At 28.4% G+C, this 72,089-nt stretch overlaps 3 protein-coding genes, 1 long non-coding RNA gene, 3 other non-coding genes and 4 pseudogenes across 7 annotated transcripts; 9 read left to right on the top strand and 2 right to left on the bottom strand.

Moving 5' to 3' along the window:
- The first annotated feature begins 6,097 nt into the window (after positions 1 to 6,097).
- LOC114180436 (uncharacterized protein At4g26485 pseudogene) lies at positions 6,098 to 7,008 on the top strand (annotated as a pseudogene).
- A 2,068-nt stretch (positions 7,009 to 9,076) lies between these two features.
- On the bottom strand, positions 9,077 to 10,774 carry LOC114182628 (uncharacterized). Its single transcript, XR_014994516.1, has 2 exons — positions 9,680 to 10,774; positions 9,077 to 9,373 (listed from the first exon to the last, which is right to left on the bottom strand). It is a non-coding gene; the product is annotated as an uncharacterized LOC114182628 (long non-coding RNA).
- A 14,917-nt stretch (positions 10,775 to 25,691) lies between these two features.
- On the top strand, positions 25,692 to 26,380 carry LOC114180435 (uncharacterized protein At4g26485 pseudogene; annotated as a pseudogene).
- A 1,153-nt stretch (positions 26,381 to 27,533) lies between these two features.
- Positions 27,534 to 27,607, top strand: TRNAI-AAU (transfer RNA isoleucine (anticodon AAU)). Its single transcript has one exon. It is a non-coding gene; the product is annotated as a tRNA-Ile (tRNA).
- A 6,510-nt stretch (positions 27,608 to 34,117) lies between these two features.
- On the top strand, positions 34,118 to 36,077 carry LOC114180434 (uncharacterized protein At4g26485-like). The gene is made up of 3 exons (XM_085671840.1): positions 34,118 to 34,259; positions 34,371 to 34,569; positions 35,314 to 36,077. Exons 1-3 carry the CDS (start codon positions 34,118 to 34,120, stop codon positions 35,699 to 35,701), a joined length of 729 nt encoding a protein of 242 aa, XP_085527966.1. The 3' UTR covers positions 35,702 to 36,077.
- A 295-nt stretch (positions 36,078 to 36,372) lies between these two features.
- Positions 36,373 to 37,293, bottom strand: LOC114182440 (chaperone). Its single transcript, XM_028069308.2, has 2 exons — positions 37,150 to 37,293; positions 36,373 to 36,819 (listed from the first exon to the last, which is right to left on the bottom strand). Exons 1-2 carry the CDS (start codon positions 37,260 to 37,262, stop codon positions 36,600 to 36,602), a joined length of 333 nt encoding a protein of 110 aa, XP_027925109.1. The 5' UTR covers positions 37,263 to 37,293; the 3' UTR covers positions 36,373 to 36,599.
- Positions 37,294 to 37,360: 67 nt separating this feature from the next.
- Positions 37,361 to 37,434, top strand: TRNAI-AAU (transfer RNA isoleucine (anticodon AAU)). Its single transcript has one exon. It is a non-coding gene; the product is annotated as a tRNA-Ile (tRNA).
- A 4,649-nt stretch (positions 37,435 to 42,083) lies between these two features.
- Positions 42,084 to 50,190, top strand: LOC114181363 (protein DOWNY MILDEW RESISTANCE 6-like). The gene is made up of 4 exons (XM_028067788.1): positions 42,084 to 42,293; positions 46,563 to 46,813; positions 48,395 to 48,716; positions 49,957 to 50,190. Exons 1-4 carry the CDS (start codon positions 42,084 to 42,086, stop codon positions 50,188 to 50,190), a joined length of 1,017 nt encoding a protein of 338 aa, XP_027923589.1.
- A 3,667-nt stretch (positions 50,191 to 53,857) lies between these two features.
- Positions 53,858 to 57,466, top strand: LOC146886716 (uncharacterized; annotated as a pseudogene).
- Positions 57,467 to 57,677: 211 nt separating this feature from the next.
- On the top strand, positions 57,678 to 59,358 carry LOC146886715 (uncharacterized; annotated as a pseudogene).
- A 10,046-nt stretch (positions 59,359 to 69,404) lies between these two features.
- On the top strand, positions 69,405 to 69,478 carry TRNAI-AAU (transfer RNA isoleucine (anticodon AAU)). Its single transcript has one exon. It is a non-coding gene; the product is annotated as a tRNA-Ile (tRNA).
- The last annotated feature ends 2,611 nt before the right edge of the window (positions 69,479 to 72,089 follow it).

The following is a 72,089-nucleotide window of genomic DNA, read 5'->3' as shown; positions in this document are numbered from 1 at the left end:
GCGTTATTAGCTTCCTAGTTATGGCGGCAGATAGGTGTAGGACGCAAATAATATCGGCCAGACCCACGCAACACCGACACTAATATAAATAATTAATTAGAAAAAAAACTTATCTATTCACACAAAGGAAGAAATTATTAATTAAAGATTTTCGACGGTTTGGCCGATGCAAAAGAACCAAATCGTTGGCGTTGGATGGCCTATGCATAACAAATTAAATTGTTTCCCTTGGCTGGCCCACACAAACACTCCTAAGGTAAAAAAAAAAAAAAAGGGGGGGGGGGGGGGTTAATGTAGATGGGGAAAAATCAGATTTCACTTTTCTCCCTTTTGTTTTCACCCCACCTTCGACTTTTCCCTCGTTCCCTGACGCGCCTTTTACTCCATGAGTGGGCGATGACGAGTTACGACATGATCTTCTTCAATGACAACACCTATTGGGACGATGCAGCTGCGACATGAGAGGATTACTGTGACGAGTGTGGAGACTTGAGCGAGAGAGAACGTGACGACGATGATGAGCTTCTTGTAAGCAACACAAAGTACCAACTCTTTACATGACACCTATGATCAATGCCTTTAGTGGATCAATCCCTCTAAACTCAAGCATTGCATTCAGTTGTATCTCCATTATCATTTAAAAACACTTTCCACTTAGTAAAAAATATCATTTCAAAGAAACAAATAATTAATGTCTATTAACTACTTTAGAATTTATTCATTTATTACTTGCATTTATTGACTAAAGATTCGTATATCATTCATAATTGGTATCGAATTCATCTCACATTAATATCCATCAATTCTTTTACAATTATTTATCTAATAACAAAAGGTTAACATTTTACATTATTTTATTTATAATTTAAATTTATTCAATGAACATTAATTATAATAAAATATTTACAAATCTATCAAAATAATAAAATTTAAATACACAAAATTCTTTATACTTTAATTTATAATAAAATACACTCAATAAATAATCCAATTACTATGATTAACTAAATAAATTAGGCTCCTACCCCCTGCACCCCATCTTTTTCTCTTGCACTTTCTTAACTTTTTAAAATCTCCATTCTATTCTTTTAGTTTATAATGGCAATGGTAATTGTTTTTTTCTCTCTCCTTTGCATGTTCAATGTCAAGTAGTGGAAAATAAATCCGTTTCCGTATGTATTACCTGAACCCGTCCCCGTTTTGACAAAAAATCCCCGCATTGACTGGGTATGAGTATGGGTATGGGAATCCCTGACTTTTTCAATTGGGTATGAGGATGGGTATGTGAATGTACGTATCTCCGCCATAACACCTGTCTCCGTTTAAATTATTAAAATATTCACATTTAATTAAGTAACCATATATATATATATATATATATATATTTATATTTACAATTTTTTATTTCTTCTAATTATTTGGTTTGTCATGAAACTCATTCGAATCTCCATTATATTTTTCATCTTATCATAACCTTTATGTAATTATGTTAAAAAGATGCATGTTAATTAAAATTTTTTTATGTCTCACATTTGAATATTTCTATTATTTTAAATATATTTATTTATTTTATATTTTTCTTTCACATGATAATGTTTAATACTCTCAATTTAAGTATTTAAAGCACAAACCTTTCGTTTACTAGGTAATATAAAAAAATTATTTACTCATTATTATTAGTTTTTGTTTTCTTTGAATAACTTTTTTGTTTCGCTAAAACAATTTGTGTTATTTCTCAACCATTGAGTATATATGTTGATATTTGAAAAGTTTTCTTAGATCTCTAAGGTATTTTTCATCTTATCGTACTCTTAATTATACATTTGTTTTTTCTTTGTGCGATTTCTTTCAATAGTCTTTCAAATTGTTTATAAACATTTGTTAATTTGTTAATATTTTTATTTGTTGTTTATTTTCATTATGTAGAATACTATTTCAATCTATTTTATCTAATTGTTTTTTATTTTTTAACTCATTATCAATCATACTGTAATTTTTTCACTATAATTGTATAAATAACTTTTATTTACTGTAATATAAAAATTTAATTTAATTGTCATGAATTTTTTTTATCACAATTCAACATAATTGAAGTTCAAAAGATACAAGATCCATGTTAAAATTTTATTATTATGATTATTATTTATTCTTTGTATTATTTGATCAAGTGATGTATTATAACTTTTATTAGTGTATAAAAAAGAGATTCATTAAAATCTAAAATATTGAAGTAAACAAATTTAAAATATATTTTAATTTGAATATTTGTTTTCCTTTTATATTTTTTAAAAAATATTTTTAAATTTTATCAACTAGGTTTCATTAATGTTTGTAAATTTAATAAAGGTTTTGGTTCCCATGAAACTTTATTTGGTATTATAATCTAAAATGTAAACAATTATAATTTATTTTAAACTTTTATTATGATTATTATTTGTTCTTTGTATCATTTTAATCAAATGATGTATTATAACTTTTATTAGTGTATAAAAAAGAGATTCATTAGGATGTAAAAGATTGTAGTAAACGAACATTTAAAATATATTTTAATTTGAATATTTGTTTTCCTTTTATATTTTTTAAAAAATATTTTTAAATTTTATCAACTATACTTCATTAATATTTGCAAATTTAATAAATGTTTTGGTTCTCATGAAATTTTAGTTGGTATTATAATCTAAAATGTAAACAATTATAATTTATTTTAAAGTATTTGATATCGAAAAAATAAACAACTATCCTTCTAATGTTGAATATTTGATAATATTATGTTTCCTTTACCATAATTTTTTATTATTTTTATAAAAATTAATTAAAATTAATATTGAAGTAGTAAGAAAGCGGGTATGGGTGTGGGTATAAGATTATACCCGTTACCCGGTGGAAATGGGAATGAGACAAAAATTTGATACCGGTTGGGTTTGGGTATAGAGATGTTGATGAATTGTTTTTACGGAGATGAGTATGGGATAGCGAAACATGTCCCCGCCCCGCCCGTTGCCATCTCTATATGGGGAATCTCTGAATTTTTCAATTGGGTATGAAGATGTACATATCCCCGCCATAATACTTGTCTCCGCCATATCTCCGTTTCCGTTTAAATTATTAAAATATTCACAATTAATTAACTAACCATATATATATATATATATATATATATATATATATATACTTTCTATTTTTTATTTCTTCTAATTATTTTGTTTGTATGAAACTCATTCGTATCCAATATATTTTTCATCTTATCATAAATCTTTATATAATTATGTTAAAATGATATATGTAATTAAAATTTTTTATGTCTCACATTTGAATATTTCTATTATTTTTAATAGTTTTATTTATTGTATATTTTCTTTTCACATGAGAATGTTTAATACTCTCAATTTAAGTGTCTAATAGTATAAACCTTTCATTTACTAGGTAATATAAAAAAAATATTTACTTATTATTAATAATTTTTGTTTTATTTAAACAACTCTTTTGTTTCGCTAAAACAATTTTTGTTATTTCTCGATCATTGAGTATATATGTTGATATTTGAAAAAAAAAAAGATCTCTAAGGTATTTTTCATCTTATCATATCCTTAATTATACATTTATTTTCCTTTGTGCGATTTCATTCAAAAGTCTCTCAAATTGTTTCTAAGACACACATTTATTAATTTTTTAATATTTTTATTTGTTGTTTATTTTCATCATGTAGAATATTATTTTAATATATTTTATCTAATTATTTTTTATTTTCTAACTCATTATCAACCATACTGTAATATTTTCACTATAATTGTATAATTAACTTTTATTTACTACAATATAAAAATTTAATGTAATTGTCATGAATATTTTTTTATCACCATCACACATATATTGGAGTTCAAAAGATCCAAGATCTATGTCAAAATTTTATTATTATGCTTATTATTTGTTCTTTGCATCATTTTGATCAAGTGATGTATTATCACTTTTATTAGTGTATAAAAAATATATTGATTATAATTTAAGAAATTAAAATAAACAAACATTTAAAATATATTTTAATTTGAATATTTGTTTTTGATAATACATATTTCATGAATAATACATATTTTGAGTTTTTGATAAAAAGTCCATGATGGATTGGATTATTCAGTGAACAGTCTGTGATGAACTTGACTATTCAGTAATCTATTGAGAGGTCTTGATCTTTATTGATCATGATATAAAACTGATATCTCATTAATATTTTTTTATGAGATATATTTAGACTAATCTACCAAGACGAGAGCAATATCATTTCCTGAAAAATTGTGATATAAGAAAGAGGAAGAAATGAGATTAATGATATGATCCATGTATGTATACTTAACAAAGATCGAGAAACATAGTAAAATAAATCCAAAACAAGTGATACTTTTTATGTATACAGCACCAATGGCAATTGCGGGCATAACAAAATTAAGCAACTTTTTTCAACTTCATTAAATTTCTATATTTATCTCACTCTTTAGCAAAGAATTATTTTCATGTGGAACACTCTATCTTCATAATTTCTCTAACCGTTTCATCTAAAACAAACAACCTCCATTTAATAATATAAGTTCCTCTCTTTTTTATTTTTATTCTTTTACATTTCAAGTCTCTACTCGTTAGAATATTAGAGAGGAGAAGTATAATTATTATAATTAATATGATATAATACAAATTAAAAGTGGTAAATGTTGAAAAGGATATATAATAACATTAGTAGAACATTATTTTTACAAATATTGCATGATGGACTTTTATAACAAATCTAGAATCATTATGGAACAAATAATTTAATCCTTTACTAGTGATTTTTTTTGACTTTGAGATAGAAGTTCAATAAAGACAAACTAAACATTAAGATCATGAAGTATGGTGGCTATCTCCAAATTTAAAGATCTCACCTTCATGAACATGGCAAATTGAGGGGTTCAAATACAAAATAAGAATACTGAAGGAATAAGAAGAGAATGATAAAATGAAAGAAGTTTCTTTAGAAACTAAAGCAACCAAATTTGAAGAGAGAAAGATTATAACTTCCATTGTGAAAATTTGAATCTTATGGTAATTAAAGTTCTCAAAATTCTTAAAAAATAAGAATAAAGTCTCGACACTAGAAAAAGTAGAACAAGATACCATATCAACATACACAAGTTTTAAAAATTGTAAGACTGATAATAAAATTAATCGTTTTTTATTAATATGAAGCAACAAATTTCAAGAAGCCTATAAAAAAGAAGAAAAAAAGAAGACATGTATGACATAAAAGGACAATATCTTAAGCTTATTGGTAGCACGAGTAATAATGATGTGAAAGTTAACTTGTATTTTCATCGTTAAAAAAAGTTTATAAAAAATAATTAATTTAGTTATCAATATATAAACTAAAAACTAAAAATTATTGACATTTAAAATAATTTTTATTATAAATAAAAGTTGTAATTGATTTATAAATTAGAGTCTAATTAATCTTTATCATTAATTAAAATTTAAACTATCAAAAAATTAATATCTAAATAATCTCTAATTTAAAATTAGTTTAAATTGATCTCTAACCAAATTTCATGGATTGAATACAAATTTATACTTTTTTTGCAACCATCGATATTTTCCAATTAAACCCTCGATTATAATATAACATCCCTCTAATCGTATATTATAAATATAGATATAATTGAAAGACGTTAATTAGATTTTCTTTTGTTTTGAAGTAAAATCAACCCATAAATGAATATAAAACGGTGAGAATAGATGAGATAAAAAGAAGAACAATTAACCCTTGCAATGGCTCTCTTAAAGATTATCTTTGTTCCCCATGTAAAGTTCACTTGCAGTTCCAATTAGTATCTACAACGTTCCAATTCCACTACACTAACTTTATTCTTTCCGAGTAGAAAATGAAGGAGAAGCTTCTCAGTTCCCAAAATAAAAAAAAATAAAACCCTCTGATTGAAAAATGTGTGAATGATTATTAATCTTCCTTCTCCAAAACTCTGGGGAATTTCTCTAGACACCAATGTGAGTATATATATTCACTCTCCTCACTCTCAAGTAAAAGTGTCTACTCATTTGTGTTGTAACGTGGTTTTCAATGGATTATAATTGGTATCATGATATTCTGCTAGTGGGAGAGGGAGATTTTTCATTCTCACTAAGTTTAGCTACGGCATTTGGCACGGCCGAAAACATGGTTGCTACCTCTTTGGATTCCAGAGGTACATTTTTAACCAGATACATTTTTGAAACATTCTTGTATCAAACTCATTCCTTTAAGATTTTGTTAAAAATAATGTCAATTTTTTATGTGAATTAGATTCAGATCTCATTGGTATTAAATTTTTCCGGATGAATTCTTTCTTTGAAAGATTTATCATACATTTTTGTTCACTGATTTATGATGTTTAATTACATGCACAAAATTTTGAAGTGTCTTTGACGATGAAGTATGCAAAGGCAGCACAAAACTTGAATGAACTTGAGAATCTTGGTTGCACCATTGTGAATGAAGTTGATGCACACAAAATGGCCCAACACCCACTTCTGCAATATCGAAAGTTTGATTGCATAATTTATAACTTTCCTCATGCTGGTTTTCATGGTCGTGAAAGTGATGCTTATCAAATCCAGTAAGTTAATTATGCAAAAAATATGCAAACTCTGCAGTTATTTTTTCTTAGCTTTATGTCATTCACACTATGCATATTCCAAAATAAATGCAGGCTTCACAAGAACTTAGTGAGAGGATTTCTGAAAAATGCTAAACTTATGCTCCGTAATGGTGGTGAAATCCATATTACTCACAAGACAAAGCACCCTTACACACTGTGGGATATCAAGTTGTTGGGAAATGAGGAGGGTTTGTTTTGTGTTGAAGAAGTGGATTTTAATCAAGCTCTTTATCCTGGTTACAGTAACAAGAGAGGATCTGGTTCGTCATGTGATCAAAGTTTTATTGTTGGACAATGCAGTACCTTCAAGTTCATCGCTGATTTTTATCTCTAAAAGAAATATTAGTATTATATTGACCAATGTTGGTGTTGGATACTACTCTTCAAGGTAGCTTTTTGGCTTTTTTGGAAGCATGAAAACTTCAACATTGTGCTTCATTTCCAAGTGATATGGATTTTAAGTTATGATATCATAAATTTTGAATCTCCATTTCTTTCTCCTATTGTCTGAACATGACATTATTGTAGTCTGATATAAGGTGAGACTAAGACGTAGGAAAATTGTGAAAAATTAGTCTCAGCTTTTCAACTAATTCTTATACACTAATTGTTACTATTTCTAATAATTTAACTACATTAACAATTTTTCAAACATGTTTTGAATCCCATTTTTAGTTCGTATACGTTATGTGAAACCTTTATGTTTTCATGGGAATAGTTAGGCATGGCTCAAACAATTTATGACAAATAAGGAAAATGGATTTTATAACTTGTTTATACTTATAAAATGGAAAATGCACGTACAAAATATTAAATTCCTGGACCACCATTTATTAATGAAAAAGCTTACATAATTTTCAAAAAGGGAAGATAATGAGTTGCAGATATACAGTACCACCATTTATGAGGATTTATTATATTTAAATTCAAGAACTATAATATTTTGAGATTTTTTTTTAAATCAAATACGATAAGTTTATTTTTTCAACAAAACTTTTATTTTCTCATGTGTATATTGTCCAAAAGTTTGTTAATAAAACTCTATATAAAAAAATAATTTTTCTAAATTGACAACGGTTCATTACAAACTCTATTAAATTGCTATTTTGAATTGAAAAAAAGAAAGTGTTTTGTTTTTATCTCGGATGGAACCTAGATGGTTTCGACAACCGATTCAAATACGTTGATTCACTTTAATTAAAGAAGATCGATGTAATAATTTTATAAGATTATTTTTATATTGATGATAACATTAATTTTATTTTTGTCAATTATTGATAAAATCTAAATTATTTTTCTAAAATTAAGTCAGTTAGCAATTAATCAAATTCCTGTAATTAAATTACTAAATATTCTAATTTAGATCATACTCTATATATACCTATCTTAATAAGACACACGTTAAAATCATCTTTGTCTCTTTCTCTTATCATTATGTTCTTATTTTTACTATTGAAAAGAATAAAATAGGAAATTCCGCTACTATTTATTCTTAAATGATGTTTTAGATAAAAAAAACGTATAAATTAGTCTAATATTGTAAAACTGGTTGTGCTTTAAATATATTTTTCAAATATCTTTGATTAATTCTTTCTTCCTGTTTTATGACTTGAGTTTTTCTTTTATATTTTTTAAAAGTTTAATATGACAATAGCTTCTTCTTTTTTTATCAATACATGTTACTTTACTGTCAACTTTTAATTAATTTATACTTTTTCATGAAGGTGGGAAAAACTAATTTATTGTGGAGTATATTAAAAGATGTTAACTGGAACTTTTATATATGGAGTAAATTTATAATTTAGTCACTATTTTTATTGAGATGGAATAATTTAATGAATTTTACATAAAAATAAAACAGTTAAAAAGTAACAAATAAATAGTAGGTGAATTTATTACATGTGTAGTGAGTGAATTTTGGTAAATACATGCTTATCAAAGGAAGAGAAATTCATATTACTCAAAGGACAGCACATGATTGGTGTTGGTGGGGAAGAGGAATTTCATCTTCTGCTATACCTTGGTTATAGTAATTAGAGAGGAGATGGAGCTAATTGTGATAGAATTTTCTCCATTGGAGAGTGCAGAACATTCATGTTCATGAGTTATTCTTAAAAGTTTTTATAGTATAATCAGAAAATCATGTTATTGATATTCCTTTAACATCACTTTTTGGCATTGCTTGGTATTATGAAAATTGCAGCAACATTAATGTTCTTTTTCATTTCACTATTTTCATTTCTTCTAGCTCTTGACCTCTTGTAAACTTATAATTGTGCCGACAAATTGGAATATGACATGATGTGTGCTCCAACATATTTATCGCTTTTAGTTTCAAGTTTAGGTAATGTCAACTTTTTAATGTTTTCAGAAAAAATGTTTAGTTTGGCCAGACAACAACATCAATAAAAACGTAAAAGTTTCTTTTGTATTACTTGTTCAAAGTTTTGTATAGCCTAATTGATTGTATGTACAGAATTGGATTATATGCCAAAATTAGTTAATGTTATAACTTAGAGATCTACTCTACTTTTTGAATGAAACCTGTCTGTAATCTGTCACTGTTACCAATTGTTTCAAGCAAATCCTCAACAGGCTTAATTTCAAGAATTTCCCCTTCTCTGATAGATCCTGTTCCTTTGCAGGTGGAACAAGCCAATCTCCTCAGGTTGCCACATCGCTTGCACATCCACAATGAACTGCAAGTAAAACATTGCAGCATGTGGCAAAAAAAAAAAACATCAATGTCTCACTGCACAGTTCGTTTACAACATTTTTCTCATCATACTTCTACAGAATCTACTGTGTTATGTTTATCTTAATAACACAAACTCTACTCCTCAACTAAAACCATTCTGTGATGATCGCCTTAAGAATCTAGCTTTCAAAATTCACTTCATCATTCAAAAGTTTGTGAAAGGTTGAACACAATGGCATAGAATCAAATAATGAAGCACTTCTTGAAAAAGAATCACACACAAGATATATAGAGATAGAGAGAGAACCTGCGTTGAGAAGAAGAGAAGAAGGCATCGACTTTGGAGGAGAGCACCCACTCCCAAACCAGCTACTTCACTTGCTGTAATGTTTTCCATTCTCTTCCTCTATCTTCAATCTCTTTCGTGTCTTCCTTTAGTAGTCACTTCAATTACACGAATAAAAAGAATGATAGTTCTGCAATAGACAGTAATTTTTCTACAGGCAGTATTCATATTCACATGTGAATTTTGTCGAATAGCTCATATGCATGATAGATACCAGCATGCCCAAAAATTGGCAATTCTGAAACGACTTCCAACTAAACACTTTGGACCATCAGAGTATGAGTATGTTTTCCCTCATCTTGTTCCTATGTTTGTTCACTAGCATATCCATGTTAAATTACCTTTACACTGAGCCATTATACCTAGCTTCTATTACCATAGTTTAATATATTAAATAATACGTCTTTCAAGGCTTTTAGATGCGTGACGAAGCTTACACAATGCTACGTGATTTATTCTCCACACCAGAGAATGACAACATAAAGCTTCTAACATCACTGATTCTTAATATCTACATCATATATGAAAAATTATTTATTTTTTAACAAGGTTTTGACGATGTTCACGTGACAGTATTTTATTGAAAACAAAAAGAACTTGGTGTGGCCTGAAAAAAAAAGAAAAAATTTGATATAACTTAAAAAGAAAAGTTTGTCGATAAAAACTTTGTCACACTGTCATTAGCCAAACCATATTTCTCTTCTGACAAATAAGGACAGTAGCATAAGTAAACTATCAAGAGTAGTTTCACCCCATCACCCGAAAACCTGGATATGGAAAATTTGTCACAATGGAATTAAAGAGGTATAATCTGCAATTAAAAAGAAAAAAGAAAAAATCTCTTTTGTGTGATTTGGGTTTTGAGAAAGAAAAACTTGGTACGAAAGAAGAAAAACAGGGTGCAGAAAACAGTGGAAACAATTGAAAACCTAAACTCCCCTAGTGACCCGAAACTTTAAAGAGCAGGTGGAGTTTGAGGGAAAGGATCAGAAATAGATGAAGAACAGAGTTCTAAAGCATTTGATTATTCTATCATTTTGGAATGGATGACGAAGAAAAAAGCGGAGACAGAAAAGTGATACATATTAGGAAGCAAAATAGTCATTTGACTATTAAATCAAATTTCTAAAATTATTTTTAAGTGATTTTTATTTTTTCTATTTTTTTATTTTTTTATTTTAAAATAATTTAAAAGATGATGCTTCATGTTATAAAAAAATTGTTTAAATTTAATAGTTAAAATATTATTTTTGTATTATTAATATTAATGGAAGGAAGTAAATATTGTGTTTCTATTTTATTTTACCATGTTATTTTAGTTTCACAGATTTTTATTTTTATTTTTTTAAGGATAACGTTAATCGGTAGTATTTGTGAATGAGAGACTAAAACTCATAATTTCTCTCGCCCTTCATTTTTTTTTCTCATCTTCGTTTCAAATCCTTTTTTCATTCTTTCTTTTAAACCATTCTCTCGTGCTTTATTAAATTTAATATATATTTATTTAGTTATATGTGAATTTGTTTAAATTTGAAATATTTTTTTAATAAATGTCAATATAAAATTAAAGGGATTTGAAGTTACTTTTTAGAGATGAAGAAAATTATATAATATAAAAGAAAGAGCTTAGAAGTTAAAAGGAATAGGAAGAATTAAGGATCGAGTGAGCGAGAAAATTAGCTTTTGTGGTTATTTGGACGTGGTAACAAGGCAAATGAAAAAGAATAAAACGATATTAGATTAATTAACACCGTGGAAAATAAAATGTACATAAAGAAGAAAAAATATCATTTATATGTTATTATAAAGAAATAATATAACCAACATGCTTCTTAGACAGAGATGTTATCTTAAATAAATATGGTGTCATAAACTAGTAACTTTGTTCATATTTAAGTGATTTTTTTAATAATTATGTTACTTTAAAAATTAAATAATGATTTTATGCATTTTTTTTAGAATGAATATACAGTAATTCATTCATCTTTATTGAATTTTGTAATCTTTTAAAAACTCTAATCATCTTTTCTGTTTCATATCTAATTTCCTACTTCAGAATTTTTTGATGAATAAACATCATAAATCTTACACCTTATAGGTAATGCTAAAGTAAATACTAAGATCGCTAATTCCAAATCATGAGTAGTGTAGTTTTTCTCATGATTTTTCAACTATTTATAAGCATAAGCTACGACTTTTAATTATGAGTGGTGTAACTTTTCTCATGAATTTTTAACTATTTATAAGCATAAGCTACGACTTTTTCCTCTTGCGTCAACACACACCCCAGATCTTAGTGAGAAACATCACAATAAACATCAAAAGGTTTACTTGTATCTAGTATCATTAATGTTAGAATTATGGTGCTTGATTTAGTCCCACATCGCTTAGAATAGTGAGATGTGGTTCTCTATTTTACTATATAAGAGACTCTGTGTAAAGCTTTAAGATACACAAAAAATACAAATACTTCCTAGTGTAGTCGTGGACGTAGGCATACACATTGTAGCCGAACCACGTTAAATTCTCAGTGTCTATTTTTCTCTCCTTTATTCTTTCCTTTATTGCCTTGTTCCTAACAATTAGTATCAGAGCCGATGGTTAATACCGGCTCAGACGAGTGCAGTACCAGTATGGTCCTAGTATCGAAAGTCTTCCTGGCAAGGGTCCCAGATAAGGGTTCCAGGTAAGCGTGTCCCGTTAAGAAGAACGGCGGTACAGAAAAGGGCAGAAAAGGAGTACTCGTGGTTGGGCAGCTTCCGCTGGAGGGGGAGTGTACCAATGTGGTTGAAGAGACTCACCCTTGAGGGGGAGATTGTTAGGAATCCAAGTGTTAGTCTAAGTCCCACATTGACCAGAAATGAGAAAGTAGAGCACTATATAAGAATAAAGACCCATAAACCCATTGCCTTAAGGTTTTGGGTTGAGAGTGGTGTTAGTGTCTTATATGGTTTGGCTCAGATCTCATTGGTGTTGTTCTCCCCAGTGAAACCCCCTCTGTAATCCTCACAAGTAGAAAGTAATGAAAGGTAATCTTGTTGTTGCTCGTGGAAAGAAGCGAGGATCTCTTTACATGATTGCAAATGAGGATATGATATCAGAGGTTGAGACTCAAACAGGTTTAAAGATTAAATGTTTGAAGTCTGATAATGGTGGAGAATATGACAGTAATCAATTCAAGGAGTTTTGTTCAGAGAATGGGATCAGAATGATCAAGACGGTTCCAGGAACACCAGAACAAAACGGTGTGGCAGAAAGAATGAATAGAACCTTGAATGAGAGAGCAAGATGTATGAGAATCCAGTCAGGATTACCCAAGGTATTTTGGGCAGATGCAATAAGCACAGCAGCCTATCTCATAAACAGAGGACCATCAGTTCCTTTAGGCTATCAGTTACCTGAAGAAGTATGGTCTGGAAATGAGGTAAACCTTTCACATCTGAAAGTTTTTGGTTGTGCTTCATATATTTTGTTGAACTCTAATAGTAGAGATAAATTGGACCCTAAGGCAAAGCGATGCTATTTCATTGGCTATGGATCTGACATGTATGGCTACAGGTTTTGGGATGACCAAAACAAGAAAATTATCAGAAGTAGAAATGTTACTTTTAATGAAAACATGTTCTATAAGGACAGGACTGCAGAATTTGCAAATGCAAATAAAAGGCCAGAGCAGGTATCATTAGAAGAAGTTTCAGAAAGTGATGTAGCCAACAGAAGGCAGAATACAGAAGTAGAGCCTGAGTCAGAGCCCGAGTCAGAGTTTGGGTCAGAACCTGAACAGATAGTAGAGTCAGTAACTCCTGAATTACCGACTAGAAGGTCTAGCAGAACCATTGTAGCACCACAAAGGTACTCCCCTTCATTGCATTACTTGTTGTTGACTGATGCTGGTGAGCCAGAGCATTTTGCTGAGGCTATGCAGGGAGGTGAATCTATTAAGTGGGAGCTAGCAATGGAAGATGAGATAAAGTCTCTTCAGAAGAATAAGACATGGTCTTTAACCAAGCTTCCAGAAGGAAAGAAGGTTTTGCAAAACAGGTGGGTCTATCGGTTAAAAGAAGAACCAGATGGCAGCAAACGATATAAGGCCAGACTCGTAGTGAAAGGGTTCCAACAGAGACAAGGAATTGACTTCACAGAAATTTTCTCTCCTGTTGTCAAGATGACTACCATCAGAGTTATCTTGAGTATAGTAGCTGCAGAAAATCTTCATCTGGAGCAGTTAGATGTGAAAACGGCATTCCTACATGGAGATCTTGAGGAAGAAATCTTTATGGCACAACCAAAAGGTTTTGAAGTACAAGGCAAAGAGAATCTTGTATGCAAGCTTCATACAAGTTTGTATGGGTTGAAACAAGCACCGCGACAATGGTATAAGAAGTTTAATGAGTTTATGAGAAACTCAGGATTTCACAGATGTGAAGAAGATCATTGTTGTTATGTGAAGAAATATGTTGATAGTTATATCATTCTTGCCTTGTATGTTGATGACATGTTGATTGCTGGTGCTAATATGATAGAAATTGACAGGTTGAAGAAACAATTGTCAGAAAATTTTGAAATGAAGGATCTTGGTCCAGCCAAGCAAATTCTTGGTATTAGAATTTCCAGGGATAGATCTAAAGGTATTCTAAATTTATCTCAGGAAAAATATATTGAAAAATTGCTTAGCAGGTTCAATGTTGGAAATGCTAAAACCAGGAATACACCTTTGGGAACTCACTTAAAGTTCTCAAAAAGGCAATCTTCTCAGACAGAGGAAGAAGAAAATCACATGTCTAAAGTGTCATATGCATCTGTAGTAGGGAGCTTGATGTATGCTATGGTTTGCACCAGACCTGATATAGCACATGCAGTGGGAGTTGTGAGCAGGTTTCTATCCAATCCCGGAAAGGAGCATTGGGAAGGCGTGAAGTGGATATTGAGATATTTGAAGGGCACTTCAAAAATGCATTTGTCCTTTAAAAGAAGTAATCTCACTTTACAGGGGTTATCTGATGCAGATTTGGGAGGTGATTTGGATGGTAGAAAGAGCACAACAGGTTATATTTTTACATTGGGTGGCACAGCTATCAGTTGGAAGTCCAAACTTCAAGGAAGAGTCTCCCTTTCAACCACTGAAGCTGAATATATAGCTATCTCAGAAACAGCAAAAGAGATGATATGGTTGAAGAATCTTCTAAAAGAATTAGGAAAAGGGCAAGATGAACCTTCATTGTTCAGTGACAGTCAAAGTGCCATTTGTCTTGCTAAAAATCCAATTCTTCACTCCAGATGCAAACACATTGAATTGAAGTATCATTTTATCAGAAACTTGATAAATAATGGAGATTTGATTTTGTTGAAGATTCCAGGTGCAGAGAATCCAGCTGATATGTTGACCAAGACTGTCACAACAACTAAGTTGAGGCTTTGCATTGCCTCAACTGGCCTTCGAGAAAATTGATGATGAAGGCACTACACTAGGTGGTAATGTAAATCAAACCCCAAGTGGGAGAATTGTTAGAATTATGGTGCTTGATTTAGTCCCACATCGCTTAGAATAGTGAGATGTGGTTCTCTATTTTACTATATAAGAGACTCTGTGTAAAGCTTTAAGATACACCAAAAATACAAATACTTCCTAGTGTAGTCGTGGACGTAGGCATACACATTGTAGCCGAACCACGTTAAATTCTCAGTGTCTATTTTTCTCTCCTTTATTCTTTCCTTTATTGCCTTGTTCCTAACAACTAACACTGGTGTACTGGTTAACCTCTACTTTAACTCTTGAAAGCTCGGCTAGCATCTATCAGTCCAAGCAAATGGTTGACCTTTATAGGTCAACTAGGTTAAAAGTGCAACTACTTAAAGTACCGGTGTGTATATAATTATGTTGTGCAAATTGTATGCATGTGTTATGAATTGTACTGTAAAGGTAATTCATTGGTTGATTGAGGATATATGAGGATTTTTAAGATCAATGAATCTTGGTTGAGGCAATTTAGAAAAAGTATAACAATCAAATAACTCATTTCATCATTGGAAACTCTAAAATTTTGTGAATTTGGTAGTTGTTATTGCGTTAAGTGTCACTGCATCATTGTTAGGCACTGTCTTGGCATAGAGCTCCATGACTCTTAGCGTTGGGTGTGACCCCTATTTGATTGAGTAAACTCCTAGTTAAATAGCATCAAAGGTCCTGGCGTCGGGCATTGCCTAATACCGTTGGGCACTCACTTCATAATGAGCTCCAGTGGTTGGGGTATGTAGGTTGGACACTCCTTTCACAAAGATCTCCAATGGAAGACTACGATGGGTGCTGGTGGAGTGACATTGGGTGCAGGGAAAGGACATTAGGCATTGGGCCTTGATGCTGAGCACGATTTTGCTCTATTTTATATTTTTGAATCTTTATAATGTAGACATTTTGGAAATTATGAGAATTGAAGTGTGTGGTTGTTTGGTATGAGGATAGTGTATTGATCCCAAAGGAGAAATACCATATTGATCTAGTATTAGTGTGTATTGAATACTGATTCTATGAAAGGATTATCCTTACTCTACTACCATCCTACTCATATAGATGAAGGTGCATAGTTGTAAGAATTGAAGGAGATTCTATATTTAGAGTTTGAGGATTAATCAACATTTGAAATATAAAATTCACTCTATCATGCTCAATGAAGAGAAAATGACCTATTTGTTATAGTTGTAGTCTTAATATTCTAGAAATTGTGTCATATATTTCATTGGTGTATGAGACTATGTGCTTGATTGACTGGTGTTTTTAGTTTTGTTATGCTTTGCATTATTAAAAGCTATAATTGGTGCTACTTATCTAAAATAAATGGTAAGTGATTAAATTACATCTAAAATAAATGGTAAGTGATTAAATTACACTGAATTATTAGTCATACTTTACTTACACTCTAAACAAATCCATAAACTCTTACTTCATTATTGGAGAGCCTTTTGCATGTGAATCTTTCTCTATAGGAATCGGCCTACCTTATAAAGGCATCCCCAGGATTTCGTCACGTATCTTGTAGACTCAGAATCCAAACCCTATAAGAACATTTTGTAAAACTACTGTAGAAAATGGAATAAGGATTATAACCTTCCACCATTGTCATTGTCATGAGAATCCTTTAATGTGTTTCTTAGTTCAAACCCTTACTCTCTAAACTTTGATGGTATAATACATTGTAAAAGAGAGCACCTATAAAATTTATAGAACTCTCTGCCTAAAACTAATTGCAATAATAAATTGTTGTCAATCCAAATTGATGTTAACATCATTTAGAAGTGTCACGTATTAAAATATAGGTTTCTCATGTGTCGAAATTTAGGTTATTTTTTATCCTCTAACTCATCTGATTTTGACACTTGGCAGAAGTAGAATATGACCAAGATTTTAACACTTGGAAGATCCAAACTTTGGCACATGGAAGATTCAATTTTTGACACGTGACACTTTCAATCGACTTTAATATCAATTTAACGAAAATGATCACATTGATCGTTTTTACATAAGTAAATATTCAATTAAGTCTTTTATAAAATAAGGTTTCAATTGAAAAAAAAAATATAAGAATCAAAATTAATAAAAAACCTAAATATGGAATTACTAACTAAGCCCTCCATGAAAAAGTCCGAAAAGAAGGAAAACTTATAAAAATAAGAATATAATATATTATAAACATGAAATAAAAAATTATTATATATTTCAAACTTTTTCCACTAATAGAAAGAAATTTGCATGAAAAATTAATATGATAATCAATTATAAAAAAATTATCAAATATTAATATTTTATTCATAGTAATTAGTTTTAAATATAATAACATATTATTTAAAATAAATTAAATTAATATAAATTTTAATATTTGATTTAGTTTAATACATTTTTATTTCAAAATATAAATTTTATTTATTGAAATTAATCATATTTTTTAATTTTAAATTTATTTTAATTCTAATTTATTTTTTATTAAGTTCTTTAAAAGAAATTATTTTAAAAATTACATTATGACACTAATCAAATCATCTACAAACTTTTCATTTATTCTCCTTCACTTCTCACTTACTTTTCTCTCTATACAACTTTAAGTGTAATTTCAAAAATTGATATGTAGAATATTTGATAAAGAATAATTTTTAATTAAATTAATTAGTGAATATTGCATTTATGATTACATTAAAATAACATGGTTTTTAGATGTTCACATGTTGTCATGACTAATCAATATCACGACCTTTAATAAATGTAATTTTGATTTTCTCACTAGCACTTTAATAAGTGTGTTTGAGATTGCACTACAAGAAAACAACAATTTAGAATTGATAAAAAAGAATTGAAAAATTGGAAAACCAACGCTATATTATGCTCAAAGCGTTGCAACTCACCGAAACACAAAACCCATGGATGCTATGAAAAACTACAGTTGACCATAAATAGACAAAAGGGTGTTAACTAAGTCGTCTCTAAGATCGACACTACAATAAAATAATGTTTATTTATAGTCGACTAAACTCTTGCTAAGGCCAACTCTAATAAAAAAAAATAAAGTGTGTCGTCCTGGTTTTCGTTATTGGCATGTCAACTTTAAAATTATTTTTTGGGTTGGAATCATCGTACCGAACGCTAAGGCTGACTCTAGCTATATGTAGTCTTCCAAACATTTTATTTGATGAATTTTCACACGCTCCTTAACATGATACCTAATAAAGTGTAGGCATAAATACATTCAATCATAATTCTTTTACAAATATAAATAAAGAAAGTAGGTTCTTCCTATGAATTACAAACACAAATAAATAAAGTTTTAATAAAATATCAATCAATTTAGTTATCCAATTTTACAGAAACACTTTTAACCGACTCTAAAGTGCCTTCATTTCACTAATGTGGCATGGAAGATCCTGTCATGGATGCCAACAAACTAAGAATATGTAAGAATTTATGAAATATGATGTTACTTATTTCATTAAGTGTTGTTAGTGTTAGACCAAAATAGAGCCTCGCAATAAGAAAAAATAAAAAAAGAATTTGCCGCCAAAGATGGCAGGTATGAATAACATATTTAAAAACTATGCAAAAAACTTCAAAGTAAATGAACTAAATGAAAAACAAGTGTTGATGCAAACACATAAGTTAGAAACTAAAGAAATTATACATGACAATACTAATATTTATAAACATAAATGCAAACTACAATAAGAAACTACTTTATATTTCCTCTACAAGTAATATCTTTAAGAAACCTCAAGCCTTGGTTAACCTCACCACCAACTACACTTGCAATATTCACAACGAGTTATTATGGGAGAACAACAAATCATATGAGCCTTGGCATCAATTTCAAACCCTAAAATATAACGAAATTCATGTTTTGATTAATCAAATCAAAGGCCACAATGAATTTCAGAGTTGGAGTGGAAGATTGAAACATTAGATATCAACTGACATCGTGAATAGATTGAACAACTCCATGAGCTCTTAAACAGAAAAGTACTATCATGAGTGAGTGGAATATTGAAGATGGAATAGTAGAGAGGGGAGTAGGTTACCGATTTGGAGCACGTGAACCCACGATGAGAAGGAACTAACATGAACGGTGGTAAGAGGTGGAACCAACGGTGAAGAGTAATACGACAATGAGAAGATAATGCGATGATAGGGAGATGAGCTAAGGTACATTCTACATTTTCTTCAACACCGGTGAGTAATACAATGGTGAAAAGGTGATTCGATGAAAGGGAGATGATCGAAGGCACACTCTGCATCTTCTTTGATGAGCGAGGGAAAAACCTAAATCAAACTATTCTATGTTACTCTTTCTCTAAAGGAATTACTTAATGTTAGTCGTAAAGAAGTCTTTTAATTTTTTTCATTTTAACAAATTTATTGAAAAAACTTTCTTAATTAGTTTATTTTTTTCATCTTTTTTTTTAATATTTCAAAAAAAAAAGTATACATTTTAAAAATTCTATTTTACAGCATCAACATGAATATAAATATATTTTTAATCTATTAAACATATAACTCTTTCTGAAATTATAATTTAAAACTACACAAATTTCAAATAAAAAACTATAGTTTTACATAAATATTTTTTTATTTATTTCCTTCTTTATAACAAAATAAACTAAAATTTTAAATTTTAAAAAATAACAAAAAAAAATATATCACTACATTATTTTTTGTAATCTTAAAATATGACATTTCTTTATTTAAAATATATATTTTTAATTTAAACAAAAAAAATTAAATTCCAATTCAAAATTCAGTTTTCCAAAAAACCAAATTGTAACTAGTTTTGTGATGTAGGATCATATATTTTAAGTTTTGTCTTTTGGGTTCTAGGGAACCGAATTCCTACTTAATCACAAGACCATGTTATCCTTGTAATATTTATCTATCCTTATAATATTTATCTACATTATGCTATTTCAGTAAAAGTAAAATTAACGTGGAATCGTGCCACTGTTCAAAAAAAGTCAACAATCTTGTGTGCATGTTGATAATATAGCTTGCAACAATTTGCACCATATATTCTTAACCCAAATTATACATACATATATGGGAGGTAGAATGGAATTAATCATACCACTATACAAGATTGTTAAAATTTACAAGGAAATAATTAGACTATTAAATTATAATTTTATAAAACTAAATTGTTTATGTCAAATTAAATTTTATTAAAATTAAATTAAATAATAATATTATAGTGATAAAATTATTTATATTTAATACATCTTAAAAAATTTAATTTATGTAAGATATGTTAGAAAAAAATTCATCAGATCATAATTGACTTTGATTAAATACAAAGAGTTTAAACAATAATCTTTCTTAGAGTAGATTTGATAGATCTGACGATAGATGCAATGTGTCGTCTGCCACAACAAATGTAAACTACCTTTCGTATTTATCTTTGTGTTATGAGCTTGAATAGACAATAAAGATACATAGTGTTAACCATTTCATGGTACAATTCAAATATTATAAATTTTAGATTCTATGTTGTTGAGATAAACTTATGAAGAATTGTTTAAAAATCTTTTGATAAAGAATATTTTAATGTTGCATAATGCTTATAATCCTTGTAAAGAGTTTGAATGTGTCAACTATGCATAGAGAATAATCTTGTATGCTCATGTATTTTACTCCAATTTAGATAAAATTTCTCTAACCTAGAAATTGATAAATTATGTCAAGCATTACATTGTTGCTTGTAAAAAAAAAAAGTGTATAATGCATCTCTATGCATGAAAATGGATAAATACAACGTGAAGAAGAAGACTTATATGTTAATCAAGAATTAATTTGTTTTCTTAAATATTTTCATATGATTTTTTAAGAAAAAATTAAGCAATCATAGATTGATTTGTTCTCCCCAAAGTTATAGGATATTTTGGATATTTTGTAATTATGAATATATTTTGATATGAATAAGCTAGGAAATCATAAATTGACCCTAATTTCGGATCAAAAGATATTTTATAATTATTGTAAATATTCCTAGCACTATTTATTGCGGGAATAGCAATAGTGAGAGGTGTCAAGCCATCTTTTCATGACATATGTCGCAACTAAAATCGTAATAGGATAACGAACCGAAAATAAAGTTTGAAACAAAGAGTGTTTGGAGTTGTCACAGTTTATTCTGTAAAATTATAGAAAAAACAAAAAAGATAAGACAATGTATGCAAAAAACCAAATTTTGGGTCTGAGAGTCGGTTATGCGTGGGAAAGGTATTAGTACCCCTATAATGTATGTCCTAAGACTGTACCTTTAATTAAATGTAAAAAAACATGTGATTTTGAGATTTTTTTTCAAAATGTTTATTTTTTTTTTCCAAAAGAATAATAAAAGAATGTATAAAAAGAAACATTTTTTCTTGTTAGGTCTAGGGATTTTAACGAGGCGGACAGGATACAGGTAGTAAGTCCCTCGTACCCTACAGGCTACATAAATATTCACTTTGTACTTGTACACATATCCATCGGGTAGGCCTGAGCATTGGTCGGGTTGGATCGGATTCGAGTTCAATAAGCCCAATCCAGTACAATTCGAATATGATATTTTTGAATCCACAATCGACTGTTTAACTTCTCAGATTAGTCAGATTCGGTTTATCGAATCTGAATCTTAGAGATAAAAAAATGGAGTTGAAAGAAGATGAGATAGAAGTTGTAAAGTCCGGCCAAAATGAATGAAAAACTCAAAATAATGAACGAAAAACCCAAAGCATACAATCACGTAAACGAACCAAATGGACATGACTCGACAAAAAGCACCACCAACCGGCATCGAAAGCAATAAAGCCGCAACACCATGGCATCCGAAGCAAGGCTTAAGGGCCACCAATTGGCTTGAGAGAAACATGGGAGAAATTTCGGAAAAAAAAAGAAATGAGTTGTGGTGGCACCAATATATTAGGTTAACTGGGAAGAAAGTTGGGGAAGAAAACAAATGGGCTGCGGGCACTAATTAGGTTAAACAAAAGTGATTCGGGTTGTGTTGGATATCCGCAGATTTAAATTTTAATATCCATATCCGACCACCCAAACCCATTTTTACCTGAATTTCGTGATCCATTTAGACCCGACTCGTATGAAACCGCCCGAATAACAAATTTTTTTACGGGTCGGACAGGTTCGGATGAATTCGCATTATTTGCTCAACCCTACCATCGGGTATCTGTTATGCGGGTACCCGCATAACTTTTTAATATCCATGGATATCCATCGGGTATCTGTTATGCAGGTACCCACATAACTTTTTAATATCCATGGATATCCATCGGGTATCCGTTATGCGGGTACCTGCATAACTTTTTAATTTCCACGAATATCCACAAGTACCCGCAGATACTTACAGAAAAATAAAAATAAATATTTAACAACATATTTTAATCATAAATTCAAATGAAATACAATACATAACATTCATAAATTTCAAACAAAGTCCAAAAATTCCATTTAAATAGGATTGAATTTCAGTTTACAAAGAAATAATTTTTTTTAAAACTAATTGATAAAAAATTAACTCATTCAAAATCAATATGTTAATATTTTAATTATATATCTATATATATTTTTAATTTAAATTAGAGTATAACGGGTACGAATATCCATGGGTACAAATACTATGATACTTGTACCCGCCTCATTAACATGCGGGTACAAAAAATATTTGTACCTGTTATCCGCGGGTATCCATTTACAATATATATTTCCTACCCATTGCGGATTTTATCTGCGGATACCCGCAGGTACGGATTTCTTTGACATCCCTAATTGGGTCCAACAAGGATTAATCATCACCCATACGTATCTTCATTTTCCATTCACAATGGGAGAATAAAGGTTACAGTTCTTTATGAAAAAACTATATGAGAAATGATTTAATTTTTATTTGGTGAACCCAACAAAAATTGAGTTTTGCTCCTATGTATTTCCATTCATGATGAAAGATAAGAATCAAGTATTTCTTAAAGAAAAAACTATTTTGTGAAATTATTTAATTTTTATTTGGTGAACCTCACAAGGATTGACCTTACTTTTTCGTATTTGTAAAAATCAGGTATCATATAGTTTTTAATGAAAAAATTATTCGAAAAATATTTGAAAAATGATTTGATTTTTTTGATAATTTTAAAAATCTTTTTATTTAAATTTTTTAATATTTTGAATTATTTGAGAATTATTTTACATGATGCGAACGGTTGAACAAAACGAAAAATAAATTCTTTTTTAATTTGTTATTTTTTTTTAATTTTTTAATCTTTTAGTCTTTTATAATTTTTATTTTTTTTAATTTATTTAAAAGTGAATATGAACGTAACTGCAATGCAAACAACCGAATAGACATCAAATATCTCACCTTCGTGAACATGTCAACATCATTTGATAAATTGAAGGGTTCAAATACAAAGTAATAAGAATAGTGAAGGAAGAAGAAGAGAATAATAAAACTGAAAAAGTTGCTCTAGAAACTAAAGCAAGAAGATTTGAAGAAAGAAAGATTATAACTCCCACTGAGAAAATTTGAATACTATGGTAAAAAAGTTTTCCAAATCCTCACAAAATAAGAACAAAGTCTCGACACTAGAAAAGAGTAGAACAAGAAACCATATCAACATACCGTTTTAAAAATAATAAGACTGATAATGTTCAGATTAATTGTTGTTTTTTTAATATGAAGAGTATATATATATATATATATATATATATATATATATATATATATATATAAAAGACAATATTTTAAGTTTACCGATAGTATAATTAATGATATGAAAGTTAACTTTGTCTTCTTTATTACAAAATAATTATTAAATACCAATCAGCTATAAAGACAAAAAAAAAATTAATTACTACAACGAGTAATTTAAATATCAATTTATAAATAAAAAATTATTAGTATATAAAATAACTTATATTATAAATAAAAGTTATAATTAATTTATAAATTAGAACCTTTGATTTCTAATATTAATCTAATTTTAGCTACTAATAAATTAGTATCTAAATAGTGTCTAAGTTAAAATTAATCTTGATTCATCAAATTTCAAATTTCAAGAATTGAATTACAGATTTATACTCTTTTTTTTTTGGCAACCATCAATTTTATTTTCCAATGAAATCCTCAATTACATTATAACACTTCTAATCTTAATATATTAAATATGTTTTTGTTTTTGAATCTGAATGAAAATTTGAATTAAATTTTGTTTGAAATCTTAATCCAATTTAGTCTCCAACTTTATAAATTTATGAATTTAGTCATTTTATAAACAATTTTATTATTTATTTCACGTATTAAACGAGTTTCATTATATCATTTTATACATTTTCGTTTAAATATTAGGTAAGAATCGTGTTTGAAACATTAAACAAACTTAAAAAAAATCGGTTAAAATAATCAAATCGACACATTATTTTTAAAGATTAGAGACTAAATTAGTACAAAATTTTAAAGAAAGACTCATTCCAAATTGCAATGGCACTCTTAAAAGATGATCTTTGTTCCCCATGTAAAGCTCACTTGCAATTCCACTTAGTATCTACAACGTTCCAATTCCACTACACTAACTTTATTCTTTCCGAGTAGAAAAAGAAGGAGAAGCTTCTAGTTCCCAAAATAAAAAACAATAAAACCCTCTGATTGAAAAATGAGTGAATGATTATTAATTTTCCTTCTCCAAAACTCTGGGGAATTTCTCTATACACCAATGTGAGTATATATATTCACTCTCCTCACTCTCAAGTAAAAGTGTCTACTCATTTGTGTTGTAACGTGGTTTTCAATGGATTATTATAGGTATCAAGATATTCTGTTAGTGGGTGAGGGAGATTTTCATTCTCACTGAGTTTGGCTAGGGCATTTGGCACAGCCAAAAACATGGTTGTTACCTCTTTGGATTCTAGAGGTACATTTTTAGCTATATACATTATTGAAACATTCTACATTTGATGCATGTAGCTCTACAAACATGGTATATATAATATATTAACATGGTATATATAGTATATTATTTGGAATTAAAGTGTGTGTCTAGATACCACATTAAGTTAGAATGAGAAAAATGAACAACATATAAAATAAAATATACATAAATACATTGTCTTAAGATTGTTGCTGCTAAACTCAAGACGTGAGCCCGGGTGGAGCAGTCATCGGTGCAAATCTTGGTGGTAGTAGTAAATATTCAAATGAGAATTTTGAAGACTAAAGAGGGAAAATGTTTCATGTAGACGACACTTGCATATGAGTTAGTCGATCCTAAGGGATGGGAATGTCCATCTGATAGAGCCTTGGTTAGAAATTGTATTAATCTCTTTTGTGGGATGAATTTGAGTTTTATTGGTGTTGTATATTTTTCGTGATAGATTTTTCCCTCGAAAGACTTATCATACATTTGCTGAGTGACTCATTATGTTTAATTTCATACACAAAATTTGGAAGGATCTTTGATGATTAAGTATGCAAAGGCATCACAAAACTTGAATGAACTTGAGAATCTTGGTTGTACCATTGTGAATGAAGTTGATGCACGTACAATGGCCCAACACCCACTTCTGCAACATTTAAAGTTTGATCGCGTAGTTTATAATTTTCCTCATGCTGGTTTCCGTGGTCGTGAAAGCGATTACTTCCAGATTGAGTAAGTTAATTATGCAAAAAATATGCAACTCTGCAATTATTTTGTTTACAAGTGAATTTGGATTCTCTAATAAATTTTTCTGTAATGTTCCTATGCTACTATGTTATGTACTCAAAATCAATTTTTTATGTCAAGCAAAGTATACAGGGTCAAAATATCCAGTAAAAAAAATCTGAACTTGTTTACTTGTATATCATTCACATTATGCATATTCCAATTCAGTGCAGGCTTCACAGGAACGTAGTGAGAGGATTTCTGCAGAATGCTAAACGTATGCTTACTATTTGTGGGGAAATCCATACTACTCACAAGACAAAACATCCTTATAATATGTGGAATATCAAGTTGTTGGGAAGTTGGGAGGACTTGGAGCTTGTTGGAGAAGTAGAATTCAAACAAAATCTTTATCCTGGTAACAAGAACAAGAGAGGAGATGGTTGTAAAAATGTGATCAAAGTTTTCTTGTTGGAGAGTGCAGTACCTTCAAGTTCTCATTAAACTAAGCTAAAATAAAACATTAATATTATTGACCTATGTTTGGTGTTGGATACTCTAGAAGTGCCTTTGAAAATTGCAATATTGTGTTTCAAGCTAAGCTATATGGATTTTAAGTTATAATCATATAATGTATCTACATTTCTTTCTCCCATTGTAGTCTTATTAAGTGTGAGAATAAAATTTATGAAAATTATGAAAAGTAATTTTATGAAATATTAAATCTCAGCCTTTCAACTAATTTTTATACACCAACTGTTACTACTTTAATAATTTTCCAAACATATTTTAAATCCCATTTTTATGTTTTCATGGGAATAAGTTAGGTATGGTTCAAACAATGTATATCAAATAAGGAAAATGATCTTTACAGCTTATTATACTTATAGAATGAAAACTGCACTTACAAAACATTAAATTCATGGACCATCATTTATTATAATGAAAAAGCTTACATAATTTTTAAAAAGGGAAGATAATAAGTTGCAGATTCGTAGAACCACCATTCATTTATAAGAATTTATTTATATTTACCACTCACGATGGTTCAGTACAACTCTATTGAATCGATATTTTGAAATAAAAAAAAAATGTTTTAAAATATGATAGCAATTCAGAGAGTTGTGCAAAAAAATGTGTTGTCTATATACACCTTTTTTAAGGATTGAATATTTATAAGCTTTTTTTTTATATTTAATTTTTAAAATTTAAGATAACATTAATTTTTTCAGAAAGTTGTGCAAAAAATGTGTTGCCTAAATATATTTTTCCAATAGATATCTTTGATTAATACTTCCTGTTTTATGACTTGTGGATTTTTATATTTTTTATATTATTCACAGTCGATTTTAATTAACCCATACTTTTTTATGAAAGTGGGAAATGAAAAACTAATTTATTGTGGAGAGCAAAGAAATTCAGTCTAATTCCTTTGCAGGTGCAAGTAAAACATTGCAGCATGTGTGAATAAAGAGAGGAAAACACTGATAATTTCTCACTGCAGCATAGAATATGTGTACAACACAGCCAAGCCAGCTACTTCACTTTCTGTAATGTTATCCATTCTCTTCTATCTTCACTCTATTTTCTATTTTCTTTAAATACTCACTTCAAATATTAGTATACTTATATATAATGTAAAGGAAAAAAAACAAGTGGCCTATTAGCTCAGCTGGTTAGAGCGTCGTGCTAATAACGCGAAGGTCGCTGGTTCGAGACCTGCATGGGCCAGTTTTTTGATTTTGAAATAATCTTCTTTTTTTACGTTGTGGACTAGGCGTGACTCTGGGCCGTTTTTAATTTAAGAATTTTATGGGCCAGCCTTTTTGTATTCAAATCACAATATTATTTGAAAATTTATAAATAAATTAATTAGTGTATGGGCCGAAAAAGTTGATAAAACTTAAGGTAAACAAATTACAATGATCTTGTTATGTTTTTTTAACTTAAAATATTTTTTCAAACCATAAATCTAATTAAATTAAATATAGATGTAATTGAATATATTTATACTTGAAAGGGTAATGAAAAAATGTTAAAGTTACATTACAATAAGTTTTTTTTTTATTTTTACGGTTGGCTTTTAGCATAGTATTAGGGGTGGCAAACGGGCCAGCCCGACCCGTTTTGGCCTAGCCCGTATGTGGCCCGTCAAAAAATGGGTCGGGCCGGATCGGGCTGGCCCATCAAACAGAAACGGGTCAATAGTCATAACCCGTATAGGACAGATTAACGGGTCGGACCGGACTGGCCCGTCTAATTTTTTTTTATTTATTTTTAATTAGTTTTCAAATTTTTTAATTAGTTTTATTTTTTAAATTTGTTTATATATACATATAAATTATTATTAAAGTCATATTTAATCAAATAAAATATTATTTTAATTTTTAATTGATTAGTTAATATTTTTAATTAGATAAGTTAAAATAATTATTAAATTTACATATTAAATTATTCAATTATAACTAATAATTCAAACTTAATTTGTAGGTGTTAATGATTTAAATTATAATATTATTATATATTTATACATTAAAAATATATAATCTAAAAAATTAATCTTTTTAATTATTTTTATTTTATTTTATTTTTTTAAAACGGGCCAACGGGCCAGGATGGGTTGATATCAATTTCCCTTGTTTGATATCAATTTTCCAATGTACCTAATAAAGTGAAATTATTAGTTAAATGTATTATAATGTCATGAAACATAAATGAAAGGATAACTTACATGACCTACACTTGCATGACTAAAATTTAACATGAAGGTACCTCTAATAATTACTAATGTATCAAGTCATAAAATGTAAATAGGAACAACAAAAGTATTACTCTAAAAGCATTATTGTTCCATTTCCCCCTCAATCTTGATTATATGGTCAAAACTAACCTATGGAATCATCTTCAACTTCTTCCATTTCATCATTGTCATCACCATCAATTATATTCTCTCAACACATTTTTATCATGATGGACAAATCTTAAACAAAAGCTAAAAGCTATTTCAACATGATAAAATTATAAGAATAAAAAAACAAAAATTAATGTTTTTTTTAATCGTCTAACATAGGCTTGTCCGGTAACCTAAACTATTTTTTTTAATCTTTTATTATATATTGTGTAATATTATTTGTATGTTGAGTATAAATAAATATTTTCATTCATTATTTAATTATTGATATCATACATTTACATGTAAGAATATGTATTTTATTTCATGGTTCACTTTAATATTATTTTTTAGAATCCTACCTTATTTACTTGTACTAAATAATAAATCATTAGTCTTTAAGTTTTTGTTTTTATAATTGTTATACTTACTTAAATAACTATTTTTATAAGATAATAAACTTTGGAATTAAAATATTACAAAGGAAATGTTAGATATTTTTTTTAATTTGTGCATGCTAGCTTGTAAATCCATTAACCTACAAATATGTAGGGGTAAGTTAGACCTATTAAATTGTAAGGCTTAGGTCATTTGATGGAAAATGAGAGAAAAGATAAAAATGGAGGATCAACCCACATTGCCGCTCTCAAGGGACACCCTCTTTCACTTTACCAATTGGGATTATCTTTAACATATATAATTCACACTAGTTTGCTATATTAGTTTGAGAAAGATTTATTTTATAGTTACACTTTATCGAATTTAATTTTATTATTAAATTTAAATTTTTTCTATCAAATAATTACAACCTACAAATATGAAAATTGTTTTTATATAACAAAATCAAAATGTTTAAATTTACTTTACTATAAATAGTTTTTACCAACTAATTGTTCTATGAAAAAGTCAAAATAACTTTTTATGTGATTAATATATTTTAATTACTTATAAAATATTCAAATCAGTTTTATTTCATTTACAATTAGTGTTTAAAAATAATTAAAAAACTAACTTGATACTATTATTCTGTTTATTACAAATTATTCAAGGTTTTAATTTATGAAGATAAGTTTTAAGCAACATTATACTTTTATATATATATATATATATATATATATATATATATATATATATATATATATATATAGTTGTAACACTAGTATGTTTTTGTGAACATGAATTTCAGTTGATTGATTTTCTTTTTTAGTTGATTCATTTTTTGTTCCAACTTGCTTTCTAGAATGGTATTATTTTCATCTGTATCAATTACCACTTGGTCTTGCAACTTTGAGTCAGATTCGTCTAATGCAACATGTACAAACCCTAAATGGCTATCAAAGGACAACATCATTGATGATATTTATAAGAGAGTATCTACTAGACGTCAGCTTAATAATTTTTATAAACATGTTGCACTTGAATCACAAGTTTAACAAAAAAATTTGAATAGCGCATTGAATGGTAGTAATTGGATCATTGCCATGCATGATGAACTTAATCAATTCACTTGAAATCAAAAATAAATATAGCTTGAAAGAAGGAAAAAGCATAATAAAAATAAAACTGTTTTATTTATTTATTTTTATTATTGTAAAATAAAACTGTACAAAAATATTTTTTTGTTATTATGTTGCAATAATAATAATAATAATAATAATAATAATAATATTACGCCTATCAAAAATATTATTTAAGTTTATATATATATATATATATATATATATATATATATAATAAATAAATATATATATATATATGAATTTAAATTAAATGGAGAATAATTTGGCAATAAGGTTTTATTCAATATGGTTCTAGCAAGTTCTTCAAGTGATCTATTCTTTCTTTCAACTACACTATTTTGTTAAGGAGTTTTAGGACCAGAGAAGTTGTGTTTTATGCTATGTTTTTCACAAAAGTTTTCAAACTTTTCATTTTGAAACTCCCCCCCTCCTCCATGATCACTTCAAATAGAAACAATTTTAGAACTTTTTTCATTTTCTAAGACTTTGGCAAGTCTTTTGAAAGAAAGATAAATATCATTTTTGGATGCTAAAATAGTGTCCATGTGAACCTAGAGAAATCATCTAGTATGACTAATGCATAGAAGTTCCCACTAAGAATCATGGTTTCAAAAGGTCCAAATAGGTCCATGTGAAGCAATTGTAAAGGTCTTTTAGTTGAAACACAATTTTTACGCCTGAAAGAAACCTTAATTTGTTTTTGCTTTTGGTATACTTCACAAATTTTATCCTTCTTAAACTTATTTTTGTAGTCCTTCAACACTACAAGAAAATCCTTAATTAGAACCAATTTTAGAAACAAAAAATAGTTAGTCACTATAGTGACAAATTTAGATACCAATTTACAAAATTAAAAACTATTGATTACTAAAATAATCACTGTAATGAATAAAAAATTATAATGGGTCACTAATTAATTAGAGATCAATTTAGAAACTAAGTCATTTTGGTAGCCAAGGTAGCTAAATTTTAGTGACCAATTTCCCTTGGTAGCCAAAATCATAGTAGCTAATTTTAAAGACCAATTTAGTGATCAATTATAATATTTTATTCATAATAGTGACTATTTTAGTAACCAATTATTTATAGTTTGTAAATTAGTATCTAAATTGATTAGTTTACTTATTAATCATTATTGGTCTCTAAAATCAAATATATTAAATTTATCTTAAATTTGTTAACACACATAAATTTAAATTGAGTCATAATTATATTCTTTTTATAAAATTCAAGTCTTACATCTTTCCTTCTTCTTTATTCTCTTAATTGTCAATTCCTTTTAATCTTCATTCATATTTTCTTTCCTTTAGCAACACATGCATAAATGGTGTGTGGGTTTCAAATATTGATTTGAGATAAAGAGAAACAAACTTAGGATTTTCAAATTAAGAACTTTATCGATCTTTCGGTCAAATCTTGAGAGTGAGAACTAACGTGGACTTCAAAATCTTAAGTTTTTTTTTTTTTGTTGGATCTTGATCTTCTTTAAGGAACAACAAATTACAAAAATAAATAATTTAATGATTTATAATTTATATTAAATATTAATCTAAAATTTATCATCTATTAGTTTAAACAAAGTAAGTATTGATTTTTATTTTTAAATAAAAAATAAACAACAACAAATTGTACAAGTAAATAATTTAGTTAATTATAATTTATGTTAAATACTATTTTAGAATTTGTTATATTCTTAGTTTAATCCGATTAAATAATTTATATTAATTTTATAGAAAAATGTTTGTGGATTTAGCAACCTAATATTTTTGGTCGCTAATCTAATCGCTATATATTATTTTGGTCGCTAATTTGGTGGCTAAAACATTACTTTTAGCGACTCAATATTTTCGGTCGCTAATTATTATATTAAATATAACTTTAGCTACCAACATATTTTCGGTCGCTAATACAATTTTATTTTAATCACTAATTTGGTGGCTAAAACATTATGTGTCTATTTTTTGTTGCTAATGACCATATTAAACATATTATAAAATTTTTTGTGTCTATTTTAATATTATTTTAGTCGCTAATTCGGTGGCTGAAACATTATATGTAGCGACTAACAATATTCAGTCGCTATTTTGATTGCTATATGAATAAATGTTACTATGCACTGATTTGGTCCCTATTTCGATTACTAATCTGCAACTACTTTTGTTCGGTCGCAATTTGCAACCAAATATTTTCGGTCGCTGGTTGCTAAATTGTGTTGTTTTTTTTAATGTATAACTATAAATGCTATTTATTAATAATAAAATATTTTTATATGTAATTAGCTCCCCATCTCTCGAGATAAAAACAACTCCATTATTTAAAAACTTATAAACTCAACAAAAGAAAACTTCAACTTATGATTAACACTTCTACTTAATCATAAGCATCGTATTCTTCATTAACTCATAAAGGAAAAAAAATTCAAATATAAAGGAAAAATAAGAGAGAAAAATCAATAGTAGGAGAACAAGAATAAAGATTTTGATCAACATATATTAATCTACTTGTAGTCCACCTACTGATAGGCGAAACCTAATCATAAACAAGATGAACAATCAATTTTGAATATGAGAGAGAGTGTGCAAAATATTTAGAGAGATTAATTTTTAAATTATTTTGTATCTATTTATACATTTATTTTTTAAAAAATACTTTATTCTCCATTTAATTTAAATTCATATATATATATATATAATAATATTTTTGATAGGCGTAATATATTATTATTATTATTATTATTATTATTATTATTGCAACATAATAACAAAAATATTCTTTTTTACAGTTTTATTTTATAATAATAAAAATAAATAAATAAATAAATAAAACAGTTTGATTTTTATTATATTTTTTCCTTCTTTCAAGCTATATCTATTTTTTCTTTTCACAATCAGATAACCTATTTTCTCACTTATTTCTTACTTTTTATTTTCTTTTCTCTTCCACTAGTTTTTCTCCCCTGGTAGATAATTAAGAGTCGAAGACAAGTTTACAGTTAGTAATTATATCTCAAACTTGACTGTCTAAAAGATATATTTGGAAAACAAAATATACATGAAAACGGAAATACAGAGAAAATAAATCAATTAACCATATTTCATGTCATTAAGTTAATTAAGTAAAAAATATTTGTAAATAAATATTACAAATTTGTAATATTATAAAATCCCTCTTCTTCCACATTTTTCTTTACATTTTGGAGAGTAGAATCCTTGTCCCTTTACACCTACATTTTCTTTTCTTTATATGTTTTTAAACATTCCAAGCAAATAAATAATATATATCGAAATAGAGTTTTCATTCTTCTTGTTTTTATTTGGAAAAATTGTACAAAACCCCTTTAAAAGTGTATTTTTAACTACTCATTAAACTTATTAGAAACTAAAAGTAGTAATCAAATAAGAGGTGAGACTTATAAAAAAAAAATACACAATTTTTGATAAATTCAATTTAAATAAGATAAAATGTGTTCTTATCCTTTCTCAAATTGCGAAATGACATCAAACAAGTATATAAAGTGGAGAGAATATACTATTGATGCTGTTCACTTGGACTTCCTCTTGTTGGTATAACGTTTCACTTCCCAAAACTAAAATAGTTCCCAATACATTAAAAACTCTTTGTTGAAAAATGTGTGAATATGTGTTAAATACATTAAAAACAATTAATAAAAAAAAGTGTGAATAATCATTGATTCGCCTTCCCCAAAACACTTTGTGGGGAATTTCTTCAGCCACCAACATTTGTGTATATATATTCATCTTCATCATTGGCTATTTTGTTCACATTCAAGTGAAAGTGAAGACTTTTACTAAAGATGTGATTTAGGGTTAGATGGGAGATAAAAGAATAAATCACTATCGTAGTTCTCACGAGATTTTGTTAGTGGGAGAAGGAGATTTCTCATTCTCACTATGTTTGGCTAGGGCATTTGGCACAGCCATAAACATGGTTGCTACCTCTCTAGATTCTAGAGGTACATTTTGAATTTACACATTTTATATTTATATAAATGCATGCAACTTTTGATCTTGTTCATTTTGCTAACTTCAGTTTTTAATATTTGCATATATGTGAATTTTTCAAGCATCTTTAAGGAAGAAATATGGAAGTGCATTGAAGAACTTGAAAGAACTTAAAGATCTTGGATGTACCATTGTGCATGGAGTTGATGTGCACACAATGTTGGAACACCCACTTCTCGAAGATCTTTATTTTGATCGTATAGTTTTTAATTTTCCTCATGCTGGTTTCACTTATCGTGAAAGTGATGACCGTCAAATTAAGTAAGTTATGAAAAAAAAAATGTGTAATCAATCTCTTTGTTTTTTTTTTTCTTTTAACATTAATTATTTTCATTTTTCAATTATAGTCGCAGTTTCTATCTAGTTTTAATGATAATGTATATACATTTCATGTGATATGATATATTATGCTTTTGAGGAACGAATAGCTTTGAATTTTTCCCAAAATCCATTCGGTAATTTATGTGTAAACTATTTACTCCCACCACCATTGATACTCTTTGTGAATTGTTCAATATTTAAAAATTGATTCTATTTATTTATTACTTTTAAAGTCTATTGTCTAATATGCTTTTACTTTATATGAATATTGAATTGATTTATATGACTGTTTATTTCATTACATCTATCCACTTTACTTAATAAAGAAACGAAAGCAAAATGACCAATTTTATAACTGATTTATTAGGATTAAAAATAAATACTATAGTTTTTAATCTTTGTATAGAGACCTTAAAAACATGTTCTTTTCATATATATGATGTTTTAAGGGAAAAAAAAGTTATAAGAGCTTTTTTTTTTAAATAATATGCTTTAAATATATATTAATTTAAATTATACAGTTATTACGAAAGTAGAGATGTGAAAAACTTATTGTCAAATTGAAAAACGAAGGTGTAAAATTGAAAACTCAGTAACTATTTTACATGGATTTCTTGTGTTTCATTATTTTCACATAAAACACATTACATTTAAAAACAAAGGATAAATTGTTAATGACTTTCTTATGTTATCTTTTTTTACCTCTGTTAATACTACATATATTCTACATAAATGCAGGCTACATAGGGATTTAGTGCGTGGATTTTTGTGCAATGCTAAATTCATGCTTAAAAAAGGAGCAGAAATTCACATTACTCACAAGACAGCACACCCTTTCAGTAAATGGAATATCAAAGGGTTGGCTAAACGTCAGAGTTTGTTGTTGGTGGAAGAAGATGAGTTTTATCTGCATCTTTACCCTGGTTACAGTAACAAGAAAGGAGATGGACGTAACAGTGATGAAAGTTTCCCCATTGGAGAGTGCAGCACGTTCATGTTCATGAGTTATTTTGATCGTCCATTACAAAATCATGCTATTGAAAAGACTTTTTGGTATGACTTGCCAGTATGAAATTGCAGCAATATTAGTATTATATGCAATTTTAATGTTCAAATATGAGTTTTGGTATCGCAGGATGTATTCTCTGAACAAATTTAAATTGACTTTTAATCTCCTTTATAGGTCAAATCAACTTTTTGTTTTTCATAAAATGTTAGTTTTAGCAAAGAATTATCAGCAAGACTGAATTAAAGTGTTTCTTTTGTTTTACTTAGTTACACTTATTAAAAACGACAAATTAGCAGGCCTACAAATAGAGTAAGGAGTGGAAGAGGTTGGCATAAAAGTTGGTATTTAGAATATGTTTGCATGTATGAATAGATGAATGCAGTAGTCTTAGATGAATGGTTTCCTAGTGATAAGAAAATGCATATGGTTGCAAAAACTGCATAATGCTAAAATTTCAGAGATTCGGTCTAATACTTTGAATGAAACTGTGACTTGGTTTCTAGTGCTATTTTCTGAAGGTTTCTTTCAATTTCACATGCTATTAAACAATCAAATACAATTTGCTAGCCTTTTTAATCCAAGTGTATTCATAAACGCGTGATTTCTGTAACATGTTGTTCACCGACTAAACAAACAATGATCTCAGTATAAGGAACTAAAGAAGATCTTGTGGTGTACTAAATTTAGGACACATAAATGGCTTCAAAACTTGTAAAATAAGAACAATGAGGATGTATAAACAAATGTAATTGATTAACAACATCAACAACATTAACAATAAAACACACCAAGAATCCAATCCAGGCAAAGCGGTACATATAATTTCTATAGTTTTAGCAAACAAGGTATAAAGCGAATCTAAAGCAGGAGCAGAAGATAATGGGGTTTCATACCACCACATATGAAGAGATATAATCATAATTAACAATGTTATAATTGGAAGCAGATAAAACAAGAGTGGTTATAGTTCAGAACAATTAGGACATGAAAAATAACCTTTGGCTTGACATTTTACACATGCTATCTGCTTCACCTTTGATTCACTGTTATCAATTGTTTCAAACAAATCCTCAACAGGCTTCATACCAAATAATCCCCCTTCTCTAATAGACCCTGTTCCTTTGCAGGTGGAACAAGCCAATCTCCTCAGGTTGCCACATCGCTTGCACATCCCCAATGAACTTCAAGTAAAACATTGCAGCATGTGTCAATAAAGAGAGGACAACACTGATAATTTCTCACTGCAGAGTTAGTTTATAACATTTTTCTCCTCATTTTTCTGCAGAATCTACTGTGTTATATTAATCCTAATAACACAAAGTGTCTATTCCTCATCTACAACCATTATTTGAAGATCACCGTTAAAATATAGGTATCGAAATTCACTTCATCGTTCGTGCAGTACAATTCAAAGGTTTGTGAAAGGTTCAACAGAATGGCACAGAATCAAGTAACGAAACAGTAATTGAAAAAGAATCACGTTCACATAACTAGTGTCTGAGAGAGAAAACCTGCGTTGAGAAGAAGAAAAGAACGCATCGACTTTGGTGGCAGCAAGGGTGGCAGAGAAGAGGAGAGCACCCACTGCCAAGCCAGCTACTTCACTTGCTGTAATGTTATCCATTCTCTTCCTTCTATCTTCACTCTCTTTTCTATTTTCTTTAAATACTCACTTCCGTTTATTATTATTGTTATATATAATGGGAAGAAAGTTAAACAAGTGGCCTATTAGCTCAGCTGGTTAGAGCGTCGTGCTAATAACGCGAAGGTCGCAGGTTCGAGACCTGCATGGGCCAATTTTCTGATTTTTGAAACAATCTTCTTCTTTTACGTGGGCCGTTTTCTTAATGTAAGAATTTTATGGGCCAGGCTTTTTGTATTCAAACAAGTCATCTTGTCTATTATATTAAAATGAAAAATAAATCACAATATTATTTACAAGTTTATTAATAAAGTAATTAGTGTATGTATCAAAAAGTTGATATACGATGATCTTTTTATGTTTGTTTAACTTAAAATATTTGTTCCAACAATAACTTAAATTAAATATAAATGTATTGAATTTATTTATATTTCAAAGTGTATAAAAATGTTAAAGTTACTTTATAATAAGTTTTTGATTTCTACGGTAGGGTTTTAGCGGAAAAAACAAAACTACATCACAATTTAATCATTTTGTACGACGATAATTAATTTTCAACGGGGCATGTAATAACAAATAAATTAATTACATAAGTAAAAGTTAAAAAATTAAAATATAACAATAACTGATAATTAATATTTTCCTATAATATATATATATATATATATATATATATATATATATATATATATATATATATATATATATTTGTATGCATTATTAGATATGCACCTTTATGTTGCCAAAAACTTATAGATGAACTGAGGCTTCATATGCTCCTAATTTTCCTTGTTCCATATCAAATTTTCAATGTACCTAATAAAATGAAATTATTGCTAAAATTTTTAACATGGAAGTTCCCTGAATAATTTGTAAATAGAAACAACAAAAGTGTCATTCTAAAAGTATTGTTGTCTCACTCTACTACAAGGATTTCCTCCTCAACCTTAATTATATGGTAAAAAACTAACTTATCAAATTATTTTTCAACTTCTTCCATCTCATCATCATCATTATCATCATCAATTATATTCTCTCAATACATATGTTTATCATGATGAACAAATCTTAACAAAAGTCAAAAGTTGATTCAACATCGATAAACTTATAAGAATACAAAATAAAAACAGAAATAATCTCACACACTATCTTTGTGCATGCTAAGAGTTGCATGACCAAATGTTTTTTGGCAAACAAAAAATGTGTTTACAAACTTTGTGACCAATTTAACATTTATAATGCGTAGGGTCACTCGACTCGAAGCATTTAAGGCTTTATCAACCATTACCTACGTCTACTTTGGTCATAGAAAAACACGAGGGATGCCAGACATACAAGCTCACAACCTATTATAAAAGTGTGGCACGAGTTGAACATTCAAGTCCATCATCTAGCATAGGCTTGTGTTGTAACTTAAACTATTTTTTTTTTTTTATTTATTGTGCAATATTATTTGTATGTTGAATATGAATATATATTTTCATTCAATGTTTCATTGATATTGTACATTTATAAGTACAAATGTATATTTTATTTCATGATTCACTTTAATATTATTTTTTAGAATGCTTCCTAATTTACTTATAATAAATAATAAATTATCAATCTTTATTTTTTTTATATAATTATTATATATACAATAAATAACTATTTTTATCATATACTAAACTTTAGAACTAAAATATTTTACAAAGGAATTTTTAAATTTTTTTAAAATTTTTTTAATTCATACAAGCTAGCTTGGAAATCCATGATGAGTAAGTCAGACATATTAAATTGTAAACCTTATTGAATAGTCTTCCTTAAATTATTTGGTGGATCAAACAAGAGAAAGGATAAAAATGGGAAAGTCGACCCACGTTGCCACTTTGAAGGAACAACATGGATGGTTAACCATCCTCTTCTACTTGGCTAATTGACGAAGATGTGAGAATAATAATAATAATAATAATAATAATAATAATAATAATTTATTTTATAATAATATAATAACAAAAATAATTGAATGATATATATATTATTTATAAGATAAATGTAAATATTTTAATGCTTATATATATTTTGAATTACTTTGAAATATAATAAATAATGGTTGTTGGAGAATTAAGTTGTTATGTTAGTTTCTTTTTATGATACAAATATGAAATATTTATTAATTTTATTAATAATTATAATATTTATGAAAACTTAGCTTATTTATCTTCAATAAGAGAGTTCTTGAAACTATTTTTTTTTTCATATTATAAACTCAAACCCAAAAAATTTATATATAGAAATCTAACTCGATTCCACTTGGCAGAACATTCATTATAGTGGAGTGTTAAATTTCAAATGCAACCATACCACGTTCTCCATAGTGTTACTTTTTCCCCTAATCTATGCAAACAACCAAAATTAAAAAAATATGAATACTGTGAATTCTTTACAATAACTTAACTTGTGGGGGTCAACATAATTTTCTTCTAGATTTTGATAATGGGTCGATTTTCTTAAATTGATCAAGATACATTGTATTAACCTCTGCATGCTTAAGACCACCTAATCTTCAGAATAAACAAGGAATAGTCTCTTTCCATCAATATCAAACTTCTATTGTAGTACATATATTTTTAACATTGTTTGCTAGGTTGTTAATCACCAATTTCATTTAAAAATGAAAAATATATAACGATGCTATTCATCAAATTTGAACAAATATAAGAAAACAAAGTTGTAGGGCTTAATTTTCATAAGTAACTTTGTTATAGCCGCGAAATGATAACCTTAAACAAGATAAGTCAATTATTCTAATTTATAGCACCACAAAGAACAATTATATGAGTTCATATTTGCCACATGATATTTATAATCCAAATTATCAACGTATTATTTTATAAATCTTTTTTCAATTAGTGCTCCAAAAATTAAATTTGATCTATCAGCGTGATCTAAAGTATCAAAACATCCATAATTTGATTCTTAATTTTTAGTTTATTTTTATGTCTACATATAAAAGTTGAAAATAAAACTATTTAAATAAAAGAAGTTGAAATGAATTTAAAATAATCTGAAAATTAATTTAACTTATTTTCGAGACAAAAATGGGATAAGCGAAAAAGAGAAATTATAGATTTGGGAAAAAAGAGGTAAACCTTGTTTTTTTTTTTTTCAAAAGAGGATTTATTGAATAAATTATTAGTACACTACTTCGGGATAAGATCAATTTATATGGGATTGAAATTATAGGATGACTCAGTGGTAAAGATGGAATAGGGTCCGGGAGATTTTATGAGGATATTTAAATTTATAAAATAGGATACATTGATTTTTTTTATTTATTCTTTTAAAATAAGGTAAGTGGTTAAGGAGGATTCTCTCGGCCAGTTTTTCTTATTTTTTTCTTTTTAAAAACAAAGTCATCTTCACATATGACGGTTTCTATATGATATAAAAAGTGAAATCTTCTTCGTACATAACAATCTCATTTTTTTAGTTTTTCTTTTTTAACGTGTTGCAGTTTTAAATCTTTTTCATAAATAATCAAAATGTTTTCGCTGCATAACATTACACAATTCCAAATTCTTCACTAGATTTGAGTTGCCGCTGGATTATACAAAAGTTTTAGCTTTTCTCCCTGCCAAAAATTGTAAAAATATTTACTATAAGTTAATGGATTATGATTCAATTTCCAATTTGTTAACTCAAAACGTTACACTTAATGAGGTAGGAGGAAGGCCATTCATTATTTTCCGGTACACAAAAGCTCTTCCAATCTCAAACCGAGTCCATAAAGGAAGCTTGTACATGCAACGTTCAAAAGAAAAAAATTGAAAACTGAAATCGTCTTGTATGAGGATTTTACTTTTTTCACTTTTTACCTTATACAGAAACCGTCTTGTATGAGGATGACTTTTTATCTGTAATGTCGTTCTTCCCTGACAATTTGATCCTGTTTTGCAAAAACAAATTTAATGGACCCTATTTTACAAATGTAAGTTAAAATCGACCTCAAAATACAAAAAGTCCGATTATGAGATTATGAGTTTAACTTATTCTATTGATATTATAGAATTATAAGGTTTATTTAGTGGGTTTGGAAGAAAGGGTAAGAGAATTGTATTATATGAGAACTAACCATCATAAACTATAGATGAATTGGTTCTCCTTTGATAAATGGAGGTTTATATAATCTTTAAGCCTATTGACGTAGGAATTTTCATTTGTATGTAATCCATAGATAAATTGGTTTTGCTAATGGATTTTGTGCGTTATTTACAAATTTTAAATTTTTGTGATAAGTAATATTATTATGGATAATGATTTTTTGACTACTAAATTTTGACAATTTTCTTTTACAATATGATGTGTCATTTTCTAAGTGATTTTGGAATATTGAGAATGAGAAAATAAAAAAGTAAAAAATTATTTAAAAATTAACACGTAAAATTGTAAGATAAAGTTGTCAAAATTTAATAGTTGAAGACTGATTTTCCTACTGTTATTTTAGGTAGTAATATTTCTTTTATGATAGTATAAATATAGTTGAATATTCTCAATCCGTTCAATATAAATTAATTTATACTCTCACAGCAGGCTCTTGGATATGTATCAATTAATCGTCTCAAAGTAATAAAATAAGAACATGAAAATTATGTTAACATCATAGGTCATCTCTACAAAGGAAAATGACAGAAAAGGAAGACATCGCTTGCGTGGCTGACATGCAAGTTAACTGTGCAGAAACATTGAGACAGCATATGAAACTCATCATATTTTTATTCGAAGAAACAACAATTGAAAGTCTTGTTAGAGATTTGAGTTGGCATGGAGAACATGGAGGAGATGCTTTTGTCAAGCTGGTACCATGTTCATTCCACAGTGCCTTCATCCTACGTGCAATTACCAGAAAACAGACCTGGAATGGTGGTTAGTTCTTTGCATGAGGCCATACCAGTTATTGATCTTGGAAAACGTGGTCGCGCTGATCTCACAAAACAAATTTTGAAAGCCTCTGAGGAATATGGCTTCTTCCAGGTTAATTTCAATCTCACCATAACTTTCTTTCTTTACCTGCTTCTGTTTTATTAAGAGTTCAAGGTAAATTGAAAGTTTTATTACAGTTATCAAACTCGTGATTCAAATCGTAGAATCGTCCGAGTTTCTGTTCCTACATCTATCTCCCGAGTTAACTCGATAATAAACTCGTTTTTTCAATGCATTCACTAAACTCATCATGAACTCTTGAACTCAACTAACTCGCGATGGCAATCGAGTTAGCGAGTTCACGTGACTTTTTTTGAGTTTTTGGTCGTTAGGAATGAAATTTAAAGTTTGGCCTTTTTGCGGTAGTTTCCTTTCTTTATTCTGGACTTTTGGCTTTTGGACCTCAACAAAATAACCTTTAGTTTTACCTTAAATATAATGTAACTGATTAAATTTATAATAAAACTACATAAATACAGTTGACGTGCATATATTTTTTAAATATGCAAAATATTATATTAATACGTGATAATATTATAATATTATTAATTTGTTATATAAATTAAAATTATATTTATTAAAAATAAAATAAAATATATTAGAACAGATAAAAGAATAATCATTGATAGATAAAGAAGAGAAGAAACAGAAATAACCGAATTTATAACAAAATTGTAAAAGTAACGGTCAATTTTTAAAAATTGGTTTAATTACCCTTTTGGTCCTTCTATTTGTCATGAAATTTCATTTTGGTCCTCACGTTTTTCGTTGTCTCAATTTGGTCCTCATTTTCTTAAAAATGACTCAATTTGGTCCTCACCGTTAACTTTGACCAGACGGTGTTAAAGTCAATGCCACGTGTCAATTTCTGGTTTTTTTTGAATTTTTTTAATATTTTTTGAATTTTTTTTTTGAATTTTTAATTTTTTTTTTGAAATTTTTTTTCTTTTTGACACGTGTCAGTTCACAATTTTGCCACGTGTCAAAGTGACTCAATTTGGTCCCTATATTTGTTTTTAGTTTCAATTTAGTCCCAATTTTTTTAAAAGTGAAGCAATATTGTCCCTCCTTAGATTGAGATTCAATTTAATCTTTGTATACAACTTATGATGATATTTTTAATAAAATTGACATTTTTATTAAATATTTATAGAAATATTTTTAAATAATTTTTTTTTTAGTTTTATTATTAAACAAAGTTAAATCCCAAACTTAATTTCAAAAATTAACAATTTTGTCATCATATATAAAGACATCAAGTGTATCATATTATACAAACTTGGTAAAGATTAAAAATCAAAATTTGTAAGAATATCACCATAAAATTTATAAAAAAGTAAATTTAGTGTCAATTCGAGGAAGGACAATATTGCTTCACTTTTACAAAATTTGGGACTAAATTGAAACTAAAAACAAATATAGGGACCAAATTGAGTCACTTTGACACGTGGCAAAACTGTGAAGTGACACGTGTCAAAAATTAAAAAAATTCAAAAAAAAAAAAAACCTGAGGACCAAAATGAAATTTCATGACAAATAGAGGGATCAAAAGGGTAATTAAACCTTAAAAATTTAATAAAATAACCTTTTGATTTACATTAAATATAATGTAACTAATTAAATTTATTATAAAATAATGATAATATTAGAAAAATATAAAAAAGTAAAGGTGTAATATTATAATATAATACTAATAATAAAAAATTAAAATTTTATTAATGAAAATTAAAAATTTATTATAGAATATGTAACAATAAAATATCATATTATTTATAAATATTTTAACATTTTTTATTTAAAGTAAATTTTTATGAATTATTATCTGAGTTTACTGACCGTCTACGAGTTTACATAAACTTTCTCAAATTTGACGATTTTAAGTCGTATATCAATTAAAAAAATAACTAATATATAAGTAGAATGATTTATAAACCTATTATATTAAAATTTTAAATTAGAAGTGGTGTCTAGAGATGACAAATAAATCTGTCCCCGTGGGTATTGTCCGAACCCGTCTCCGTTTTGACGAGAACCCCCGCATTGACTGGGTATGGGTATGGGTATGGACAATCCCCGATTTTTTCGATTGGGTATGGGTATGGAGATGTGGATGAATATATCCCCGCCATAATACTCGTCCCCGCCATATCTCAATCATCATTTAAATTATTAAAATATTCACAATTAATTAAGTAACTCTCTCTCTCTCTCTCTCTCTCTCTCTCTCTCTATATATATATATATATATATATATATATATATATATATATATATTCTTTGTATTTTTTATTTCTTCTAAATATTTGGTTTGTCATGAAACTCATTCGCATCTCCAATATATTTTTTTATCTTATCATAACCTTTATGTAATTATGTTAAAATGATGTATGTCAATTAAAAAAAATTTATGTTAATATTTCTATTATTTTTTAATATTTTTATTTATTGTATATTTTCCTTTCACATGAGAATGTTTAATACTCTCAATTTAAGTGTTTAATAGCATAAACATTTCATTTACTAGGTAATATAAAAAAATCTTTACTTATTATTATTAATTTTTGTTTCATTTGAAGAACTCTTTTATTTCGCTAAAACAATTTTTATTATTTTTCAACCATTGAGTATATATGTTGATATTTAAAAAGTTTTCTTAGATATCTAAGATATTTTTCGTCTTATCATACCCTTAATTATACATTTGTTTTTCTTTGTGCAATTCTTTCCAGTAGTCTCCAAATTGTTTATAAGACATACATTTGTTAATTTTTTAATATTTTTATTTTTGTTTATTTTCATCATGTAGAATACTATTTCGATAAATTTTATCTAATTATTTTTTATTTTCTAACTCATTACAATCATACTTTAATTTTTTCACTATAATTGTATAAATAATTTTTATTTACTACAATATAAAAATTTAATGTAATTGCCATGAATATTTTTTTATCACCATCCAACATATATTGGAGTTTAAAAGATCCAAGATCTATGATAAAATTTTATTATGTTTATTATTTGTTCTTTGCGTCATTTTTTTTATCAACCATTGAGTATAGATGTTGATATTTGAAAAGTTTTCTTAGATATCTAAGATATTTTTCATCTTATCATACTCTTAATTATATATTTGTTTTCTTTTGTGTGATTCCTTCCAATAGTCTCCAAATTGTTTATAAGACACACATTTGTTAATTTTTTTAATATTTTTATTTTTTGTTTATTTTCATTATGTAGAATACTATTTCGATAAATTTTATCTAATTATTTTTTATTTTAACTCATTACAATCATACTTTAATTTTTTCACTATAATTGTATAAATTTTTTTTATTTACTACAATATAAAAATTTAATGTAATTATCATGAATATCTTTTTACCACCATCCAACATATATTGTGGTTCAAAAGATACAAGATCTATGTTAAAATTTTATTATTATGTTTATTATTTGTTCTTTGCGTCATTTTGATCAAGTGATGTATTATAACTTTTATTAGTGTATAAAAAATATATTCATTATAATTTAAAAAATTGAAGTAAACAAACATTTAAAATATATTTGAATTTAAATATTTTTTCTTTTTATATTTTTTTAAAATATTTTTAAAATTTATCAACTAGGTTTCATTAATGTTTGCAAATTTAATAGATGTTTTGGTTCTCATTAAATTTTATTTGGTATTCTAATCTAAAATGTAAACAATTTTAATTTATTTCAAAGTATTTGATATCGAGGAAACAACCATACTCTTAATATTGAATATTTGATAATATTATGTTTCCTTTACCGTAATTTTTTATTATCTTATAAAAATTAATTAAAATTAATATTAAAGTAGTAAGAAAACGGGTACGGGTATGGGTATGAGATTATACCCGTTACCCGGTGGGGATGGGACAAAAGTTTGATACTCGTTGGGTTTGGGTATGGGGATGAAGATGAATTTTTTTTATGGGAATGGGTATGTGATAGTAAAATCCGTCCCCGCCCTCTTGCCATCCCTAGTGTCCTTATCTCTTATCCTTATTATAAAATAATTTTGTATTTAATTTGGCTTTGAGTTCATCCTGGATTGAGAATTTATAACTTTGCTAAAATAAAAGCATACTTTGATTTTGATTCTGTTTCTTCAAATTTATATAAAGAGGATTGAAACTATTTTTAATTTATATATAGTAAATTCATTTATAGGTTTTTTTTATATACTATTTAAATTTTTCATTTTTACTTAATAGGATTCAAATTCATAGTTAGATTCTATATTTCCATAGAAAATTGACCTAGTAATAAAAAAAAAAAACTTTGAAATAGGTGATCAACCATGGAGTTTCCGAGGATTTGATGGACGAAACACTGAACATTTTTAAAGAATTCCATGCCATGCCTTCAAAAGAGAAGGTAAAGGAATGCTCCAAGGACCCAAATGGAAGCTGCAAGATTTACACAAGTGGTGAGAATTACAAGAAAGATGCCATAAATTATTGGAAGGATTCATTGATGCATCCTTGTCCTCCTTCTGGAGAAAACTTTGAGTATTGGCCTCAGAAACCATCTAACTACAGGTGAAGTTTTTTTTTTTTTTCATATTTTTCGTCAATATAAATTTTCATTTATTTTAAATTATGATAGTGTTTTCATCATATAATATGAATTTAATAAGAATCTATCAGCATATATATATATATATATATATATATATATATATATATATATTTCTATACAGTCATCCACCTATAATATTTGTTAGACATGATAAAGCAACTAATTTTTTTATATTTCTTTTAAACGTCCTTTTAAATTAATTATGAAACGTTATTATTCTTTAAATGATTACGTAGACATGCATAGAGGTCACCTTCAATAACACATTTCTTTATGGATCGATCACTATCGTAATCTTAGACTGTTTATGACATCATATCAAATTTAAATATATGCTTTTCCAATGAAAGTAATTTTATTTGTTTGGATTCCTTTGGTTTTTTTTAGAAGAGGCGGATTGTCATCGACGATTAGTATTTTTTTTTTTGGTATAGGTTTTGCGGGTGCTAAAGCCCATAAAAACATATAATGAAATTATTAGACAATAATCCTTTATAATCCCAACAATATTTTATGTATTTTATTTTTAAATTTATAAAAAATACATTAATAATCCTTTATAATCCCAACAATATTTTATGTATTTAATTTTTTAATCTCAATGACACATGAGTTGTTTCCTACTAGGATTCTTCTTTTAGTTAAATCATCTTTTGTAAATACTCTATTTAAAATAATTCTCCAAGAAAAATATTTGCGTCGTAGTGAGTGCTTTTATTTTTCACAATTCATTATACATGTCATCGTGGCAAAATGTTCTTGGTCTACAAATCTAGTTAGTATTTTCAATCTGTTAGTACATTTTCTAAAAATTAAAATAAAGAGTACCTTAAGAGATTAATTTTTTTTACTATGTTACTTGAAAGATGTCAATACAAAAAATATTATAACTTAAATTATTAATATGTAAAAATTAAATTTCAATTATTAATTATAATAAAATAACTTATAAAAATGTAATAATTATTATAATTTTTCTAATTAGAAACATTAATTAATTAATTAAAAATTAAGAAAAAAATTATTTATATGATTAAAACGATATGCCCTAGAAAAGCTCAAACTAAATTTATATTATTATAACATGTAGGTTTGAGTGCTACAGAATTCGACTTCCTAAAATAAAGCTTTTCACATTTGAATTTTGTGAAAGAGAGAAAAACACAACAGTCAGAGACACTACTAAAACTAGTTAACAAGCACATCATAAAGATTAATTATAAGTTGGTAGATATTCCACATTAATAATATGATTATAAAAAAGATTGAATTTGCATCAATAATAGTTTCTATAATATTATAAATGCTGCTTAGCCATGGATATTATGCTTCCTAACTAAAAATATTTCTTATCAAACATTACTGACGAAAAGTTTTCTCCAGATAACTGCCAGTAATGTTTATTTGCAACGAATTTAGACTTTATCCATAAATTTGTTCAGTCAGAAAATTGATCTTTTATTTATAATAATAACAAATAATGAGATTTTGTGTATTTAATTAGCCAACTAACAAAAAGCTTTGATGATGGAACCTTTTAGGGAGATTGTTGGAAAATACAGCAGAGAAATGAACAAACTTACCCTTGAAATTTTGGAGATTGTATGTGAAGGGTTAGGGCTTGAGCCAAGATTTTTCTGTGATGGACTGTGTGAAAATCCATCAGTGGCTGCTCATCACTACCCTCCATGCCCTGAACCAACTTTAACATTGGGCTTAGCTAAGCACAAGGACCCTACAATTATCACCATTCTGCTTCAAGATAAGGAGGTTGAAGGACTTCAAGTCCTTAAGGATGGGACATGGATTGGTGTTCACCCTATTCCCAATGCTTTTGTGGTTAACATTGGTCTACTCTTACAGGTTCTTAATTCATTTTCTCTCCTTTTGCTTCGTTTTGTCACACACATATATATTACAATGATGGCATAATTTCTTTTGCAAGTATTTATGATAAAGACATGTAATTATCCTTTAGTTATGTCTCATAATAATTCAACTTGAAAAGAATATACACTTAAAAAAATATATGTAACTCGAGTCGATGAGTTTTATTACGAGTTTGAGCTGGATTAACCTAGAAAAAAAAATAACTTTATAAAAATGAGTCAAATTGAATTTAACTAACTTAATTTATAAGTTAAACCGATTGAGTCAGGATGAAAGTGGGTTAAACCAATGTACAAACAACTCTTTTATCATTTTTTAATATTTTTTCATTAATTTTTTTTATTATAATTGTTTACTAATTCTATGTTGATTGACATTTTGATTTTTTTATAGACTAAGATAAAAAAATATCATTCAATAATATTTGAATAAATTTATTTTTAGCTCAATCCGTAATAGTTAACTAATTAACATTACAAAAAAATCTTTGATTAATAATCAATTTTAATGACAAAAAGTAATTAGTTACTATAGTGACCGATTTAAATACCAATTTATAACTAAAATTATTGGTAACTAAAAGAGTTTCAAAAAATTATAATTAGTTTATAAATTGGTAACTAAAATAATTTCTATTATAAATTGGTCTCTAAATTGGTTATTAACAGTACCTACCTAAGATTTGACTACCAAAAGAATTTGTTTTTAAATTAGTCTTTGATTAAGAAAATGATTTCTAAATTAGTCTCTAAACATATTTTCTATCATAGATCACTATTTGATAGTTTTCTTATAGTGTAATCTAATTGAAATTGACTCATGACTCACTTTAACACTCAATCTATTGTTGATATAGAATATATAATATCATGCATGCTATCATTAGATAGTTGTAAAAATTTACTTAACTTATTTCATTGTAACATAATTAACAAAATCCTTATTATTTTACTGGTATCAACTAATTTCTTTCTTATAATTTTTTTTTTGCCAGAATTGTTATTTATTTGCTAAAAAATAGCCATGTCAAAAAAAAAAACAAAACACTAATATATAATGAGTCATATATGTTTATCTTCATATAGAGAGAATTTAAACATGCTATTATGAATTTTAAAGTTGTTGTACAATCTCTCTTTATGAGAAACAGTGAATGCTTAATTAAATTAATTATCAATTTGATCATTAATTTGTTTTCTAACTCTCATTACAGATTATCAGTAATGGAAGGCTTGTTGGTGTAGAACACAGAGCTGTGACAAATTCGAGCATTGCACGCACAAGTGTTGTATATTTCGTGTATCCATCATTTGAAAGCATCATAGAACCTGCACAAGCTTTGCTCAAAGGAAACAATACTCCACCACTGTACAAATCCATCACTTGCAGAGAGTTTCGTGCAAATTTCTTTCAGAAGGGTCCTAAGGTTGAAGAAGATTTAAAATAACTCAAATAATGCATGCTTACACGCACGTATCATATGTTTGTAAAACTATTTGGTTTTCAAAAGTTTAAGGCTATGGTACATCCGTTCATATATTGAACAATAAATAACTTCTTACATCTATTAATGAAGATATTTTTGTTTATAATTACTTTTGTCAAAAATCTAACGTTTCTCGTTTAAGAACTTTGTAATCGTGTTGTACATGTTTAATCGAGGAGAAAATGGTTTTTATTAAGCTTAACGTAAAGTAATCTTATTAAAAAGAAAACAAAAATGCAAAGGGGAAAAATGAATTAAAATAAAATAAAAAACTGCAGGTTTAAATATCTAAACTAGAACTAGAATTATCTAAACTGGAATATTTTTATTATGCGTGAATGCAATGCATATACCGGATATGCAACCTAAGGAAAGATTAAATGGGAGTCACAATTGCTGCTAAAACTAGCAAAGAACACATAAAACTATAGATTATGATAGCATGCTGTACTAAAAAAACTTATATTTCCTGTCATTTTTGTTTTGAATTTTTTTTTAGAAAATATTTACAAATTTTATTGAGAAAAGAAATTTGTAAGAAATTGCTACTAATTTTTTTGCAATTTTGTATAAAACACTTTTCGCAACAAATTTTGTAGGAAATATTTGCAAATTTTATAATTTTATAGAAAATGATTACCCGAGAAAGAATTATCTGCCAATTAAAATTCTTAGAAAAAATGATAGAAAAATTTTTTTTTACAAATTTTTTCAATAAATTTGTAAGAAAAATTTCATGTAATATGAGAATATTTTATAGAGATGGTAATTTCATAAAAATGAATGCAGACCATATATATTTTTCACTAAGTTGAATTGGATTAAACCTTTTTCTTCATGAGCTGAACATTTCTATCTCTCCTTTGGAGATTTTCTCATTTCTTCTCAAATTGTTCTAGAAATATGTTAGAACTTACTTTTTGGATAGAGGTCAAAATCGCAATCTAATTTTATCTTTCAAAGGTGTCACTGTTATTAAATAATATAACTTTATAAGAACTTTACAACTTTACAATATTACACCATTACAAAATTATAAAATTACAAATATATAAAATTATAAAATTATAAATTTTTCAAATAATCAAATTATAAATTTATAAAATTATAAAATTATAAAATATCAAACTACAAAACTATAAAATTATAAAACTATAAAATTATAAAATTATATACTTATATAATTTTAAAATTATGGAATTATGAAATTAGAAATTATAAAATTATAAAGTTATAAATTTTACAATTTTACAATTATAAAATTATCAAATAATAAAGTTATAAAATTATTAAATTATATGACTGCTAGAAAAATGCAATTTAGCCACCGATATTAGTCATCGAAATATTTTAGTCGCAAATTGTGACTAAATTAGCCACCGAATTATAGTAGTCACAAATAGTAAGTGATTTAGCGACTAAATAAATGTACAAGAACTTGTATTCCTGTTGCAACTGAACTAGTGACCGACAAGTTTTAGTCTCTAAATATTATGTTTTAGTCACCAATTTAGCGATCAAAATAAATATTATTATGTAAAATATATTTAAAATAGTAATTAGCCACCAAATATTTTTAGTCGCTAAACATTATTTGGTACGTAATATTGTAGCCACCGATTTAGCGACCAAAACAAATCTTATTCTATAAAATATATTTAATATGGTAATTAACCACCGAATATTTTTGGTTGCTAAATATTATATAATAAGTAATGTTTTAGCCACCGATTTAGCGACAAAAATAAATCTTATTCTGGAAAATATATTTAATATGGTAGTTAGCCACCAAATATTTTTGGTTGCTAAAATATTATTTAATACGTAATGTTTTAGCTACCGATTTAGCAACCAATAAAAATATTATTTTATAAAATATATTTAATATGATATTTAGTCACAAAATATATTTTGTCGCTAAATATTATGTAATATGTAATATTTTAGCCACTGATTTAGCGACTAAAATAAATCTTATTCTGTAAAATATATTTAATATGGTAATTAGTCATCAAATATTTTTGATCGCTAAATATTATATAATATGTAATGTTTTAGTCATCGATTTAGCGACCAAAATAAATCTTATTATGGAAAATATATTTAGTATGGTATTTAGCCACCAAATATTTTTGGTGGCTAAACCATACACATATTCTTTTCATATAATTATTTAATTAGATTAAACTAACATGACAAAATTTTTAAATTAATATTTAATATAAATTATAAATTAATTAAATTATTTACTTTTATAATTTGTTGCTACTAATAAGTTTTTTTCCTTCCACCTCCACCACCAACACCACCACAACCACCACCATCACCACAACATCCACCACCATTATCACCATCACCATCACCAGCACTACCACCACCACCACCACAACCTCCACCACCACCACCACCACAACCTCCACCACCACTATAACCAACATCACCACCACCACCAACACCACCATCAACACCATATCCACCATCACTACCACCTCCACCACCACCACCACCATCACCACCTTCATCACCACCACCACCACCACTATCACCACCACCACCATTGCCACCACCACCTCCATCACCAACATCACCAGCACCATCACCATCACCGATTAAGAGAAGTTGACAATTAGGTGAAAAAACTATTTTAAATCTAAATCTTCTAAAAAATATATTGGGACTTAGTTTATTTGTGTTAACAAATTTGAGATGAATTTAATATATTTGATCACTACACCATTTTTAACTTTAAGCAACACTAAAATTTTCCACGAAAAGTGTTGCCTAAACATAATATAGGCAACCATTTTAGAAACATGACTTAAAAACTTTTAATGACAACACTTTTTAAAATGTTGATACTTTATGCCACATTTATTCAAGTGTTTGCTTTAAAATATGTGGGCTAAACCATGAAACAATTGTGTTTAACAAATTTTAAAATATAAACTATAAATAATTTAGAAAAATTAATTTTCAGCTTTTGTCTTAATGTCTTAATGAAAAAATTTAAGGGAAAATTCTTCCCTTAAAATATGTGGGCTAAACCATAAAACAATCATGTTTAACAAATTTTTAAAAAATAAACTATAAATAATTTAGAAAAATTAATTTTCAGTTTTTGTCTTAATGAAAAAATTTAAGGGAAAATTCTTCCCTTAAAATATGTGGGCTAAACCATAAAATAATCGTGTTTAACAAATTTAAAAAAAAACTATAAATAATTTAGAAAAATTAAGTTTCAGCTTTGTCTTAATGTCTTAATGAAAAAAAAAATTAAGGGAAAATTCTTCCCTTGAATTGGTTCTATGTCGTGAAACCAAAACCCTTTCCCTCCTCATTGTCTCAGTGAAACCAAAACCCTTTCCCTCCTTATTGTCTTAGTGAAACCAAAACCCTTTTCCTTCTCATAGCCTCCGCGTTCATCTTCTCACCCCAAAACATTGTCCATCTTCTTCGTGTTTTCTATCACTGTTTGCATTCAACCTTTGTCATTCGTGTTCTCGTTCTTTGTGTTTCGTGTTCTCACTAGTTCATTAGCAACAATTTCCTTCACACTGGTTCGGTTCACGTACTCGCTGGTTCGTATTTGTGTGTTCACTTGTTCGCATTCGTGTTTTGTCTGGTTCGCATGGTCACTACTTCACGTTCAACAGTTCAGATTCCACCGTTTGGATCGGTGTCGTTCACTGTTCGCTTAGGTTTGGTAGGTATAGATCTTCTCACTTATTACCTTCTTTTCTAGGTTTGGTAGATACCCATTTCTTTTGTTAAATATTCTGCAACATTTTTAGTTCTTTGTAGTCAAGAGATGTTTATTTTGACAAAATTTTAATTTTCTAATTGTTTCTCGGGATTTTATTAAGGGGAATAAGTAATCATAAAGTATATTTTATGTTTATGAGTTATTTTTTTGGGGATTGATAAGTTACTTACTCTACTACTCTGGGAGGGACGTGTTTGTTTCTTGAGAAAAGAAAGGTGTGATTTGGCAGATGTATGATTTGGGAAGGACATGTTTATTTCTTGAGAAAAAGAGAAAGACATGATTTACTAAATCAAGGGATTCAAGGAGAAAAATTAAAGAGTGTAAAGGATCCTTTTTCTCTGATAGAATAAAAGTTATAAAGTTTGTGTATGGTGTGGCAATCAAAGGGCAAGCGATCCAAAAGTTAGCAGCCATGATAAGGTTAGATTAGAATGAGAAAGTGTGGGTCAACAAATTGATTGTTGCCCAAAAGGATGCATGTTGTATTATAAGGAAAATTCTTATAAAAGTATAACTAATTGCTCTATCTGTGGAATGGATCGATATAAGACAATAACTAGGAGAGGAATTGAAAAGAAGATTGTTGTTAAAAAATGTGGTACTTTCCTATTATCCCAAGACTAAAAAGGTTATACTCTTCAATTCCCACTACACCTCACATGAGATGGCATAGTGAGAATCAAAGGGACTCGTCTATTTTGTGTCATCCATCTGATGGGGAAGCTTGGAAACATTTTGATAGAATGTACCCAGAGTTTAGTCAAGACCTAAGAAATGTCAGATTAGGTTTATGTGCAGATGGGTTTAATCCTTTTGGTCAATATGAAAAAAGTTATTCTTGTTGGCCGGTTATACTAACTCCATACAATCTTCTACCTTTAATGTGTATGAAAAGAGAATTTATTTTTTTGACCGTCTTAATTCCAGGCCCTTCAAATCCAAAGCATAAGATTGATGTGTTTTTGCAATCACTTATAGATGAGTTATGCATCCTCTGGACTGAAGGGATAATGACTTATGATGTGTCATTGAGGGAAAATTTCATAATGAAAGCTACTTTGATGTGGACAATCAATGATTTTCCAACTTGTGGTATGTTATCGGGTTGGATGACTTCGGGTAGACTCGCTTGCCCTATATGTATGGAAAGGACAAAGGCATTATCTCTTAATCATAGCCATAAGATATCCTATTTTGATTGTCATAGTCAATTCCTTTCACTTGATCATCCATTTAGAAAGGATAAAAAGGCATTCAAGAAGAAGTTTGTTGAGAATTTCCCCCTCCGGGGTCTTGATATTTGGAATAGGGTTGCACAATTACCACTATGCACTGAATTACAAGAAGAGAATATTCCTGAATATGGTATAAAACATAATTGGAAGAAACAAAGTATATTCCAGAGGTTGTCATATTGGAAAACTCAACTTTTACATAATAATATTGATGTTATGCACACAGAAAGAAATGAGTTCATGAATGTGTTTGACACTGTCATGGATATCAAAGGAAAAACTAAGGATACAAACAAGGCTCGATTGGATGTAGCAGAAATATGCAATCAAAAAGAGCTAGAATTAAAAGACATTGGTCGTGGAAAACTTATCAAACCAAAGGCAGCATATGCATTCACCAAATCTCAAAGAGTATCTATTTGTAAATGGGTTAAAGAACTTACTCTTCCTGATGAATATGCTTCCAATTTAGGTAGATGTGTTGACCTTAGTCAAGAAAAGTTACATGGGATGAAAAGTCACGACTGTCATGTTTTCATGCAACAATTGCTTCCAATTGCATTTGACTCATTACCAAAACTAATTTGGAAAGTTGTTGTTGAGCTAAGTCTTTTCTTTAGAGAATTAACTTTCACAACACTAAATGTTGAACACCTGAGAATTCTGGAAGAAAATATACCCGTGTTATTGTGTAAAATGGAACAAATATTTCCACCAAGCTTCTTTTATTTCATGTAACATCTTCCAATTCATCTTCCTTATGAGGCAAAAGTTGGTGGTCTAGTCCAATATTGTTGGATGTATCCATTTGAGAGGTATAAAATTACTGATCACTTTTTACAACATTTGTTGTTTATTCCTTCATTTTTTAAGCAATCCAGTTTATATCCTTTATTAGGTTCTTAAACTCTCTAAAAAAGAAAGTAAAAAACAAAGCTAAGATGGAATGCTCTATTTGTGAAGCTTACTTGGTGGAAGAAACATCTACATTTGCCTCATTTTATTATCCTCATCATGTTGAAACAAGAAGGACTAGGATCCCTCGTAACCTTGAAGTAGGTGAAAGTTCTTCATGTACTCCTTTAATTTCAATTTTCAATTATCCAGGAAGAGCAATTGGAAAATGCATGACATATTATCTGAACCAAAGAGACTTTGATGCTGCCCAATTGTATGTTCTTCAAAATTGTGAAGAGGTTCGACCATACATTGAGTAAGATGATGTTCACTCCTTTCACACCCATGTTAATTATGTTAATTTGTGGGGTTGAAGTAATTTGATTTCTTCTTTGCAGTATTTATGTTGAATATTTACGAGAGATTAATCCTACAACTTCTGAAGCTAAAATTGGTCAGGACATTTCATCCTATTTTGCTACATGGTTCAAACAATATGTAGGTGTTTACGTACATTTCATCATATACTTGCCAGTTATACAAATTTTCTATTTAGATTGACATGTATAATGTATAATCTTTTATATATTTAGGTTCTCAATCCAGAAAATAATATTCAAGAACCATTATTGGTTAATTTGGCATAGGGTCCTAAGAAAAAAGTTGAATCATGGCCTATCTATGTTATCAATGGATACAAATTTCACACTTTTCTTTGGAGTGAAGGAATGAATTCCTTTAACTATGGTGTTTATGTACGGGGAAGCGATGGTCAATTAGAGTCGAATTTTTATGGGATATTGTCTAATATTATTCAACCGGAGTATAGTGGCTTGCCAATCATGAATTTATTCTATTTCAATGTGAATAGTTTGATAATACTCCTAATATAGGAACCAAAGTAGATAATAAGTATGGAATTGTTCAAGTAGAGCAATCACGGAGATATAATAAAGCATATGATCCATTCATATTTGCACAATAAGCAGAGCAAGTTTATTACACCAAATATCCAGAGGGACACCAAGGTTGGTTAGGAGTAATTAAGACAAAAGCCCATGGTAGAATTGTTGATAATATAGTAAGTCAAGTTGAGCATGAGACTCCATACCAAGATGATGAGCTTATTCAACTTCAAGTCATGCTACATGTTGATTTAGACTTCATTCAAGATTCTCTTGCTCATGTTAGTGACGGGGGAGAAGAAATCGATATACACTTACTAAATGATACAAACATAGAAGAAGAAAGTGAGGAAGAATATATTTCAAGTGAGGGTGACATCGATAGTGATGACACAAATACTTCTTTGATAATTCATGCATTAAAAGTGATTTAATATGCTGTGTTAATTTTGTTTTACATTAATATGATTGTGATTTCTAATAATTGTAGTGAATGATGGGCAAGATAACTCACACATTTGCATGTAGAAAACATGATCAGGTTTGAGCCTTTTATCATAATTAGCTAATATGCTTATTGAAAATTGATGATTCCAACATGTTTACTCTATCATATGTTATATATGCAATAAGTTTAACTTGTAGATGACACTAAGAGGGAGAGGTGGTCGCACACCACCTAATCGTGGTGGTCGTATACCAACTAATCTTGGTGGTCAAGGTGTTCATGTTGGTGAGAGAGCTTCACCCAACACCAACTCTCCCATTTCGTCTACTCATCCAACAACTATGGAATCTACGTGTCCTACCTATGAAGGACGCCCACTTCCTAATGCAGGAGAATCATGCTGATCATTTTATAAGAGAATCATCTCCTGTCGCATTTTCTACAGAGCCTACTATGAATCAACCTTCACCAATACAGGGGTCAGTTGCAGCTGAGTATGAATCTAACAATGTTGTTGATCAAAGGTCGTGGCTTCATGCTAAAAAAGGGGAGTAAGTAAAATTTAATTTATTTATTATTCTTTGATGTCATTATTTGCATCTACCATTTTGACAATATGTTTGAACATAAATTTACACCAGCAAATGGTCCTTCTACTATAATCTCACACATCATCAAGCAACAATTTGATGAACCTAGTCCCAATTGGAAGAAAATTCGAATCGAACTTCGAGATAGATGGTTTGGAGAGTTTAAGGTAATTCCAATTATGTTTATGTTTAAAATGTAATTTTATTATTCTACTATGTTTTTTTTCTAACTTATTTTTCATGCAGAAAGAGTATAGGTGGGATCCTAAACAAGAACGAGTCATAAGATCAATTTTTGATACAAAAGGCTCACGTATTTTGAAAAATGCAATGAACAAAGTTAGGACTGGTCAAAATAAAGGGACTTGGATTCCAACAGCTGTTCGAGCAGCCTTAGACCTACATTGGAGTTCTGCAAAATTCTAAAATAAAAGTGTCGTTGCTAAGGCAAATCGTGTTATTGAGAAGGGAGCCTTTGCATATTGTGGTGGTTCTATATCTATAGTAGCTCACTTTGAGAAAATGGTAATCTTATTATCTATTTATATTTTATATTTAATTTAAATACAATATATTAGACTTACGTATTCAATTTATGTTGTGCTTAAATATATGTAGACTAAAAAGTTAGAACGACCACCAACTGCATGGGAGGTTGTAGAAAGAACAAAAAAATTTAAGATTGGAGAGTGGGTCAATGATAAGACTCGTGACGTTGTGGTATGTTTAAACTTTAACTTATAGTTTAATGTTTGTTAAGAGTTTTCTTCACAATAATAACATTTTTTACTTCATTTTTAGGACAATTATAAGCAACGACGAGATGAAGCCCAACAAAATCAAATGCTTGAAGGATCATCTTCAGAGAACTCTCATGTTGCCTCCATTGATGACAATGAAATATACTTTACTGTAGCTCGAGGTGGAAATAAAAAGGGTAATGTGTATGGACTTGGTGCATTGAGTAAAAGGTTTACTACTTCTACAAGTGCTTACTCAAGTACTAGTCAAACTCCAGTAGTTCATCAAATAGAAGAAATGCGTGAAACTATTCAAAAATTAAATGCTGAACTTATGGGAAAGGATGCCAAGGAGAGGACACTTGAAGAAAAGATGGAGCACTTGATGAAAAATCACGAGCAATAGAGTGAACGCATGGGCCAACAAGATGGAGAAGATGCATCAACAAAATGAGCAAATGAAACTTATTTTGCAGCACATCCAATTGAAGAGTCCTATGCCAACTACTTCTTCTGATCCTCCTAGTAGTGATGATAGTGGACCATAGGATCATTAGTTATAATTTTAATTGTATGATGACTTCAAATTTGCTTACAACTATATCCATTTTTTCGGAAATGGTTCTTGTGACTAGAATATGTTGGGTCATGTAGATATACTTTTAATTTTTATATTAGTCTTTAATACATTATATATTTGACTTGATTGTTGTTTAGTATAATTAAATGTTTAAATATTGTGTACAAGAAGGTAAAATTATGTATTCAAATGTAGCCATAAAAGATATTGTTGATGTTTTTTTTGGCATTGATTTAGCCACCGAAATATATTTGTAGCTATACATTTCTAGTTTTTGCCATTGATTTAGCGACCAAAAAGAAATTTAATTAGAAAAAACACCGTTCATTATTAGTGACCGAAAAAAAATGGTCGCTATTTTATCATATTTGTGACCGAATTAGTGACCAAACTAGTTTAAAGTCATAGATTATTTTTTTGTCGTTAGCGACCAGAAAAAGGGTCGCTAATTTTTTAATACTAACCACTGAATTAGCTACAAAATTTTTGGTGACTAAATTGGTCTTCAAAAGTTAATCGTGACCAATCCTTTTAGCGACCACTTAGCGACTATAATTTCGGTAACTATTTAGCGACCAAATTTCGGTTCGGTCGCTAAGTGGTTTGCGACTAGGGTTTTCACCACTACTTTTGTTTAGTCTCTATTTCGGTCGCTAAACGATTTGTGACCGATTTTTGGTCATTTAGCGACCAAAATGGGTGGTCACTAAAACATATTTTTTTTGTAGTGTATATTTTTACATTATATTTTATATTTTTAAAAATTCATAATTTATATATTTTTATTTTTAAATTTTAAATTTTATAAATTTATGATTTTTATTAACTTTAAGAATAAATACAACAGTGAGAGAAACTCTCAACACTATGGTATTTCATAGTGAAATATAATGTACGTTATTTAAGTGGGGTAAAAGTAAAAAATAATTGTCACCTAATATATGTAACAATGTTATAACATAAAGTTAATAATATAGAGAACAGAAGGAAGAATAGAGAAGAAGATAATATGGAGCAACTTTTTTGTATGTCTTATTGTTGATAGGAATGGTCCTATTTATAGATACAACATGTAACCCATAAATGATATATAAATCAAATAGTTAATACAAAATATTACATAAAGAGTAATGAATCATATGAGTAATTTTATCAAATTGTGTTATGAATAAATATAAATGATCTTTGGAGCATTAACAACTGATATTAGTTCCCCTTTTTCTGTCAGTAAAACATAAGGTAATTGATTGACTAATTTTGAAAATGAATTATCCTTTGAGCTTTTAGTTCACATTCTTTTGTACGAGGATCAAGATGAGATAATAATATTTCATGCCAACCAATACTTTTTTCCAATTGTTTTCTTTTTCCCACTAATGTTGAAAAATTTATTCATCGAAGTGACAATCGAAAAATCGAATTGTAAATAAGTTTCATGTTGGTAGTTCAAGATATGAGAGAGAATCATATCCAACATATATTCTCAATTGTCTCTAAGGACCTATCATAGTCCCCTATTGTGGGGAAAACATATACACCACACCCAAAAATTCTTACATGAGAATATTAGGTCATTGACCAAAAACCAACTGCATAATAGAGTATTTGTGATAACTTGTTGGCTTGATGCAAATTAATAATGCAAATGCAAAATTGCATATCTCCAAGTAGCCATTGGAAGATTAGCTCTCATAAGTAATGGTCTTACAATGATTTCGCAAGTCTATTTTGAGTATGAGCATGTGCTACTGGATGCTCAACTTCAATTCTAATTGATATACAATACTCATGAAAAGCATGAGATGTAATTTCACCAGTATTATCAAAACATATTTTCTTAATCGGTTAATTTGGGAGGTGAGCTCTATAAGACCCGATAAAAATAAAATATAATTAAATATTTAATTTTAATATGGGAAATTGGAAGGAGCATTTAATAGCATTAGTTAGAAGATTATGACGTGGAAAAATATTAGTTCAAGTGGTTGAGAGTACTTTGATTGTGTGAGTGGACTTTGGTTCAAGTCCTACTTATGCTAATTGTGTGAAATTTAATTATTATTTACTTTCATGTGTGTTAAAAGTGTGGGATATAATTAGGTTTAATAACGTGCGAGTTATAATTAGTGTTGGGTTTGAACCTTGGTTAACACTAAATTAATCTAAATTTTTTTATGTAAAATTCTTTTGGGGAATTGAGAGAGACACAAGAACCCTAGCCGTCAGTGGAGGAAACAGAAAGGTAGAGATAAACCTACTGTTAATGGCACTTGATTGTCAATTAATCTCATTGAATTCATTTTTGTTTTTTTTTTATTTAATAAAAAAAATTAAAATGGATTAAAAGTGACTGAAATAGGGAATTAGTGGAAAGAGGGGAGACCTTCCATATAACAAAATTTACAGAACCAAGAGGGGGAAAGGATTCTGAAAAATTGAGAGAGTGAGGGAGAAGAAGACGTACCGAGGGGAAGAAAAGAGAAGGTTGATAAAGTTTTTGGAAGGAAGCACTCTAAAGGACCAATTGGAAAGCAAATTTTAGGTTAGGGGAGTTGAACGAATGTATTCTTTTCTTATTTTGTAGTCAGTTGCGTGGTTCATGTTGTCTACTCTGATGTGTGTACTGGTTCCGTTTATGTTTTCATCACATTACACTATTTGATGCTTTATATGAAAACCATTGTATGTGTACAAATATTGTTCTTCTGATCCACATTTAAGGTGCAATACTAGCTTTTTCTTTCTTTTCTATGTTGCTTGTTTTGGATCTGGTTCACGACATGGTACAACAGTACCAGTGTGTTTCTTCTATTTTCTTTTAATGAAGTGTATTTTGCGCGTGGTGTTCCCGATACGGGGTGGCTCGTTTAGGATTGTTAACGATAATTTGGTGGCCTGTGCGATATGGGGAGGAACAAGGTGTGACAGGGTGCAAATTTGTTTGCGTCTCGCAGGCGCTAATGCAGTGGCCAATGTGCTGTGCCCGGTGGCTGAACGGACCGTTGGAGGCAGCGTGGTTGTCGGCATTGAGAAACCTTTTGGTGCATACACGGGTGCTTTCTTGTGTATGGTTCAATCTCAAGTTTTAGTTGGTATATGGGGGTAGTGCTAGAGTGGTTTGGAGACACAATATATGCGGGTCTGCGTGTGTTGTTTTGGATTGGGGTTGGTATCCCTATTTTGTTGAGGTAAGGGGTTGGTCCTTTGTTTTCAATCTATTTCCTCAAGCCTTAATTAGTTGGGTTCTTTGGAACCCATAGCATGCATAGAAGAGATCCTTCTTTTTATGGTGCAGACACAGGTCTAGTTTATGGACACAATTCCTTTTCGATTATTTGGTGTTTTGTTTACTTTTTGTCAAATTGCGATGCTTGTGGATGGACGGGTTGTGTCCCGTGGTTCTTGCCTTTCGTTAATGGTTTAGTAGTATTTTTATAACATAATGCATGTATATAGTGGTATGCTGCAGTCCCGTTTTGTTCTCCTTGTTGGCATAAACTTTTCTTTCTTTCAACTTGAAATCGTGATGGTGATTGACGTTAGCATTGGTGGTGGCATTTTGATACCTTTTCTTATATTCACAACACGTGGTTGTCCTTTTAATAATCCTTACCATATTAGTCGACTTGTTAAAAGGCCATGGGACCCACACCATACTTATTTCCTCCTTGCTTCACGTGGTGTAGAGATAGATCTAAGCCTTAGCTTTTATTTTATTAAGTTATTAAAGCAATGTTTAGGTGTGATTGGACAACCACGCAGAAACTTTAATTTTTAGGTGTGCCTCACATTGTTAAAAACAATTGGTACATGGCGTAACTTACATATACGTAACATAAATATATATAAATTAGTTATATATATCCTTTATATACATTTATATATATATATATATATATATATATTAATATATTAATATATGTATATGTAACGTATCTGATAAATTATTATTATTATTTTATCTTTTATTATTTTATTATTATTATTATTATTTTATTTTTATTATTATTATTATTATTATTATTTATTTTATTTTATTAATCATTATTATTACTATTTTATTAATATTATTATTTTGTTTTGTTTTTTTATTTATTATTGTTGTTTTATCATTATTGTTTTATATCGATTTTATTATCGTTATTGTTTGTGAGACTTTTTGGGGGCAATAACTATGTGTACGTCCTAAACTGTATATTTGTTAGATTGTCCTGTGTTGGGTATAACACTTGTCGTTGATGGTTTTATGCGAATACATGTGAAAGTATAGGTGTATATGATTGATATGTATGATGTATGTTGGTGCATTTTGAGTCATACTATGGTAATTGGATGTTTAGTTCATTAGAACATGTGTTGGGTTGTAAAACTAGTAACCTTCACGCTAATGGTGTGGCGCTTGGCAGCACGGAGTAAACCGCCAGGTGATAAGCCACCATGGGAACTATGGAGCAATTTCTCGAGAGGGGTTTCGCCAGGCAGTGTTTGTGATACTTGAACTGGACTGGTTCTAGTAGGTTGGCGACTGGCGGTGTGAGGAGTGGCGCCAGATGGCCAGTGTGTGTTGTTTCACTTGGCGGCGCTTAGGCAACGCCAGACGATTTCTGCTACGGTAGTGTGGTTGTGTTGGCCTTTGGGCTTGAAGGACTAAGTCCATAGGGGGTCTGGGATATGCTTGGTAGAGTCATGAGCGAGGAAGTTAATGACATTGTGGGATCGCATGATGGGCGATGGTGGATGTGTCCACTGGAGGCTACTTTGGGCGAGAGAATCCATAGTATGGTGATTGCATGCATGTCATGGTCCGAGTGAGTGAAGGTTCAGATGCTTGGACTATGGACGAGGGAGTCCGTAGGGCAGGACTACGAGCGAGATAGGCTCGTAGGATGGACCACGAGCGAGGAGGTTCATAGAAGTACAGCAAGTCCGGAGACCAAGATGCATTTGCATACAACTCATAAAGGGTATGAGTTCATGAGGAATGAGAGATTTAAAGATAAATATTATGGAATTTATTTCGGGTGGGTTTATTCATATTTAATTATCTGTTTTGCATAGCTCACCTTATCTGTTGATGTGTGGCGATGATCATATAACTTGTTATCCAAGAGTAGATGATGATGTAGGTGAGCCAGGTGATGCTTAGAGGCGGAGTGCAGAGTCTAATTGGGAGCTTTTGAAAGGATTTTCATTTAAAGGATTTTGATGTAATTTATAATTATGTTGAACTTTGGTTGGTTTTGTAATAAAGTAATTGCAAATATTTGAATTATACTACAATTAAAGTTTTCAAATTTCCTGCGTTTTGGGAAAATACTTAATAAAGGTGGAAGTTTTTATTCATTATATTCTTTAATTAATTTAATTAAGTAATATCCAACTGGGATGTTACAAGCTCTTAATTATACTAATAACTTTACAAATACTTGATTTGATAATAAACAAATATGTGACCATCTAGTTGATGCTTCAATTAAAATCATGAAATATAGAAATGATCCACATGGTAGGTGTATTGAACCACAAATATCACCATGTATTCGTTTTAAAAATGAGATTGACTTATTTCTAATTTTTCTAGTGATGGTCTTATTATTAACTTTTATAAACGTATAGTACATGAGAACTCATTAGTCTGAAGAAGTTTCTTGACTCTTAAGTGGGTGCTCACATGATTTTTTCAACTATTTTTCTCATCATGATATATCCAGGATGACCTAACTGATCATGTTAAACAAGAAATTCATTTCTATTTGTAAACTTCTAGCTTATAATGACATGTGTCTCAATTGCATTACTATATGTATAGTATAAGTCATAAGAGAAGGCTAATAATTTCTCCAATACACATTTTATATTTAACTCAATTCGACTGATATAAAGATATCCAATATCTCCTTCATTGTTTGTCTCAATATGATATCCATTTAAACGAATATCCTTGAAACTTAATAAGTTTCTATTAGACTTAGAAGAATAAAATGCATTTTTAATATTTAATCTTATACCTCTTGGTAGAAGTACAATAGCTCTTCTGAAGCCTTCAATTATATTTTTAGTGCTAGAAATAGTACTAACATTGACTTCTCACATTACCAAACAAGAGAAAAAATGTCAATAAGACATATATCCTCATCATTGGTGCTAGTGCCAACATCCATTCTTCATATAAACATAAATATCAATATGAGAAATTCTTTTTTTTTAACACTCTCATAACCAATGAGGTGATCAATGATTCCATTTGGTTTGGCAAAGAAGATAATAATATCAAGATGAGTATCATCCATATGTCCATAATCAAAATTACCATCTTCATAAACAAAGTGTATTTTAATGTTCTTCTAATTATTTGTAGGATGCTTTGGTATACGACAAGTACAACTCAAATGACCTTTACCATCGTAATGATAATATATACTTTCATCTTATTTGCCAATATTTTCACATTTTTATTTTCTATTTTTTCACATTATTATGCCACTTCTGGTGACAAAATGTGTCTTTGAAATTTCCTTTATAACCATGTCCATAATCAATATCATGATCATGAAAATATAAATCAAATGTTGCTGCATTCACTTATAGGAATAGAGCATAACCAATTGGACATGTTTCATGATTCTCTATCAAAAGCTCATTGCTTTGTTCAGTCATACAAAGACATGAAATAAATTCATAATATTTATTACTGTATTCACTTCTAGGAATAGAGCATATTAGGCGGATCTCATGATTTTTCATCAAAAGCTTCACTGCTTTGTTCAGCCATACAAATGCATGAAATAAATTCATAATATTTATTGTTGCATTCACTTATGGGAATGGAGGAAAACCAGTTGGGTGGATCTCATGATTTTCATCAAAAGCTTCATTGCATTGTTCATCCAAACAAATGCATAAAATAAATTCATAATATTTGTGATTTTTTTTTCACAATATTACAATATTGTTGTCGCCGGAGCAAATTAGTTGCTCAGATGCTTTATTTCTTTCTTTAATGGTATCTCCAAGACCCATTGCATCTAAATGTATTGCAACATTTAATATCGAATATAAGTAATTCTTCTTTGGAATATCAAGGGTCACAAATTCAAATTTTGCAACGTTTGGTGTGTTTAGAACTGACACGTAAAATAATAATAATAATAATAATAATAATAATAATCATAATAATAATAATAATAATAATAATAATAATCACCATCATAATAAAAATAAAAATAATAAGACGGAGAGGAAAATCGATAAAGTCAAACAATTATTATCATAAGAATATAAGGTAAAATGGTAAATGAAGAAAGAACTAGAAAGAGTCTAGATTGAGACATGCAAAGCATTGTCAGTAGAGAGAAAAAACATCCACTAGTCCTTAGTTGGTTGGAGCATCGTGCTGATAACATGTTATAAAATAAAGCTAATAACATAGAGAATATAAGAAAGAATAGAGAATGAGAGAATAAGAAATAACTTTTTTGTGTGTCTTATTAATGATATAAAGAGTCATATTTATAGATACAACATGGTAATCCAGAAATGATATAAATCAGATAGTTAATACAAAATATTATATAAAGAGTAATGAATCATACGAATATCAATCATATCAATCATATGAGAAATTGTATCAAATCAATGAACGACCATCAATTCATAACAAACATAACAAAATAAACTCAATTGAAAAGTTATAAAATTTTGAGAACTGTCTAAATCACAAAAATTTAGTAAGAATTCAACTAAAACTTTTCAAACTTGTCAAAATCTAAAATATAATTAAATCTAAAATATAACTAGTGAATAAAATATTTCATTTTAATTTAGTGATTTATTTAAAAGGTTTAACCACACGGAATGTCCCCGTTTTCGTTACAAAATCTCAATTGGGTCCTCAACTTCTTAGTTATCCTAATTGAGTCCTATTTTTTGAAAATTTGTTCCAATTTGGTCATTTTCGTTAAGACATCATTGATGACGTTAACTGTGTGTCACGTGTCAGCTCGTGATGTTTTTAATTTTTTTTAATTTTTAATTTTTTTTCCTTTTTTTCTTGGAAAAACAACTCACACGTGTTAAATTAGAATTTTGCCACGTGTCACCTTGTGAATTTTTTTAATTTAAAAAAAAATGTCATGTGTCAAAATATGGTTTTACAACGTGTTAACCATTTATGTGAAAAATCTCGATTTGGTCCCTGTATTTGTTATTTTGTCTCAATTTAGTCTTAATTTCTTTTCAAACTGAAGTAATTCCATCCCTTCCAAATTGAGACCAAATTTATCTTTTATATTAATATTATAATTATATTTTTATTATAATAGATATTTTTTAACTAAATTAAGTTTATTTAAATTTAAATTTTGCATTGAATTTCATAACTTATATAAAACTATTTTAAAATTTTATATTTGAATTTCTAAAGTTGTTTAGAAATTATTAAAACAAATTTTTTAAATAAAGTTCAATGCAAATTTTAAATTTAAATAAAATTAATTTGGTTAAAAATAGCTATTATAATAAAAATATCATTATAATACTGATATAAAAGTTAAATTTGGTCTCAATTTGGAAGGAATGAAATTATTCCAATTTACAAAGAGATTATGATTAAATTGAGACAAAATAACAAATACAGATACCAAATCAATATTTTTCACATAAATAATTGACACGTGACAGTTAATTTTTTTTTTTAATTTTAAAAATTTTAAAAATAAAAAAAATCACAAGCTGACACGTGGCAAAATTCTAATTTGATACATGTCAGCTGTTTCTTTAAGAAAAAAAAGTAAAAAAATATTACAAAATATTACAAAAAATAAAAGAAAACATGAGCTGACACATGGCACACAGTTAACATCGTTAATGATGCCCTAACAGAAAGAACGAAATTTGAACAAATTTTCAAGAAGTACAACCCAATTGAGACAACTTAGAAGTTGAAGACAAGATTGAGATTTTGTAATGAAAACGAGGACAGTATGATTAAACCTATTTAAAACATATATAAAAATACTTTATTGGACAAAAGAAGAAGATCACACTACTTTATCATAAACCCTAAATTTTTATTATAATCCCTAAGAAAAATCCAAAACATGTGAGATGACATTTATGATTAATCATGAGCTTTAAAAAAACATTTGATTTTTAATTTATAAAAATATTAATTTATTAATTATTCTTAAAATACGTGATTAAAAATATTTTTTATAAAATAATAATTATATTTATTAGTTAAATATAATTTTTTGTCAAATATTTTTTATAAAATAATAATTATATTTATTAGTTAAATATATTTTTTGTCTCTTTATTTTTAGTGAGAATTGGAATTAGTCTTTCAAAACTTCGAACCAATTTAGTTTCGATTTTTAGAAATGCAGATTTAGTTCTTTTAATCAAATTTTATTAAATTTATTCGTCGTTTTAAATACGTTTCTCATTTAACATTGAAGTGAAATATATCAAACAATATAAATAACTCAAATAATATAATAAAACGCGTTTGAAACGTCAAATAAACTAACAAAACTTTATTAAAAATTGACTAAATCACTAATGTAAATACATTTGATGTAAAAATTAAGAAAATAAGATATTTTTTTCTTATTATTATCCTTTAATTTTATTCCCAAATTAAAATGTAAATAATTTTTTAATTGAAAATGATATTTTATTTATAACAAATTACATTATAGAAAAGATATAAAAGATGCAAAGTTTATTTGTAGAAGAAACCTTCATATCACGGAAAGTTGCTCCGATAATAATAATAAGAATAAGAATAAGATACAAACATAAATATTTGCTTAAATATATGTCTTTTAGCTATTAATATGCTATTACAGAACGAAAATGGAATATAAAAAAGTTTAAAAGAGAGTGAGAAACTAAAGTTCAAGAAATATAATTTCTAAGGATATGGGCAGATATTTTGGGTGTTTATTTAATTTATATACAGTAAATATTATTATTAAAACTATAATTCCAAACTTAGTTAAGTAAACAAACGGCCTATTAGCTCAGCTGGTTAGAGCGTCGTGCTAATAACGCGAAGGTCACAGGTTCGAGACCTGCATAGGCCAATTAATATTTATCATTTTACGGACATGCATTGCAGAGGTGTGGGGTACATTTAATGTACGTCTTTTATGGGCCTACGAGAGACTTTAATTTCTATCTAATTTAGGTGTTTTATGGGCCTACTACTATAAAACTATTTGCTTTTTCCATTATTAAGCGGCCTATTACCGCAACTTGTTATTACGTTGTGGACTTGGAAGACCCATTTAATTTACGTATTTTATGGGCTAACGAGAGCGTAAGTACTTGCTATTTGCACCGTCATGCTTACAAAAAACATTTTTTTCTCCGCTGGGCCAGATAATTATTTACTCACAGATTTCATTCTTGATTTTTCACAGATCTTGCCGAGAAATCATCATCGTTCAATTTTTTTTTTCTTTTAATCTTTCAATAAGTGTTTATAATCTGTAATAAGAACCATGCCATTAAAAATATGTTCACTATGATACACATAAATTCCATTCATTGATTTTCTTAGTTCAGTACATATTAAAAAAATGATAGTCATACCTGGAAAACATTCATTGAAATAAACACGACAATTGTATTGTAACAGTGAACTATGTGTCAATTCAGAAACAATACTAGAATTTTCCTTTTCAGAACTTTGCTGCAGAAAACAACTATGTTTGAATAAAGAAGTTTCCAAAAACATTTCTTACTTATATTCAAAGAAATCCCACATAAAGGGAAAATAATAAACTAAAAAATGTTGAAAATGATACATGATGTTTTGGAAGTGAAAGCTTGCTTATAAAAATGAAGAAGATGATGAAAGTATGGTAACATGGCAATTAAAAAGGCATTGAAAATGGTGATTGGTTATTACTGTGCTTATGATGCTGACCAATCATACCTAAAGATATACACCACTGTGTTCCTCTATGTTTTGCTGTATCAATGGGTTGCAAACAAAGAATAAAATAAAGTTCAAATTTATGAAAGAACAAAAGAGGTTAACCTATTATATACATATCCATTATTATTCAATTTTACTCCGACACAGTTTGCTGGCAATGGCCACTCATATATGGTGGTTACCCTTCATCCGACAGAGAAGCTTTGTTAGTTTTTTCAATATAAAAAACTAACAGAGAAATGCATTTGGGAGTTCATAGCATAATCATTCTAAATTTACTTTTTTTAGTTGTTGTTGTTGGTACACTTTTCTTCATCTTGTGTTCTTTCTCTACTTTTCTCAGTATTACTATTTCTCACAAGTGAAAAATGTAACTATGCAACATCAATTTAGATGTTAACTTAGAGGTGAACCAATTCTTTTAGATTTCAATCTTAGTTATTGGTACGTAGTTTTATATTAGATTAAATATGTTTTTAGTTCCTGAATTTTGATATAGAATTAGTTTATGTTTGAAACTTTGATATATTTTGATTTTCAAACTTTAAAAATGAATAGATATAGTTCTTTTAATTTAATTACGTTAAACTTTCTTCACGTGCTAATACGTTTTATGTTAGCATTTGAGTTATTTATACCATTTGACATTCTCACTTCAATGTTAGTTGAAAACCGCATTTGATACATCAAAAAAATTTAACAAAATTGAATTAAAAAAAATATATTCATTATTTTTAAAGTTTAGAGACCACAATGTAATAAAATTTTTATATAGGAACAAATTTTAATTTGCGTTAAAGTTTAGGAACTAAAATCATATTTAATCATTATATATTTGATGTGTTAGATATTAGAGAAATGGAATATGGTATTAGAATTTTAAATTTAACTCTTTCCATTGCTTAAAATTCATGATCAAAGGCACATTGTTTGAAAATAATAGTCACATTAACCAGAAGATAAACCAAAAGGTAATAAAAAAAGAAGAGAATATAAGGTTAAGAAGAAGAAGCTCATCAAATTGTCCATAAAAGAAGAAGTCCATCATATCGTCTTAGCATAACATAAACCATAAGACTCTCTAAGCATAATTTAGACAAACAAAAACTGTTAATTTAAATTTAAACTCATTTTTTAAGCACATTCAATCGTAATCAATAAACATATAAATGAAATATAACATAAGATTATTTTCGTTTATAACATTTTAATATTATTTTTTTATTTTGTCATGAACTTTTCTTGATTTACTGATTAAAATATTAATAATGTAATAGAGGTATTATGATTATAGCCAATACAATGAGTTTTTTGAATGGTTTTATTATATGAATAATTGACCTAAAGTTTTCAACATAAAACTACATTAAATACTAACAAAAAGTTGTGTTATCCATAATGACACCACTCAATCATACTACCTTTAGTAAAGTATCACATGCATTTCAAATCAATTTTACTATATTAATTTTAAACTACACGAACACTATGTTCATTTCTAAACTACAAATCCAAAACTAATCACATGCTAACGTTTAATTCCCTACCCTAAAAAAATATTGAAAAGAACCAAATTCTTTAGAAACCTATGAAAGTAGGGAAAAATTTTAACTAATTGTACACCCTTATAGCATTCCACCACAAGTGTAAATAATACAAAAATGTAAAGGCAATATAATAATTAACACATTAATTAGAAGGTACGATACAACTAAAGTAATAATAGAAGGAATTAATTGCAATTGTAACTT

The sequence above is a fragment of the Vigna unguiculata genome, chromosome 4 (assembly GCF_037176805.1).
Source record: "Vigna unguiculata cultivar grain cowpea cultivar isolate G323 ecotype 2 chromosome 4, ASM3717680v1, whole genome shotgun sequence".
NCBI classification, from domain to species: domain Eukaryota; kingdom Viridiplantae; phylum Streptophyta; class Magnoliopsida; order Fabales; family Fabaceae; genus Vigna; species Vigna unguiculata.
The sequence above is the reverse complement of the archived record's forward strand: the minus strand, read 5'-3'. Positions and strand labels throughout refer to the sequence as shown.

Bases quoted from the DNA above. Each gene is read 5' to 3' on its own strand.
- LOC114180434 (XM_085671840.1), top strand. From the start codon at position 34,118: ATGGGAGATAAAAGAATAAATCACTATCGTAGTTCTCACGAGATTTTG. The intron at 34,260-34,370 runs GTACATTTTGAA...GAATTTTTCAAG, and splicing joins TACCTCTCTAGATTCTAGAG to CATCTTTAAGGAAGAAATAT. The intron at 34,570-35,313 runs GTAAGTTATGAA...TAATGACTTTCT, and splicing joins AGTGATGACCGTCAAATTAA to TATGTTATCTTTTTTTACCT.
- LOC114182440 (XM_028069308.2), bottom strand. From the start codon at position 37,262: ATGGATAACATTACAGCAAGTGAAGTAGCTGGCTTGGCAGTGGGTGCT. The intron at 36,820-37,149 runs GTTTTCTCTCTC...TTTTACTTGAAG, and splicing joins TTTTCTTCTTCTCAACGCAG to TTCATTGGGGATGTGCAAGC.
- LOC114181363 (XM_028067788.1), top strand. From the start codon at position 42,084: ATGGAGAACATGGAGGAGATGCTTTTGTCAAGCTGGTACCATGTTCAT. The intron at 42,294-46,562 runs GTTAATTTCAAT...ACTTTGAAATAG, and splicing joins AGGAATATGGCTTCTTCCAG to GTGATCAACCATGGAGTTTC. The intron at 46,814-48,394 runs GTGAAGTTTTTT...GGAACCTTTTAG, and splicing joins CAGAAACCATCTAACTACAG to GGAGATTGTTGGAAAATACA.